Below are 72,089 nucleotides of genomic sequence, written 5' to 3'. Positions count from 1 at the left end.
CGAGTAAGTCCGGCGAAATCCTAGCGGCAACGCGTGACTGCTCCGAACAACATTGGTTCTCGCCAGATCCGGCTGTCTCGACGACAGTTTTCCCCTCGTCGTTGCGTTCTTCGGCGCCCTGTACCTGCAGCACCTCTCCTCGACTCGGACAGAAGCGACCAGCTCGTGTTTGGCCCAGATTTGCGGCGTTTTCTTCCTCCCGGTGACTTTCGGTGTTGACCCATGATTAGGCTTGTTTACATGCATAAAAAGAAGGTTTTAGATGCTGTTTTTACTATGTTTTAACTTTGTTTCGGACTTTTTCTCGGTCGTTTGAGTTCCAATTCATGCAAAATTCATCTATCATGGTTTGTGGTTGGCTTATATTATATTTATGACATTTTAAAACCATTTGGGAGTGGAAATTAATCAAAAGAAGCAAAAAGACGAAAAAACATCATGGGAGGCGCCAGGCGCCTGGGAAGGCTGCAGAAAACTGGTTTTCTTCCAACTTTGCCCTTAATGAAACGCGTCTTCCCCATGCGTTTTGGTGGTTCCAACCGATGCATACGTGTAGAAGAAGTGTTCCACTATCAGTTTGAGCACGATTTGGTCAGTCAAAAGAGTTGGAAATGGGTGATTCACCATCGTTTTAGGACCTACCTAACCAATTCTGCACAACTATAAATTCCAGCAGCTTCTCCACCAAATGCATCAAGCCTTGCTTCCTTCTCTTGATCATTTTTAGTGTTTCTTTATTGCTTTCTAAGTACTTTTGAGTTGCTTTCATTAGTTGCTTTTGGTTTTTAAATACCGAGCACTTTACATTCCTTTATTTCGCTTTGTTTTGTTTCCATTTGTACTTAGTTATTTTCTACTTATTCAAATTTATAAAAATCCAGCACTTTGCTTATCTTCCCTTTGCCTTTACTTTATTTTTAGTTAAGAGAGTTGTGTTTTTGGAGGAAAGAGCACGTGACACTCCCCCTTGCTTGAAAGAGAATGGCGAAGCTCTAAATCCCGAGCGAAACTCTCCGTTAGTTAACTTTTGTTTTTCACACATGCATTTCAATTTCAACCACTCTACTTGCTGTATTTTCTTCAATATGTCTTTCTAAATTCCCGCCTCTAGCCCGGTTATCAATAGTTAGCCTTTTATTTCTAAAAAGGGTTGCTAAGAAGTAGTGCTTTTGCTTTCCATTCATTGCTCAACATGTTTTCCCAAAAGTTAGGATTTAGAGAAGGCCACTGTAAGTCTTAACAAGTCAATACTGAAAAGGTTGCTTATTTGCATTGTTGAGTGGTTAAACCGAGGAGAGGAGCGCCTTAGACATAAGGGTTCCGCTTAAGTAGCCTAGACATAGGACCTCAACCCGAGGTTGCGACTATTTCCATCCTAAAACTAAGATATCTCTCATAATAGACATATTAGGGAATGTCTTAGGACTTTGAACTTGCTTAGACATAAGTCAAGTGAGAAGCGTAGTCGTTGGTTTCTAAAGTAAAATGCATATTGTCCTTAGCATGTCCTTGATTCTTTGTTGGCTAACTTGAAGTAATTCGGGCTAGGTTTTACCATTATAAGTCCAAATCCCAAATCCAAAACCATTATTTGTGACCACTTCCCATTTTATAAGAATCACTCATTTCAACATTCACTATTCTTTAAAACTTTAGAGTTTGGAAATTATTTAGAAGTCCTTGAGGATCGATACTTGGATACTCCATCCATTTTATATTACTCTGACAGGTGTGCGCTTGCATCTATATAATTGTTACCACGCTTAGTGCGTGCGTTCAGCATAAACCACGAGTCAAGTTTTTGGCGCCGTTGCCGGGGACTTTAGTTTTAAAATTATTTTAAAATTCTTTTAGTTTTTATTTTTGTGAATTGTTGTTGGGTGTAATTTCCATCCACCGTTTTTGTTCTATATTTTTGGTCGTTTATCTCACAAGGGTAAGTTAAAGTGCATGAGCACAAGATCTTTTCTTCTACCCCTTGACCCTGAGATTGAGCGGACCCTTCGAAAAACTCGAAAGGAGCAAAGACTTCGAAAACAACTAGAAAAGCAAAAAGAGAGAGAAGGTGAAATCAGTCCTGAAAGTGAGGTAGAGATTACGAGCACATCAATGGCAGATATTCCACCTCGTGATCCGGTTGATCCACCTGCTGTTAACGGTAATATGAGGGATCATGCAAGAAATGATGAATTCAACCATATCCAGATGGCAGACAACAGAGACGTGCCAATGCGAGAATATGCCGCCACGGCTTTTCAGAACTTTGATTCAGGGATAGTCAACCCTATTCCAGCCCACGCAAACTTTGAGCTTAAACCAATGATGTTCCAAATGTTGCAGACAATTGGACATTTTGGAGGGCAGGAACATGAGGATCCACATGATCATCTGAAATCATTCATTCAAATTGCAAATGCATTTCGATTACTTGGTATAACAGACGATGCTCTTAGACTAACACTTTTTCCATTTTCTTTGAAGGACCAAGCTAGAGCATGGGTCAATGCATTTCCACCGGGATCCATCACCACATGGAGGTCGTTAGTGGAGAAGTTCTTAACAAAATTCTTCCCACCTACTCGCCACGCTGATATTAGAGAGGAGATCATCTCTTTTAGACAGTATGATCGTGAACCTGTTCACGAGGCGTGGGAAAGATTTAAAGAACTAATCAGGAAATGTCCGAACCATGGCTTGCCGGCATGCATCCAGATAGAACATTTCTTTAGAGGTTTAGATCATCCTACTAAGATGATGCTAAACAATGCTGCCAACGGAGCCTTTACAAAGAAGACATTCAACGAGATAGTTGACATCCTAAATGACTTAGCTTCACACAACGAACTATGGTGTTCGCAAAGATCTAGGGCAACACCAAAGAAGCAAGATCCAGCTGGAGTTTTGGCTCTGAACATTGCGACCTCGATGCAAAAAGAGATGGTTACAATGAACCAGAGGCTGAAAGAGATGGCGTTGGGAATAAAAAATCCATTAGCCACACCGATACAACCTGTGCAGTCGGATTATTGCACTCCTGCCCCTGTTTGCCAAGTCAACGATCTCATTTCTTCATTTTGCAGTGAAAACCATATTTATGATAATTGTCCACATAACCCTGCTTCCGTTTTTTATGTAGGACATGGGAACAATAGGAACTTTAACCCATATTCGAACACCTACAACCCAGGTTGGAGGCACCACCCTAATTTCTCATGGGGAGGTCAAGGAAGTTCGAGCGGTTTTAATCAAGGGCAAAGCCAGCAGAACAAGCAGCCCTATGTTCCACCTACACAGCAATACATCCCGCCGCCGCAATAGCAGTACAATCAGAGAACACAGACTCCACCAGTTCAAAATAGCAACTCAAATCTTGAGAATATGATGAAGGAGTACATGGCCCGAACCGACGCAGTGATACAATCCCAAGCGGCTTAATGAGGAATTTCGAGACGCAATTGGGACAGCTCGCCAATGAATTGAAGAATAGACCACAAGGTTCTTTTCCAGGCCATACTGAATTACCAAAACGAGAAGGGAAAGAACAGTGCAAAGCTATCACCCTTAGGAGTGGACTGGCATATGATGGACCAACAATGCCAACAACAGATGTACAAATTCCGTCCACTGAACCAATTGTAAAGATACCAGAAAATCCAACAACACCAGAAAAAGAAAATACTAGAAAAGGTAATGAGGACACCCCGAGTGTTCCTCCACAGGTACAACTTTCTTTTACCCCTACTCCGACAGCAGCTGAGTAAGCCCAGTACAGTGTGTACCAAAGAAAGGGGGTATAACCGTGGTGGCCAACGAGGAGAATGAGCTCATCTCAACCCGAACTGTGAGTGGGTGGAGAGTTTGCATTGACTATCGCAAACTCAACAAGGTAACGAAGAAAGACCATTTTCCTCTACCGTTTATTGACCAGATGCTCGATCGTCTGGCAGGTAAGGATTTCTATTGTTTCTTAGATGGATATTCGGGTTATAATCAAATTACTATTGCTCCAGAAGACCAGGAGAAGAAAACATTTACGTGTCCGTATGGTACGTTCGCTTTCAAGCGAATGCCCTTTGGACTATGCAATGCACCCGCGACTTTTCAGAGGTGTATGATGGCCATCTTCTCTGACATGGTAAAAAATATCCTAGGAGTTTTTATGGATGACTTTTCTGTTTTTGGAAATTCTTTTGACGCATGTTTAGTTAATTTGGAGAGAGTCTTGGAAAGATGTGAACAAACAAACCTAGTCCTAAATTGGGAGAAGTGTCATTTCATTGTACAAGAGGGTATTGTTTTGGGTCACAAAATTTCCAAGCAAGGAATAGAGGTAGACCACGCTAAGATAGACATCATTTCAAAGCTACCTCCTCCTACAAATGTCAAAGGGATTAGAAGTTTTTTAGGGCATGGGGGATTTTACCGCCGCTTTATAAAAGACTTTGCTAAAATTTCTAAACCTTTGTGTCAAATGTTAGAACATGATAGACTATTTGTTTTTTATGATGACTGTTTAAAATCATTTGAAATGTTGAAAGTTGCTCTAAGTTCAGCCCCTATAATTATTGAACCTAATTGGGATTTACCTTTCGAGCTCATGTGTGATGCTAGTGATTATGCAATAGGAGCTATGTTAGGACAACGTAAAAACAAGATCTTGCATCCTGTGTATTATGCTAGTAAGACTCTGACCGGTGCACAACTCAATTACACTACTACTGAAAAGGAACTGTTAGCAGTTGTGTTCGCCTTTGATAAGTTTAGGTCTTACTTAATAGGCATAAAAGTCATTGTTTTTACTGACCATTCTGCTTTAAAATATTTATTTGCTAAAAAAGATGCGAAGCCACGTTTGATACGGTGGATTTTGTTACTTCAAGAGTTTGATATTGAAGTTAGGGACAGGAAGGGTACTGAAAACCAAGTTGCTGATCACCTGTCTAGATTGGAATCCCCGCTCTGTGATGATGGAACTGTTATACGTGAACAGTTTATTGACGAGCAACTCTTGCGAGTTGATTCAGTTCCGTGGTATGCCGATATAGCAAATTATTTGGTATGTCGAATAGTTCCTTATGAGTTCAACAAGCAACAGGTAAAGAAATTTCTAAATGAAATTCGATTTTATCATTGGGATGAGCCTTTTTTATATAAGCTAGGACCTGACAATATCTTACGCAGGTGTGTCGCAGAAGAAGAGCACGAGGCGATATTAGACGCTTGTCATATGTCTCCATATGGAGGACATTTTGCAGGACACAAAACCGCAGCCAAAGTTTTGCAAAGTGGGTTCTTTTGGCCCACTCTGTTCAAAGATGCACATAAGTTTGCCCAGGTTTGTGACAAATGCCAACGGACAGGTAGTATATCTAAACGCCACGAAATGCCTCAAACCCCGATCCTGGAGATTGAAATATTTGATGTGTGGGGTATAGATTTTATGGGTCCATTTCCATCTTCTAATGGTAAGCTTTATATATTGTTAGCAGTAGATTATGTTTCGAAATGGATAGAAGCCATTGCAACTGCTACCAATGATTCTAAAGTTGTCATTCGTTTTCTGCAAAAGCACATTTTTACGCGTTATGGAACCCCGCGTTGTCTGATAAGCGATGGGGGGGCTCATTTTGTGAATAGGTCTATGCAAAAGTTGCTGGCTAAATACAATGTGCGTCATAGGGTTGCAACAGCATATCATCCTCAGTCGAATGAGTTAGCCGAAATATCTAATAGGGAGATAAAAAACATTTTAGAAAAAACTGTAAATCTTAACCGTAGGGATTGGTCTTTGAAGCTTGATGATTCACTTTGGGCATATAGGACAGCATTTAAGACTCCCCTCGGCATGTCCCCCTATAGGCTAGTTTTTGGAAAAGCATGCATTTACCTCTTGAGCTAGAATATAAAGCATTTTGGGCTACTAAGAAATTAAATTTTGATTTGTCGGCTGCAGGTGAAGCGAGGAAGTTACAATTGTTGGAATTAGAAGAACACAGGCACTTTTCTTATGAGAATGCTAAGTTGTTTAAGGAAAAAACTAAACAGTGGCATGATAGGCGTCTTCGGCCGAACAATCTTCAAGAAGGTGATCTGGTTCTGTTATTCAATTCTAGGTTGAAACTTTTTCCTGGGAAACTTAAGTCTAGATGGTTTGGTCCCTTTAAAGTTTTTAAAGTCTACCCATATGGGGCAGTGGATCTAGTTGACTCTAAGGGAAGTATTTTTAAAGTAAATGGGCAGAGACTTAAGCCGTATTTTGGAGAACCAGTGGATAGAGGAAAAACCTCTATTCAACTTTCAGGTCAATAAATGTTTGCGAAAAATGTTTTTCCTTCTTATCCGTTTTTTAAAGAACAAAAGTAAAGGAAGGAAGTCTTTGTATCTTGTATATTATTTTTGTTTAATTATAAAAAGTTTTTCTTATTAAGAGAATGTTTTTGAAAACGTTAAAAAAAACAAAAAAAAAGAAAGAAAAAAAAACGTTGAGAAAAAAAAAAGAATTACGCAGGCGCTTGGCGCCTGCCCTTTGCGAAAAATAAAAATCACGCGGGCGCCTGGCGCCTGCCCTGTTTTTCCAGCATTTCGAAAACTCTCAGGTTCGAGAAGTCGTGCAACATATCTACAACATGAGGGCTTCATTGGATTTTGCGGTTTTACCTTCATGGCCTCCAGCGCTAGCTGCTATCCTTGGTCATCCATCTTCCAGTACCGACACTGATCCTAGTCCACAACCTCCGACTTCATGAAGGGGAGGTTCTTTCTTTGCTATTTTTTTTTGTATTACTCTTTTGGTTAATGACGTAGTTTGCCTATTCTTATTACTACGCATGTTTTTTTTTGTATTGATTATGTTTCGAGCTCAGCTGAAGCATGAATAAAATAGTATCGTTTATCTTCTTATCACTTAAAGTATGCCTTCACTTAGCCTTAGTTTAGCTTTTCACATGCCTACTTTGAAGCATCTGTGATGTGCATGTGATTTCATGTCGATGATGATTCTAAGAGATTGCTGAGTTTTCTGTTCTATGCCTGACTAAGCTTTGAGCTATTTCCTTTGTTTATGTGATAAACCCATTTTCTTTTATGTCTTTTTGATCTTTACAAACTTTAAACTTTTTCTTTACCCCTATATAGGAAGTCCTTGTCCTTTTTACTATTAAGCATTTTTCATCCGATGCAAAAGTCTTTTCCCAGTGAGGACACTGTCTCTCTTAAGTTTGGGGGGGACAGTCGTTGTGTCAGTCGTTGTTTCAAAAAGATAAAGTGTTATTTATATTTGAAAACTCATGCTATTTTCTTTTGAAAAAGAGTTAGTTGGAAAAACAAATGCTATTACAAAAAGAAAGTGTTGAAAAGAAAAAGAAAAAAAAAACACAAAACAAAACAAAACAAAAATTTGCAAAAGAGTAAAAAGAGTCTTGTTGAGAGAAAATAAGAGTGGGGAAAAGACTTGTGTTAGAAAGAAAAGAGTGGTAAAAACAATGAGAGTTAAAGAAAATGTATTTATGATTTCCGAGTCCTACTGTAGACACCCATTTAGTTTTAGGTTGGGTGTTGACTTTGAAAATAGCAGTAAGGATGGTGATAAGTGACTTCGTGTTTCTCATTGTCGTCGTCTTGTGACCTAGCTGTTAGTTTCAAAGTCTTTCTACGAGTAGCTGTGGTTGAAACCGATGTTTGTGTGTGGAAACCTCAGGGGCTAGTAGCCGGTCTTTCAGATGTAAAAGTCTTAATGTAAGAAGGGAGTGTGCAGATTCCTTAGGGGTATTTGAAAACGTTTTCTGTTTTTGAAAGGAAAAATGATTTTGAAAGAGAAAGTTTTTATCATTTCAAACTTGGTTTATAGTGACTAAGCTTACAAAGGCAATAGAATGGTAGGCTTTGACATCTTTTCCCTGAGACAATTTATGATTGAACATCTCGGTTGCTTTTACTCTACCTTGTCCATGTGTTAGAAAGCTGATTAAAGTTGCTAAGTTTTGCTTGAGGACAAGCAAAAAGTTAAGTTTGGGGGTGTGATTACGCTTGTTTACATGCGTAAAAAGAAGGTTTTAGATGCTGTTTTTACTATGTTTTAACTTTGTTTCGGACTTTTTCTCGGTCGTTTGAGTTCCAATTCATGCAAAATTCATATATGATGGTTTGTGGTTGGCTTATATTATATTTATGACATTTTAGGACCATTTGGGAGTGGAAATTAATCAAAAGAAGCAAAAAGACGAAAAAACATCATGGGAGGCGCCAGGCGCCTGGGAAGGCTGCAGAAAACTGGTTTTCTTCCAACTTTGCCCTTCATGAAACGCGTCTTCCCATGCGTTTTGGTGGTTCCAACCGATGCATACGTGTAGAAGAAGTGTTCCACTATCAGTTTGAGCACGATTTGGTCAGTCAAAAGAGTTGGAAATGGGTGATTCACCATCGTTTTAGGACCTACCTAACCAATTCTGCACAGCTATAAATTCCAGCAGCTTCTCCACCAAATTCATCAAGCCTTGCTTCCTTCTCTTGATCATTTTTAGTGTTTCTTTATTGCTTTCTAAGTACTTTTGAGTTGCTTTCATTAGTTGTTTTTGGTTTTTAAATCCCGAGCACTTTACATTCCTTTATTGAGCTTTGTTTTGTTTCCATTTGTACTTAGTTATTTTCTACTTATCCAAATTTATAAAAATCCAGCACTTTGCTTATCTTCCCTTTGCCTTTACTTTATTTTTAGTTAAGAGAGTTGTGTTTTTGGAGGAAAGAGCACGTGACACTCCCCCTTGCTTGAAAGAGAATGGCGAAGCTCTTAATCCCGAGCGAAACTCTCCGTTAGTTAACTTTTGTTTTTCACACATGCATTTCAATTTCAACCACTCTACTTGATGTATTTTCTTCAATATGTCTTTCTAAATTCCCGTCTCTAGCCCGGTTATCAATAGTTAGCCTTTTATTTCTAAAAAGAGTTGCTAAGAAGTAGTGTTTTTGCTTTCCATTCATTGCTCAACATGTTTTCCCAAAAGTTAGGATTTAGAGAAGGCCACTGTAAGTCTTAACAAGTCAATACTGAAAAGGTTGCTTATTTGCATTGTTGAGTGGTTAAACCGAGGAGAGGAGCGCCTTAGACATAAGGGTTCCGCTTAAGTAGCCTAGACATAAGACCTGAACCCGAGGTTGTGACTATTTCCATCCTAAAACTAAGATATCTCTCATAATAGACATATTAGGGAATGTCTTAGGACTTTGAACTTGCTTAGACATAAGTCAAGTGAGAAGCGTAGTCGTTGGTTTCTTAAGTAAAATGCATATTGTCCTAAGCATGTCCTTGATTCTTTGTTGGCTAACTTGAAGTAATTCGGGCTAGGTTTTACCATTATAAGTCCAAATCGCAAATCCAAAACCATTATTTGTGACCACTTCCCATTTTACAAGAATCACTCATTTCAACATTCACTATTCTTTAAAACTTTAGAGTTTGGAAATTATTTAGAAGTCCTTGAGGATCGATACTTGGATACTCCATCCATTTTATATTACTCTGACAGGTGTGCGCTTGCATCTATATAATTGTTACCACGCTTAGTGAGTGCGTTCAGCATAAACCACCAGTCAACCCACATCCGTTCGAAGCCCGATTTAGGCTACCCACACCTTGGCGATCTAGATCTAGGTTACCCACACCTATACGAAGTCGATTTTGTGGTAATGAGTCATTTGAACCCTCTTAGAATTGATTTCGAAGGCTGAATAGTATATGTAACTTGCTGTTTTTTTTCTGTTTTAGTGCCTAGGTGTGAGATCGACGCAAAATTTAGGGGCGCGGTTGTGTGTAAGTAGACAAGGGGCGTGTGCGTGCGTTAATGTGTGCTAGTTGGTCTCTAATGTGCTGTTTTGTGATGTTTAATATTGATTTTGATACGCTTGTGTTAATCTGTATACTTGGTGTAGTGTTGGATATTCGTCGGTGATAATGGTGGAATTTTGCCTTGCTAAACTGCTACGAATTGTTGTGAGATGATGTATATTTACAAAGGATGCACGTTAAAATAGAATTATTGTGATTATGCTTTCTTATGATGTGGGCGTGCTTGTGTGGTTTATATAAATGTTTCTTAATGTTGTGAGCGTGCTGGTCTGAGTCATACTATTTTCTTATGAGATGTGGGTGTAATAGAAGCATATTTTTGGACCCGGCCCGCAGGCTAGGGGTTGATGTGGAGTTGGTTATGATGAGGAACGTTGGATTCTTGGGGAAAATGAATGGGTGACTCTCAGGGCCTCGGGTATAAATGGTCGGGGGCTGATACGTCACTAATTGAGTGTCAAGGCCTCGGGTAAAAATGGTCGAGGGTCGATGCGAGGAGTCTTTTGGAAGGAGAACTATTGGGGCCTTGGGTAAAAATGGTCAAGGGTCGATAGATGGTGAAGTCATCGGGGCCTTGGGTAAAAATGGTCGAGGGCCGATGCAGTAGTGTCGGGGCTCTGGGTAAAAATGGTTAGGGGCCGACTCTACTCGAAAGAGTTAGCTGTGGAAGGCTAGGATGGCTGTGATAAGAGTAGAGGTGTTTGAGATGTTAGGGAGACTCGAGGTTGGTAATTAATTTGTTTATGGCCGTGGTTGTCGCTGAATCTTATAGAGTGTCTATGTTTGATTGCATAATGTGATGAAGAGCATGACTATGAATGTTTCATGATTGTTTGTTGAGCATGATGTTTGTATGTTGTTGGTGAGGGCTACTTACGGAGTATATTTTATATACTCACCCCCCTCTACAATTGTTGTTTCAGGCGGAGGATTCGTTGGCGACCATGGTGATGAAGTGGAGGAGACATAACGAGCAAGGACCATAGGCTGCGTAGTTACTTTTGCTTAGCTTAGGTTTAGATGGTTAAGACCTTATGGTTTGGTCATTAAACTATTTGTTCTTATTTGAATAATTGGGAGGTTCCCACTCGTTGTCTACTTTATTTCGGAACAAGTGTTTATTTTAGTTTTATACCATTCATTGAGTTTGCCTAGTTGGAATAATAAAGTTGCCTCATGAGGTTGTCCACGGATGATGTTTGATTGATATTCTATAGAGTTGATTCATTGGTAAATTGATGAGAGTTGAAGCTTTATGTTATATAATTATTTCACAGGGAGTTGCCATCTCGTGTTTGGTGTTAAGTTTAGACAGGTGGGTAGTTAACGTGACCTAGAAGTGTGTGGGAAGTTCTGGGGCGTTACAATTACATTTGCATGCATTTGGAATGTATTAATGATTGCATGAAGTATTTATCATATTCTTGGGGCACTTTGTAGCATATCTGGATAATTTTTTTTTCTCCTCCAAAGAAAATAAAATAAAAAAAAACTTATCCTGCTCATGCATCATTCTGCATCATTCTGCATGTCCATATCATAAATTAAAAAAAAAATATCTATCTTTTGTATGCATCATTTTACATGTCTATATCATAAATTAAAATTTATCGTTCTAATGCATAATTCATATGTCTAAATATATATATTAAAAAAAAAGGAAGCAGTATTTTCGCAGGCATTGTTTCGCATAATTCCCCTAATTGGTGATCCAACATTTGCATCTCATCGTCTCATGCATATCAATTTCTATCTTAAAAAATCAAAATCTGTGCATTCTCCATTACATCATAATTAACACGAACTCTTAGAAAAATAGCTCAAGAACCACATATTTACTATTCTTTATATACAAGGTACATAAAGCAACATAACATGGAAGAACTTAATGCTGAGCTAAAGAAAATTAGAGACGAAATCCACGACCGGGTCATGGAAGAATTGAATATTGAACTAAAGAAAATAAGAGACGAGATTCAAGAACAAGTCATGGAGGTGCAGAATGTAGAGCTAAAGAAGATGAGACAAGACATCGATAATATTCAAGAGCAAGTCATGGAAATTTTAAATGTCTTAAAGAATATTGTTACAGTTGGGGATACTTCTAACAATTTAGTCGAACCTCGTAATAATTCATCACCTAGGGTCGACCCACCTCTTTGTCAATCAACAGATGGATTCCCCCAAAACAGTTCGTCACATGACACTCAGCTTTCCAAGAAAGGCCAACAAGCTCCTACAATCTGTCAGGTTGAGTTTGCATTCCAAGATGGTCAAACATCAAAGGCTAATTTAAAAGGTAAAGAAAAAGAAAATGCTACCAATAGAAATGCTGAAGAAACTACAGGGAAAGAATATGTTCGATGGGGAAACACAACAGAACAACTGCCAGTACCTTTAATTAATAAAGAGCCGCACCTTGAAACGAATAGAAGCTCTTTTAAAAGGAAAAATAAAGTTCAGGCAGTAGTTTCGAAGCGCAAGGGGAAGTACCAACAAGGATTCGTGGCATACAGTCCTTCTACGGTACCCATAAACTCATTGACTCTGCAGGATGATCCACAAACATTACCTGACAATCATAGTAGTCGGAGACAACTAAAGCGAGAGAGCTTTCATTCGATCCCAATATCCTATACCGAGTTGTTATCCCAATTATTTCAAGGTAATCTATTAGCTCCCATACCCGTAGAGCCATTATAACCACCTTATCCAAAGTGGTACGACCCGCATGTTGGTTGTGATTATCATGCAGGAGCTGTAGGTCATTCAACTGAGAATTGTACCTCACTGAAGCATAAAGTGCAAGTGCTAATGAGGGCAGGATGGCTAAAGTTTTCAAAGGAAGATGGTCAATACATGAAGCACTAGAATCATGGGTGTACAAGATTATTAAAATTAATGTTGACCTATTGCTTTGCATTATTAATAAAGTTTATTTCTTCTTTGAAGTCATCTTTGAGATTGCTTGCTAGTGTTAAAACGGCAATGAAGCTTTAGTCACCCATGATTTAGCTAAGTACTTGTAAAAAAGAATGTGAGTATGTGGAAATTGAGCTATTTTTCTTAAAAAAAAAAAATCAAAGTCATACATTCACTCATGCATCACTCATATCATATCATTGGTGGAAAAAATAGTTTTTTTTTAAATGCTCTCAATAAAAAATTACATGATTTGAGATTTTCAATGATAATTTTTTATATGGTCTACTCTTATAATTCTTGTTAGTGGAGACCTTAGAAAGAATCATAAATCAATCATAGTAAGTCACTTGGAGGAAACAAAACAAAAAAAAAATGTGAAAAAAGGAAATAAAAAAATGAAAAATCAAAGTTTTCAACAAGATATAATTTTTTTTTCAAAACTCAACCATTTTACCAAGCTTTTTTCTCGGGCTAAATCTTAACCCAAAGTAGCTTTATGTTAGCCTCCGTATTTCTTCTCATGTGCAAACCAGTAAACCATCATACTGGGGCAATGATACCTTTTCCAGGTGAGAATCCAAAATTACTCACTCTCTATAAAACTTTGAGCCTAGTCTGCTTTAAGCCTAATCTACCTTGAGCCTAGCCTATTGATATATGGTAAATATGGTCAACATTAAGACTTGATCATTTACTTCAAAAATCCTTTGCTCAGCCCGTCACATACAATTTTTGTGATGAATATCCATATTTGCCTACTTACCATAAAGGCCTTTTACCAAGCCTGCCACATCTAATTGCGTGGCAAATGTCCAAAATTATCCACCTAGTGTTGCCCTAAGAACTTTGAAAGTAATAAAATAACATTGAGCTTTTATGATTGACTGCTTCATGAATTGGTACTTGTAGTTGCTCAAAAATTTCTCTACTAAGACTTCCTTCTTTCACTTTATATTTCATCGTGTCCTCCTATCTCAATTCTTGGTCTCTTATCTTCTTTTGAGTAAAAGCGATTCCAAGACTGAGGATAATAGTTTTGAGAATTGGGAAGTTAGCAACCTGACAAATAGTCTCAAGATCTCCGTTTGATAAGTTTTGTTTGAGAACAATTTTTACTGGAGCAGTAGCAAAGACATAATTTGGAACAGCAATTAAAGTTGCAAAAGGCGACTATGCATGATCAACTTTTTACATGTGATTGCACCATTTTTTTTATAAAAGGGTTGTGTCTGGCCAAAAAAAAAAAAAAAAAAAAAAAAAAAAAAAACTTCGTCTAAGGTCGTGACAGTGCTTTAGTTCAATGATTGGAGCAATCTTCTTTGCAAATCTTCAGACTGGGGCAAAGTCGAGCAATGCTATGTCGAGGCAAATTTGCAACTACATTATACAAAGCTTGAGGCAAAGGTCATCTTCAGACTGATATTGTTACATTTCTCCTCGCACAAAATCTTCTTCACTTTGAGAAAAAAAGAGATCATTTGCATTCAAAAGTGGACTACATCAACTGCACAACATAACCATAAAGTGAAGCTAAAGGCGAGAAAAAATATTTTTATCAAAGATCTTGAGCTAAACTCAAAGAGTGGCAAGATACACGAGATGAACTCTTGGGGAGTTACGCAACCCATTCTCAAGGTCACTTATCCAAAGAACTGGACTCTTCTATTCACTTGGTCATAATCTCTTATAAAAGCTTCAAAAAAAAAATTCAATCTTTTATTGTTCAAGAGATTTGACAAAATATCTTTGAACTCATTATTTCATTTTCTTTAAAAAGGAAGCTCGCTGACTTCTCTCATCGTTAAGCTTGATGGAAAATCATGGTTTCCATCCTCGTTTATTCATAAAGCCAAATCCATCCAACACTCTTGTCAGTTGCAAGGCCGAGGTTATGAAGCAGTTTAATCAAGCAAGATGTACAATGCTATGAATTACTCTAAACTGGCACATGAGTTACCTCTACAAAAGAAGCCCACCAAGCCTGATATAGTTTGAGAAATTACTTTGATCGAGTGAAGGCATTAAAAAAAAAAAAAAGAACAGTTGATGTGTTTCTTCCAATGTTGACATTACCTTTTCTCATTTGATTCTTTGCTAAATCATTGCTAATAAGAAGGATGAGAGTATACAAAAAAGTAATATATTTGCAAAATATGGAAAAACTTCTTGTTCTCTCAACCATATTTTCACAAATCATGCATTCACATCACTTGCATATATATTCTTCAAAAAAATAAACTGTTTTCACATCATGGTTAAATTGTGAAAATTTAAATATGATGCATTGTGCATTCATAGCCACATTCTATTATTTGAGAAAAAATAAAATGAGCATCATGCATACATGTTCCAACCATTTAGCTTTTAGAATGCATATACATTATTGCATCATGTATTGAGGCTCAAATTCATTGGTTAAACTGAATAAAAAACAGATCATATACTATCACACATTGTTAAGTGATAAAAATAAATGGAAGTAATAAATGGAGCATCATTTGTCATTCATGAAATTGGGGCAATACACATCTGTAGATGCACCAATCCATCATAAAATAGTTGCGTCAGAGGTTGCGCAGCGGCTTCCCGTAGAGCCTCCTACAAACCTCTTTAGCTTTTTCTCGGCCATTAGAGTTAGAGCTAGTTGATAGGCCACACTCAATTGTCAGCAACAAGGTACCCGATTTTCATTAACTATTTCTAACATGGAGCTCTTTCGTTTACAAGACGACGCAATTAAATGACCGATCGACGTCTCACCTGCACAGGTACCTACGCAGTGTAATGTCGGTTGCCAAGATAAATAGAATTGGTCTAACCTCTCGCTCGGATGTCAGACTCCCGCTACGATACCATTGGAAGTTCCCATTAGTATGAACACGTGGTTTTTTTTTTAGTCTTATTGTCATGTGTCAAAGTGCATATCTCATGCACTTAGCTTTTAGGAGGATATTCCAAGTCCTGCAATTAGATAATAAACCTCTAGTAAATCAAATAATTGCAGTTTTTTTTTAGAAATTTCATTTTAATCTGTTGGAGCTAGTTTTCTACCTCACACGTGTCATTAAATTTGTGAAGCCAAGTTTTATCACCTAGGTATTTCGACTATCTTTCGAGTCGGTGCCGTTATGACCGATCCGACCAAGATTTCCTTTGGTCTCGTTCCCATTCTTTGTTTGAACTGACCTAAATCTGTCTCGCTTAGCCTCATAATCCAACAAACTCCACGATAGCATGTCGTGATTCAAGCTTACCTTAAATGGCCGTTGAGGCCTTATCAGGAATCCTGTCAGAGACCCTGCCTATATATAGAATTCATTTGCCTCTATCAAAGGTACGCAAACACTGTATTTTCTCTCTAATACAACTTGGATTCTTCCTAACTTGGCATCGGAGTATTTTCTCTTACCAGTATCCTGCTCAGAAAAATTCAGCTTATCCTCAAGGTCATAATTTCGTCCAAGCGGAGCTTGTAAGCTTGGTAATTTTTGTGATCAAACATTTATCTTCGGTTAAATCGAACCCGATCCAAGTCGAGGTCGAAGCCTGTTGTTAAAGTCAGGTCCATTGCATTATCATTCGGTTAAATCGAACCCGATCCAAGTCGAGGTCGAAGCCTGTTGTTAAAGCCAGGTTCGTTGCATTTTATCATTCGGTTAAATCGAACCCAATCCAAGTTGAGGTCGAAGCCTGTCGTTAAAGTCAGGTCTGTCGCATTTTATCATTTGGTTAAATCAAACCCGATCCAAGTCGAGGTCGAAGCCTGTCGTTAAAGTCAGGTCCGTCGCATTTTATCATTCGGTTAAATCGAACCCGATCCAAGTCGAGGTCGAAGCCTGTTGTTAAAGCCAGGTCCGTTACATTATATCTTTCGGTTAAATCGAACCCGATCCAAGTCGAGGTCGAAGCCTGTGTTATAGCCAGGTCCATTGCATTATCATCCGGTTAAATCGAACCCGATCCAAGTCGAGGTCGAAGCCGGTTGTTAAAGCCAGGTCCGTTGCATTTTCTCATTCGGTTAAATCAAACCCGATCCAAGTCGAGGTCGAAGCCTGTTGTTAAAGCCAGATTCGTTGCGTTTTCTCATTCGGTTAAATCGAACCCGATCCAAGATTGAGGTCGAAGCCTGTGTCAAGCCAGGTCCATCGCACTTATCATTCTGTTAAATCGAACCCAATCCAAGATTGAGGTTGAAGCCTATGTCAAGCCAGGTCCATCGCACTTATCATTCTGTTAAATCGAACCCGATCCAAGATTGAGGTCGAAGCCTGTGTCAAGCCAGGTCCATCACACATATCATTTTGTTAAATCAAACCCGATCCAAGATTGAGTTCGAAGCCTGTGTCAAGCCAGGTCCATCGCACTTATCATTCTGTTAAATCGAACCCGATCCAAGATCGAGGTCGAAGCCTGTGTCAAGTACAGGTCCTTTGCATGTTGAGATCCCGCCTAGTGTCCAGTTGGGTCTATCTCTATCTTGTCTTGGCTGAATAAAATTTTCGCCTTCCCAAATGTTTTGTTTTTTGCCTTTGTCTACCCTTTTAGTTCTGCAAGGATACACAAAGGGGCGCAAGCTGTAGACAACGTATTTGGTCCGGCTTCATTTTAGTTTTATTTTTAATTATTTAATTTTTATTTTATTAAATACTATAGGTTAACTTTATTATTAATTTTAAGATAAAGTTTAAATTACCTTAAATTAAATTTGTTTAAAGATTTCGATTTTATAAATAAGAAATTAATAATTGATTTTGTTTAGATTTGTTTAAATAAAATTTGATTTTATTAAAAGATTTTATTTTTTTTAAATGAAAAAATCTTTTTTTTTCCTAGTCAAACCCAACCACCAACGTAGCTTCCTTTCCCTGATTTTCTCCTCATCTTGTTTAAATTTTCCATATTACCGTTAAATTTTGTGTATTTAACAGGAGCAGAGAGCATGCATGAGGGGGACCTGACACACAAAGAACACAACTTGAGAGTAGGGGCAGCACAAATCTCATAGAAATTCGCTTTGAAAATTCAAATTTCCTTGCGCATCACACAACTTCGAGAATTTGCCTAGGCGTCAAATCTAACTTTACTTCACTCTCATTGTGGAAATCTCCTCAAATTCCAATTCATACATGGTAAGTTCAATCATCCCACCCTACTTCGATTTCATCAGTCAACTATGAAAGTTTTTTTTTTTCCTTTCTTTTCTCTTGTCCCAAGTGGATGATAAAGGGGGATGGGGGAAGCATAAATCCCTGATTTTGCAATAGATTAGACAAGTTTTATAGTGGGACGAATTATTGAGTTTTCATCCCGTTTAACACAGAAATAGAGATTCTCCATGATGGTCTAATGGCAGTCTCAATTCACGTCCTCTCTGTCTCTTTCCATTTCGTCTTGCATTGCCTTTTTTTTTATTATTATTATTATTTTAAATCGGTTTCTCCCTCTATTTTTGAATAAAAGAAAATTGATTTTTTTTAAATAAGTTTTGTTTTAAAGTTAATAAATCTAAAATCATAGGTATGTAAAGTTTGTTTTTGGAAGATTTATTATTTAAGATTTGAAAATTTTGAATAATATATCTTAAATAAGTTTGTTTAAATAAGATTATTTATTTTTATTATTATTATTATTATTTTGTATAAAACGATTTTATACGAATTTTAAATCCAATACAAAATAAAGAGTTTTTTTTTATTTAAATTTTCGTTTATAGTTTTTTTTTCTTTTTTAAATAAAATTAAAAAATACAAAGGTTTGTATTGTAAAAAAGAGTATAACGTGTATCCTAAGGCAATGTCACATTGGCAATGCACTAGGGTATTGACATATATGACGCAAATTCGAGTCTTTGAATGCTTTATTTTATCGTTGTTTTTACTAAATAATTATTTTAAATAAAAGATTTCATTTAGAGTTTTTTTTTCTTTTTTTTTAAACAAAATTCAAAAATACAATATATGTATTTTAAAAAAGAGCATAGCTTATATCTTAGAGTGGTGGCACATTGGTGTGATATTTTTGTGTTAACACTCATGTCGCAAGTTCAAGTCTTAATGTTTCATAAGATTAAAATTATTTTATTTATTATTATTATTATTTTTTGCTCCGCGTCGCGATGACGTTGCGACACTAATATTTTGATTATGTAAAATATAAATATTTATTTTATTTAATATTTTAAAAATAAAATAATTAAATTATTTAGAGAGAGCGAGAAAATGTGGTACATTCTCTCCAGTCTGATTCCACTTTTATGGAGTAAATAAAATTAAATGAGATGTATCTCACCCCATTAAATAATTAGATGCGTTTGAATTTGTTTTCTCTCTCTCTTTTGAGTGTAATACGTTGGTGTGGGATTGTTTAAGTGAGTTTCTATTAATTGTTTTTAACTCATAAAATGATAGTTTACTCAAAGCATTCAAGACTTGGAACTTCTAGCTCGGATTCTATTTTCTAATCTTATTTAAGCTATTTAAGAGCTAACACCGACACAGTTTGACAATTCTTTGCATAAAAACACTCAAATAAACACTAGAATAACTCTCTTTTGGAGAGTTGTCATTGATCACCTTTTTTTTAAGGCAGTCGAAAACAAATCTTGACGGTTGATATTTCACCTTTGATGTTGACACACTTAGTCTTTGAAAAGCTGAAAGTCATGTAGGAGTTTGTCTTAGATGTTGGTTTTCCATTTTCGTTGATTTGTATTCAACCTTTGGTGCATTGAGGCATGGATAGCCAGAACTTCAATGCTATTAAAGACTAAAATTCTTTGACTATTGCGATATTTCTTTTCCGTTGAGTCAGAAATTTTGATGGTTTGTAACCAATTTTAGCCTTTTGATGTAGGTATATTATAACCTTCTTTCAAAATCTTTTTCAGTGTTGCAGAAAGTTTGCGTTTGTCATCGAAAATCCTCAAACTGTTGAATTCAGAGTGAGTTGTTAACTCATGGCCTACTTTTGCTAAGAGATTGTATGCTTTAGGATCGAAGTCATCCTTTATTCATTTTTCTGGTGAAATCTACTTCATGCGGAGATCTTCAGACATCTTAATTTCTTGTTTTGCTATCTTACAAAAAGGCAAAGTGAAGTTTCCTTTTAGCATTTCTACATCGCTAGACTTCAAATTCTTTGAGTATTTGATGAATGACGATTCCCAGTTTTTTCGATGAAACAAAGGGACATACTGCAAAATGGTAGAGCTCTGTGAAACTTCTTTAAAAGCTCTTGTTTATGAAGAACTAGTAGATTCTTCATTTACAAGAGCTTCGAAAGCATTTACTTCTTTGGCAAGTTCTTACATCGTATTTGTTTGTTGCGCCAAGCTAGAATTGTTTGTGCAATTCTCAATTAGAGAAATCTCTGTCAGCATAGTTTCTTCTATTTTGTCATTCTTTTAATAGAATTCAGCATCGGCGAAGTGAGGTTCTGCCTCCGAAAATGTGTATTAGCCTCAACTTTTCTAACTTCATCTTGATAGAACTTGAAGCATTAATGCAGCATTGAAGTTATCACCCCGTTCTCATGAATCTATGGACATCCAAGTAATAATTTGTAAGTAGTCTTGGAGTCTATTATATGGAAGATAGTAGTAGCTTTAAGATCTGTGATGATCAACTTCAGTCTAATCATGCATATCACTTGTTTTTTATCTTATTGTATAATACATTTGGATTTTTTACCCCTCTCTAAAGAAACCTTATTTCTGGTCGTTCTTACCCTTTTCCACTTTTTGTCTGCCTAAAATTACCAAAATATCCCTGTTTTTTTTAAGTGAAATTCTCCCCCATCTGGCTTCCCTCTACCAATCTCTCACCTTAAACCTCACATTTTTTAAATTTAAATCTAATATGGAAAAAATATCAACATTTTAATTTAAGAATCAATTATGTATCGAGAACCAACAACAAAATCCATCAAAAATCCTCTAAACATAATCCACAAAAATCCTCCAATTACTAAACCAAGTCAACAAAATCCACCAAACTCCTTAATAACTAAACCAAAATCACAACAGATTCCACCAAAAATCTCCAATAACTAAACCAAAAGCACAACGCAAGATTGATTAATGAATAAATCCAGGGGAAACTTAGAAACTACTGAGGGGCAACGATAATTTGAGAGGGAGATAAGTCTTAGTGCAAGTCTTTTGGGAGGTATGAGCAATTTTTTTATCTTAACAGATGAATTTAAGCTCTCACCCATGCAAGGACCAATGAGAGATACACTTCTAAAATCTTATTCCGACGAATTACAATCGAAAACTTGCAGCAGAAGTCAGCGGTCAAGTGAAGACGAAAAAAAAGATTTATCATTATCGTTCATAAAAAAAAAGGAATTGCATGAATCCCAAACAAGGATAGCGCACCCCGAACCAGGATAGCACAATCCCGGACCGAGATAATATAAAATTCTATCCCAATATGGAATTATGTAACCCAATTCGAGATGGTGCTATCCCGAGTAGGGATTCAAGCAATTTCAGTTCTTTTTAATATTGGACATTTATGCCATTTTGACATCTTTATAAATTAAATCCAGGGCAGTTATGTAATTTTGTACGATTTTCCAATCTTCAAATTAGAAAGGTGAGATTTTTACAATTCGTAATTTCAACAATCTTCAAATTAAATCCCAAGATTAATGTTATTTTAGTTTTTTAAATTTTAATATTTATAATTATGTTGAACTTCTTTGTTAATTAAATCTCAGATATTTATGCAATATTGGCCCAAAATTCATGGAATATTGACTTTTTTTAAAAATTAAATTCCAAGCATTTATATTATCTTGACCCGATTATGAAAGTTTAATTTTCCAATGTCTAAATTAAAAAGTTGGGATTTTTTTCCATTCAAATTAAAAAGTTATATTTTTTACATATTAAATTCACAATTGAAAACAAAAAAATCAAGAAGATGGACTATTAATTCTATTATAATTTCCTTTTATGCGTTTAAAAATTTTTGCCAGGTTTTGTTAAAATAGAAAAAGAAATTGAAAACAAAAAGAGAAATAAAGAAAAGAAAGGCTAGAGTACTAAGAAATTATAAGAAAAAAAAAAGTGGATGTGAGGGTATTTTAGTCCTTGCACAAATGCGAAAAGTAAAAAGATGTCACAAATAAGAGTTTTTAGGAAATGGGTCAAAAATCCAACTTAACTATTGAGTGGGGTCAAAAATCCCAATTACTGAGTTGTGAAGTCGTAGCCTGCTTTTGCTAAGAGCTTGTAATCTTTATGATCGAAGTCCTCCTTTGTTCGTTTCTCCAGTAAAATCTGCTTCACATGGAGATCTTCAGGCTTCTTAATTTCTTGCTTTGCTATCTTAGTAAAAGGCAAAGTGAATTTTCTTTTCAGTATTTTTACATCGCTGGACTTCAAATTCTTTGAGTATTCGATGAATGACGACTCCCATTTTTTTCGTCGAGATAAAGGAATATACTGCAAGATGGTAGAGCTCTGTGAGACATCTTCCTTAGAGCTCTTGTTTTTTAAGAACCAATAACTTCGAAAGTATTTACTTCTTTGACAAGTTCTTACATCTTGTTTGTTTGTTGCACCAAACTAGAATTGTTTGTGCAATTCTCGGTTAGAGAAATCTTTGTGAGCGTAGTTTCTTCTATTTCGTCATTCTTCGAATAGAATTTAGCATTTGTGAATTGAAATTCTACTTATGAAAATTAGTATCAACCACGGCTTTTCTAGATCCATCTTGATAGAACTTCAAGCATTAACCAAATGTGGAAGTTATCACCCCATTCTCATGAATCTAAGGATCTCCTAGTAACATTTTGTAAGTAGTCTTGGAATCTATGATATGGAAGATAGTAGTAGCTTTAAGATCTGTGATGATCAACTCTAGTCTAATCATACATATCGTATTTTTTACCTCGATTTATAATCCATTTGGATTTTCGACCCCTCTCTGAAAAAAAGAAAAAAAAAACCTTATTTGTGGCCTTTCCATTCTAATTTGTGACCCATTTCCACTTTTTGTCTTTGTAAAATTACTAAAATATCCTTGTTTTTAATGTAAAATTTTCTACTATCTTAGTTCCCTCCACCGATTTTTCACCTTAAACCTCACAAATTCTTTTCAATTTGAATCTAATGTGAAAAAATATCAAACATTGTAATTGAAGAATCAATTACAAATTGAAAACCAACTACAGAATCCACAAAAAATCCTCCAATAAGTAAACAAAATCCACAAAAATCCTCCAATAACTAAACTAAGCTCAACAGAATCCACAAAAAATTCCCAATAATAACTAATTGATTGATGAATTAATCCAGTGGAAACTCAGAAATGGCTGAGACGGAACGATAATTCGAGAGGGAGGTATGAACAATTTAAGTCTCAATGTAAGTCTCTTGGGAGGTATGAACAATTTTTTATCTTATCAGATGAATCTAAGCCTTACCCATGTAAGGGACGATCGTCGATGAGAATCTGGCTAACTCTCTATTCATGGATGTAGCTAGAGACGAATAAAGGTCTATACTTTGTTTTAATATACTAAGTATTGTGTACCACAGGAAAAAACATCAAGAAAACAAATGTTCCTTGTCACTGGTGAAAATGTTGAAATATTTTGTGACGCTGAAAATAAACATTGTTGCACTGTTGTGTTAGCTTTATGAGATTCAATCATAATAAATGTTTTGATGATAACAAACTATATTTACTTATGATTTTAGTGTTTCAAAGTGTCTATAGCATAGAGCTTGGAAAGACGAATCCAATGCCTTCCAAATCACTAAAATCGGAGTTGAAATGAATAATTTATGGCCAAAGTAAGTTTGGGAAGAAAAAACACATGTGGTAGGTGGCGTGGACAATACAACCAATTAGAAGCCGACACGTGGCAAATGACGTGATAATTTGCTAATGTGGCAAGATGACGTGGTAGATGATGTGGTAGGTGACGTGGAATCTAATAGTTAAATTATACCACTGTGGCAATGATGTTGTAGTAACGTGGCATCACCAATTTTGGGACGTGGTGGATGATGTGGACGGATCATACTACGACATGTGACACATTCAAATAAATCTTTAATCAATAATTTCCACAATTTTTCTTAATCTCCACAATTCTCTCAATTCCACAATCTTTTCTCAATTTCACATAATTTCTCAATCTCCACCGATTTCTCTAAATCTCCATAATTCTCTTTATTCTTTTCCTTATCTCAACTTTTAATTTTCATCATCAATTCTTTGTTGCCATAAATCCAATGGCCAAAATTCATCCTCAAAATTCTATTTAAAGCTACCGAATTTCATCATCCTATGCACCAATTATCAAAGCAAACATCTTTCTCCCTTCAAATTATTTTGCTCTCAAATTTTCATTCTCTCCATACAAAAAGTTGTCCATATTTTTTTTTGGTGAGAGATACATCAGAGTGTAGTTTTTTAGCTATTGTTTTAGTGCTAAATTTGAAAATCTACCTTAGCGAGGTATTTTATTCGTATTGCTCATTTCACATTTTGGATTTTGTATTAAGGTGCGGGTACACCTTGGGTTGTGAGAAAAGTAAATTGGTTGGATCATGAACCAGTAAAAAGGATCGAGAGTTTTTCTTTAGTCTAGGACATAAAGAGAGTCGATTGGTTTGGTTCTCACCTGCAAGAAAGTCGTTGCAGTAAAATACTCAAGAAGGAGTCTTGGGAAGTGGAGTAGGGATTTTCGAACCACTATCAAAATTCCTGGTGGCATTTCTTTCTCCTTACTCTTTTAATCTGTGCATGTAAATTTCATTTAGTTTTTGTCATTCTTAAATTTATTTTTAAAATAAAAAAGTTGGCATACAACCCTATTCACCCCGTCTAGTGTTGTCATACGATCCTACATGTTGTTTGAGAAAATTAATCAAATGCAAGAAAGCTGGGAGCAAAAACGGTGAACAATTAAAAAAAATAGTAAATGATAATGAACGAAAATTTGATTCATGGAATAAATGTAATTTTTCATTGATATTTGGGTTTATCTAATCACTTATATTTATACTTAGATTCTATATCTTGAATTCTTGAAGGATCGGCCTTTGGGCTTGTTGATCTTCTTTGGATGATCATTCTCTGGATTTGTTTATCTTCTTCTATAATCAGTGTCTGGGTTTGTTGATATCTTTTGGATGATTGACCTCTTGACTTGTTGATCTTCTTGGATGATTATCCTCCTAGCTTGTTGATCTTCTTTGGATTATTAGCCTCGTACTTTTTGCTTGTTTATCTTCTTAGATGATTGGCCTTCTGGCTTATTGATCTTCTTCAATGATCAGTCTCTTGGCTTGTTTATCTTCTTTAGATGTTATGCCTTTGGCTTGTTGACCTTCTCTTGATGATTAACACTTTGACTTGTTGATCTTTTTTGGATGATCGACCTTTAGACTTGTTGATCTTCATTGGATGATCAGTCTTTGGCTTGTTGATATTCTTGAATGATCAGTCTCTATCTTGTTTATCTTATTTGGAGAGAGAATCGACATCTGACTTTTTGTCTTTTCGGAGAGGATCAGCCTCTAGGCTTTGTTAATCTTCTTTGAAGATGATCAACCTTTAGCTTGTTTATCTTCCTAAATGATTGACCTCCTTCTCGTGGATCTTTAGAGGAATTTTGATCCTTCTTTTGAGATATTCAAAGAAATTTGTATCATCCTTATAAGATCTTCAAAGGAATTTTGATCTTCCTTCTAGGATCTTAATAGGATTTTGGTCCTCTTTTTGAGATCTTCAGGGGATTGTGATATTTCTTCTGGGATTTTTAAAGGGATTTTGATAATTCTCCTAAGATTTTGATCTCATCCGTAGATTTTGATCATTCTCTAGGATCTTATCTTCAAATTCTTCTAGTTTCAAATTGTTTAATCTTCAATCATCGACGTCTTCTGGTATTCGAAGTCTTTAATCTTTAGAGAGTTGTCAATTTGTTGGATGTCTTCTCTCTTACTTTTGGACAGTCTTCTGGAAATGTTCTCTTCCCTCTTCAAATGAGGGGCGACCATCTCTATTTATAGGGTTTTCCATAAGTTGAATGTAGATTTGAGTTTGGTTGACTTTCGTTCACTTGAGCCTTAGAATAACATGGACCTTGGGCTTGTAGGTCCATCTAGTTAATTATGTCCTGTTAGCTATTTGTAGTCTTTAATGGATTTTGGGCTTTACTTGAGTTTTAGTGGACTTCCGCTTATTTATCTTTCAGACTCAATCGCCATATGGTATACTCTGGTTAAATCAGTTTAAGGCCTTGTAAAAATACAAGTGACTTTATTTAATTTGCCAATTTTTTTGTCTTTAAATTTAATTTGGAGACACATGTAAATTTGTAATTGGTACCAAATGTAATTTCTTTATTAATTTAAAATAATGACTAACAGTTTGTGATTAGCATAAATTTATCACTCAACAGTCACAAAGGTATTGGCTAATAGACCTAAAATTCTATAATGATATTGTTGATGCTGATTTCTGGGCAAGTGTCACGTACATCTCTTAGCTCTAGGCTATTTGGACATAGAAATCTAGCACCGGTGTGGTACTGAATGCACTCTAATGCCTAAGTTAGAACTTAAGGTGGGAGCAAACGACTATGGAGCAAGTAAAGTAGAGGAGTAGTAATCTCGAAGAAAAGAGTCAGCGTGAAAGTGTGTGCCAAAATTCTCACAAGGAGTTGTGTAAGGAAAATCGGCTTACGTAGATTAAGATTTCTCTCCTCTTTATACAGAAGAGGATGAGATAGAGAGGGGAAAAATGCAACCAATCGAGAGTGTGGGGACCCTTTCTCGACATTATGCATTTTCCCCTACTATCTCGAATGGTGTGATAGCGTCTGGGGTACGCCCTAACACCGTGTCAGATGCTCCACTAGGTAAGTTTGTCGACACCTCTAACTACATTGGGAGTTTCCATATGATGCACTCGACATTGATCCATGCGCTAGCACTTTGCCTCACCTTCTTTGTAGGTCGGTGGATTTTGACATGTCCCTACAGTGGAGTTCCACGTGGCATTCTAAAACCTTACCTGAATGTATATTATCTTCGACACTCAAACTGCTTTTTGTTCCAGGGAGAGCTATCTTGTGTCTACATACTCTCAAGAACCGAAAAAAGAAAGTAAACAAGATCTTGTCACTTTGAAATTAAATATGAGCAAAGTGTATGATAGAAAAGATCACATTATGGACTTGGCAAAATCCAGTGTTCTCTATCATGCGCCAATATATATATTTTTCATTTTCCTTTATGTTTATGTTTTTTTCTATGCGCTCTTCAATATGGTATATCCAATTTTGCTAAATTTACAATGTTCATCTCTCCAAATTTCAACTCCGACGAGAGGTAATATATCTCAAATGTATATCAAGGGTACAAATTGTGAACAACCTAGCTTGGCTCTTATCTTAGCCTACCATCATCATTTTCTAGATCATGATAAGGAGAAGACTCGAGTTAGTTAAACAGGTCGTAGAAAGGAAGTACTAATTAAAAGTGTTGGCCAGACCATACCCACACATGCAAATGAGTTTTTTTTTTTTTTTTTTTTTGCTATGCATTGGAAACGGTTAAATGAAGTATTTTTCCATTAAAGACATTTAATTCTATAGGTTTTGTTATGTGAAATAATATTTGATATATTTATTATAAAATTTAAGACCACAAACATAGAGTCTTTCATTCCCACTCCATTTTCATTACATACCAAATTTTCAATAAATCTTCAATCGAGAATCACAAAAAAATCTCATTCTAACCCTTTCGTTTTTAAACAACTTTAGTACCCTAGTTTAAAATTTGTAATGATTTAGTCCAAAGTTTTTTTATAATATAGTCATTGTAGTTTAAAATATGTAACAACTTTATCCTTAAAAAAAAAGAAATTTTATTAAGTTATAAATTAGGAGGAAGATTTCTTGCATTGTATATATTAATAAATCATTGAAAACCAAATATATTTTTCAATTAAAGAAAACTATGCAATTGTTATAAACTAAACGTCGACTCTTCAACTTCACAAAAAGTTTCACATAGGAACTACATCGTTATTTCAATAAGAGTACGTATCCAAATAGGGAACACTTTACCAAAACTCAACCAAAATGTCGTAGGTTGGAATCTTCACCCATATACATGGTTAAAATTTTACTTTAAAATAATTTTAATTTTTATAAATATAAGGATAAAACTTGGCTCCTCACCAGAAACCTTGTCTTACCACCATTTGACAACTAAGATTCAATGTAAAAACAAAAATATATTTTTTAAAAATAATGAGTTGTCAAAAGGAGAAACATTGTCTTACCACCATTAAATATTTGACAATTAATGGAGAAAGATAAAAATAAAAATATCTTTTAAAAAATAATAAGTTGTGAAAGGTAATAAAGAGAAAGTTACTCCTAGTGAAGTTAAAGTTTTATCCTGAATACAATATAACAGTACATAATAATATAAATATAAATTTGATATTTTATAATATTATTATTATTTTTTTTGTGACAGAAGAAAAGCCCTAGAAAGTAGCAACTGCATTGCTACAACAAACAAAGCAACGTACGTAAAATTAAAAAATTTTCTCTCCCTCTCTCTCCTAAATCCCAAATAAGGCAATGCGAGAGAGAGAAAACAAAAGTACACAACGGAAAGGAGAGAGAAAATAGATAGATAGAGAGAGAGAGTCGCCATTACCAGATTTGCAGAAACGTGAAACAAACAGAGTTCAACTGAGGGAGAGAGAAGAAACGCGTCAATTTTCTTCAATCCGAGTTCTTCAATCCAATCCTAAACCAGTAGACCGAATTTCAGCTTTTAGCCATTTCTTTTTAATATAATCCGAATTTCAAATTTGAATCGCCGGATATCCCGAGAGAGCAAATTAAGCCGACTGATGAACAATTCGTAGATCCATTCATCCCTTCCCGCTCGCTTTCGTTTTTCCTCCAGATTCATCCATCAAGGTTCGTTCGTTCGTTCGCATTGCATTTCTTTCTTTTTGTTTCTTTTTCGATTCGATTATATTCGACTCCGATCATCGTCGTCGTCTGGTTCGAACTGCTCTGTTTTTCGATTTTGAGCGATTCCATTGGATCTAATTGCGGTTTTCGTCTCTCTGATTCTTCTTCATTCGAATGTATATATGGCATTGTTCATCACGAAATCATTCCGTAATCTGTTGTTATTCATTAATTAATTCTTATTCAACTGTTATTGCTTAGAGTGCTTTTTTGTTGCGTATCAGATTTGAGCGGAATGAATGTTTCGTTGCGTCAAGTTCGCTGGATTCACTCGCCTGGAAAAGGAGAGCGTCTCTGATTTGGTAATCTTAACAAACTTTTCAGATTTTTTTTTCTTTTATCATTTATTCTTTTTGAACTGCCACTTTAGCTTGGTTGATTGATTGAAAATCACTTGTCAAAAGTTTGTGGAGTGGAAGTGATTTTCTTTGTCTTTTTACAAACGTAGTAGAGGTGAGAGTTTTGTTATAATTCTATTAACTAGTTGTTGAACTGTGCTTTAAAGTCTCTGTGATTGTATATTGATGAATGAGAAAAAAGATGTATGTTAGAGAGAGAGAGATAAATTAGAGAAAAGAAAAGAGAGAAATTTTAGAGATTGAAAAGTTAGAGAGGAAAAATTATAAAGAGAAAAAATTTGAAAAATTCCTTTGTTTTACCAAGATATAATTTATAGTCCTGATTGTTCATGAAATTGTGAGAATTATGAATCCATATGTTCTGTTTATGTGATGTGCTCTATGTGTTTACTTAACATATTACTTGGATATTTTAATGCAAAAATTATGATTTTAATATTATTTATTTATTTTAGTTCAATAATCATTCGTATGAAACGATTGAGCTTATGGATAATAATAGATATCTTTATCCATTTGAACGTGTTAGAATTGATACTTGCTAAGGATTCAAACTTTGACATTTTTGGTAGAGGATATTCATTTGCCTCAAACTCAAACTTTGACTTTTTTGGTTGAGGATATTAATTTGTCTCAAACTCAGGATGAAATAATTAATTTGGGATACTTTCACTTTATGTTGGATCAATTTTTATGAGCATATATTAATGTTGGGAAATAATCCTCTTGAAAATAAAGAAATCCAGTAAGGACCTAACTAATTCCCCTTCCACAAGACAAAGCATATCATAGTTTAGTAATAACAAAAGAAAATACATGATAAGGATAGAAAAGTTTAACGGTTATATTGGTTTGCTTCAAACTCAGCATTATGTCTAATCTTCTGCATCTGTAGATTCTACTATGACATCAAGATTACAATGGACCTTTCTCTTGCTCAACAAAGCTTTCAAAGTACCATAAAAATTGCTATCTAGGTTTTTAAAGCACCAATAGAATGACTACTTAGACCTTTACAACGAATACCCTCACTAAACTCACATAGAAATGAGCCATCGTTAAAGCTCTAAGCCTTTTCGTTTCACCTATCGTCACCCAACATTTAAGGACTTGTTCTCAATAAAGAAAAAAACCTAATAGAAAACGATACTTTTATACGTAATGTTGCAACGTTGAGACACTACGAAGTGTAGCATCCGCCTCAAGTTTGTTTCATGCGCTTTCTCCTCCTTGGGTGTAGAGGTAGCATTTGTAGCATCTCTAGATTTTCACTCTTGCCAACGTCTTAATGTTGTCTTCTCGGGTCTGTTGACTTTAAAGTCTGGTTTTAGCTCCACAAATCCAACGATCTCTCACTTGGAGATAAAACACCTATTTTGCCTCTCATTGAGCAACAACAGTCTCTATTTTTCTTAGTAGCACCGAGTTTTCACTCTCACTATGACAACACAGCCTCTAATTTTCTTGGTAAGCTCCAAGGTTCTTGCCGCAACAATCTTTTTTCTTCTTGGAAACTCTCTAAGGTTCCTCCTGCAAATTTTTCCAACTTGTAAAAACAAAATATCATAAAACTAATTATTGCATCTTGAGGTTGGGCAACCTACGTAATCTTCTAGACACAATGGATAGTCACGTACTCCCACTCACATTGAGTGGCGACGTTCCACTCTTTTTTTATTGCAATCAACGATTCTGGAAAAATGAAGTTCCTTCCACTGGCTTGACTACTGCGCTCAAGCCGGTCGCCAAGATTGAGACTTCATTCTTTACCTCAATACCTATTTCGATTTTCTGTTTTGATACCTTTCGCTTAAGTGACTTCATTAATTCGCTTATCCATCTGATAACTGGGTCTATAAACTGATAACCTACTGAATGCTTCGTCTTTCTCTAACTTCCCTAGTACTTGAATTAATGCATGTGGATATACCTTATCTATCATGTTGTCAATTGCCTTGTAACCTCATTGGCTTGGATTCGTCTCCATCTCTACTCTCTTCCCTTTTTTAGGAAATGTTCTAATCAATGCGCCACCTCTCCAGATCAAGACTTTTGTTGTTGGTTCTATCCTACTTCCTTGTAAACTATCAACAACTTTGCATCTACTATCTCACTAATCCTTAAGCAACATTCAATCTCGATATATATAATGTAGATCTTTTGTAGCTATCTGCAACTAACTTGGATCTTTCTAGTGAGTTTTCACAAGTTACAACCAAACTCACTTCGATAACCATCATTATTTAACTTAGTTGTATAGGAAAGATTCATCTTAATACTAGGCACATACGTGACATTTGTAGGAATAACTCATTTCCACTATCCGTCTTCAAATGAATATTTCCAATGTCTTTCATCTTGGAAGGCAACGAAGGATGTGAACCACCTCTGTCTGAAGATACGTGCATGTAAGTTGCATTAGTTGTCAATCACCCATTATGATGAGTGGTCTTATGCTTTGCGTTATCTCCAGCATAAAACGGGCATTATAACTACATTTGCCTCAAGCTTTTTCAAATCCTCCTTCAACTTTCTACGTTGCATCTTCAAGCGATCATTATTACGGTAGTAATAATATTGGATCTCTCTATTCTTATTCCTTTCTGCTATTTCTTTATTGTTTATCATCAAATTCAACTTTTTCTTCGCCCTTTTGAACAACCAAAGGTGAGCAAGATGTGAATATTTTTCACTTTCCTTCTTACGAATTTTCTCAAGTGCCACATCACGTATTTATGAAAATTTTTGTCAACAATATTATAGCATTTATCTCGTCACTAGAAGTAATCTTAAGACAAGCTTAATTGAATGATTAAATTTGTCACCTCATTAACATGAGAACTCACATACGCATTTTCATCCATTTGAATGTTTAAAAATTTCCTTACAAGATATAACTTATTTTTAGCAAAGGGTTTTCCGTACCTACTCGTCCGCATTTTCATCAAATCTATTGCAGTTGTCTCATTTGCCACGAGACTAGTCATCATGTTTATTAATAGACACAGTTTGATGAGAACTACTGTATGTTCATACTTTGCTTCTCAGTCTTCATCTCTCATCCTTTTTGGTCATTCCTTCAAAGTTTTGGGCACCTTTTTGTAAGTCAAGTAACCCTTATTATGTATCTTCCAATATCCAAAGTTTGCCCCGCTGAATTTGGTAATTCCTTCAAAACTTAACTATTTTGCAAATCCCAGGATAGAAACCAAAAACTCTAATAGTAGTTGTTGGAAAATAATCCTCTTGAAAATAGAGCAATCCAATTAAGACTTAACTAATTCTTTTCCCGCATGATGAATCAGATCATAGCTTAGTAATAACAAAAGAAAATACTACATAGGAATATAAAAGCTCAACACTGGAGTTTACACTAGTTTGTTCCAAACTCGGGACTGCATCTAATTTTCTACAACTGCAAGTTCTATTATGATTTGAAGATTACAACATATTCCATTCTTACTCCACAAAGCTCACAAGGTACCACAACAATGGCTATGTAGGCTTTTACAACGAATACCCTCGCTAAACCCAGATAGAACGGGCTGTGTCCTCAGAGCTCTACAACCTTCTCCTCTCTTTTATGGACACTCAACATTTCAAGGATTTCTCAGTAAAAAAAAAAAAAACCAGCGTAAAACGATACTTTTATAAGAAAGTATTATAGCATCGTGACGCTATGAAGTGTAGCGTCTGCTTCAAGTTATTTCGTGCATGTTGGCCTTTTTGGATTGTTGCAGTAATGTTGTGATGATACAACCCGCGTCTCAATGCTACAAACATGTAGTGTCTCTTGATTTTGCCTCGCACTACTGTTTTGATGCTATCCTTTTTGAGTCCATTGCCTTAAGCCTTGAAGCCTTTTTGGCTCCACAAATTAACCCAACAAGTAATAGGATTGTTCATAATTTATGTTTGTCTAACAATATTTTGGAGATTAAAGTGGATGTGTAATACTTAATATATCAAAACGTGGGAATAAAAAATTTAATATTGCACTTTAAATGTAAAGAGTATTATTCGAATATGCATTTGAAATATAGACTTGACACATATTGTAGTGGTTCCGAATTCTTCAACATTTTTTTATCCTCTAACATATTAAAAAAATTGTATAAAACGCCACCAAACATAAAATTACTCAAGTCAAACACACTTAATTTTAAAAATCTTATGAATAAGAAGCTGAGAATAGAAAGTCCATATAGTAACTATTCTGGATCTCTCATTCTCTTTGGTAATTTCTACTGAGACATCACAATATTAGTCACAAGGTAGGTTTTTGTTTGTACAAATTGGAGGTTTTTTTGTTTTGTTTTTTTTACATTTCATAGCTTGCAACCGGGCCTACCACTATCCTTGCGGTTAAGAGTCATCTTGTTGTCGAAGTGAATTGAGAATTGCTTCAAATGTTGTCCAAAGATTCCCATGAAGCTTCAATTTTCAAGCGAGAATTAATATTCATTCAATTCATTAAAAACTAATGTGAAGCGTCAACTTGAGTATAAGAACGGGTCAAGACATAAAATAACCTTTTGTGAGGTAAGATATTGAAATCCCCACCTCATACACTGGGGTGATAAACTCAAATAATAATAATAATAGAAGGAACTCCCCTCCTAAAGATTCAGGAGGAACTTCCTCCTGAATCTTCAGGAGGGAAGTTTTATCCATAATATTAATATAAAGCTATGGGTAAAAATTTTTATTTTATTATTTTATATTTTTCTAGGTCAAAGTTCAACGGTAATTGACATATACCTCAAATTAAAGATTTTGAGTTCGATCTCTCACCTCAAATGTTGTATTAAGAAAAAAAATAATTAAGTCACGTGTGAGCCTCTTCTGACTTGAAAATTATTTTATATTTGTTTAGTACAATAGATAAATAAACGTGCATATAAGAATTTCAACCAAACGATTTAGGAGACCACTTTTTTGTTTCTTTTTCAAGGCTGAGAACTATTGCTTCTGGGCCTAATTAGAAATGGCAAAATTTGGTTCAAAAAATTTTGTCGAAAATGTATGTTTTATTTAGGGAAGAAAAAGGAAACTATTCTTATTTCCGTATCATGAAGAGTTTGTTTGATGTGCAGAATTTGGTAGGGCGTGATTTATTAATTTACGGAACAGTTAGCGAGGTGGTCGATGAGCAGTTTGGGATGATGTGCAGAATCCAGTTGCTGTTCATTAATGGGCCATCCTGAAAATAAACTCTCCGACCTGGTCGGCCTCGTGAAGTCATGGATGCCATGGCGGTCCGACCCGGCAAACGTCTCCAGGGACTTCTGGATGCCCGACAAGAGCTGCAGAGTTTGCTACGAATGCGACTCTCAGTTCACCTTTATCAACCGCCGCCACCATTGCCGTCGCTGTGGCCGAGTTTTCTGCTCCAAGTGCACTGCAAACTTCATTCCTGCTCCACCCATTGACACCGCCAATGCTCGGGACGATTCCGACAAGATCAGGGTCTGTAATTTCTGCTTCAAACAGTGGGGGAAGGAGCCATCCGCCGCCCAAGATGGGGACAATGCTACCAGCTCTGCTCTCAGTCTCTCCAGTTCCTCCTCCAGCATGAGTAGCACCAAGTCCGGCTACACCTGTCACAGTGCAATCAGCAACATCGCTTCCACTCCTTGCTCCACTGATCGTCGGTACTATGACCCATTTTGTTCTGGTGGCATCTCGGACGAGCAAGACAGTTCAATCAATGGGAAGAGCATAAATCGTGCTTCGTCTATGATGACTACGTCATCTAGTTTTTATGGCTATTACAGGTATTCCTCTTTAATTGTGCATACAGACCATGATACATATTTCTCTATTGATACATATTTCTCTATCATTTTATTGGAACTGATGTTTCTATTCGGATCATGGTTAATTGTTAATGCTTCCATACTTTAGTTATTTATTTGATGTTGTATTTTGTCTTTTAGGAGTGATGATGAGGATGATGATTATTATTATGGAATGTATCGCTCAGATTCAGAATCGAGGCACATTTCCCAGTCTGATGATTATTATTGTGCTGTAAACCCTGATGAGATGGACCGCATTGCAGCACAGAGTTTAAATCTTGATAGAGAAAACACCAGCACAAAGGGTTCACCAGAGATTTTTGAAACTCAGCGTCCTGGGATTAATGAGAAATCTAGTGAAGACTCTGATGAAAATGATAAAGGGTCAGAGTGTGACTTTCCTACTTATGCCATGCAGAATAAGGATAATGAACCTGTGGATTTCCAGAACAATGGGATTCTCTGGCTTCCTCCAGAACCAGAAGATGAAGAGGATGAGAAAGCCCTTTTATTTGATGATGATGACGATTCATGTGCTCCAGGTGAATGGGGATACCTACCTTCTTCCTTAGCCGGTGGGGAATGCCCCATGAAAGGAAGGTCAAGCGAGGAGTACAGGAAAACTGCGAAAAACGTAGTAGAAGGGCATTTTAGAGCTCTGGTTGGTCAACTTTTGGAGGCTGAAAATCTTCCGTTAGGTGACGAACCCGACAAAGATGGTTGGCTAGATATAATAACATATCTGTCCTGGGAAGCAGCCACAGTTCTGAAGCCAGATACAAGCAAGAGTGGGGGTATGGATCCTGGTGGATATGTTAAGGTTAAATGCGTTGCTGGTGGGAAATGTAGTGAGAGGTAAGGTAACTCCAGGCTACTAAGGTCCATGTAAGTTATATTGTATTGATATAGGAATGTCAATTAATTTGTAGAAGATTGACTCAATATTTGACTGAAGGATCAGGTCAGGTTTATATTCTAGCAAGTCGGTGCTCATTTTATGCAGTCGTAGAATTCTTTTTCTTGTGGAGCTATATTTCTCCCTAGGTTGTGATCGTGGTTGAATATCACACTGCTTTAAGCATGTGATGACTGTATGTTAGAGATGGCAAATTAGCATGCTGTTGTGGTGTTATTGTAATTTTTTTCTGATCGTGCTAAAATAATTCTTCACATGCTTTCTTAATTTCCATGTACATTTTCTAACTATTGGTAAAGAAAAAGGCTCTTTTCGGGTTTCAAGAGGAAAAAGTAAAAGAACATACATTTTCTGATTTATTATGTTTTGCAAATTCTCGCATGTTATCTTTGCACTTGGGGCATGACGTAGCCATTGAGATTCTAACCGAGGTGCTGTCTATTGCTGGTTAAGTTTTCTCATGGTTTTTAGAGAGAATGTACTATGAAATTTTAGAGAATCAATTGGTATCATATTGTCCTTTATTTTGAAATGTTAACAAGATTCAACCTAATTAGTGCAGAATTGCTAATACATTTTGTTTTACCACGTTGTATGACTACATATTGCATGTTCTTTTCTCTTTGGAGTTAGGTTATTGTGTTATTGTAAGGGTTTGTGGTGTGATACGACTTTAATTATTTTGCAGTATTGTTGTTAAAGGAGTCATTTGTAAGAAAAATGTAGCACACAGGCGGATGACAAGAACAATATCTAAACCACGCTTTTTTGTTCTTGGGGGAGCTTTGGAGTATCAACGTGTTACCAATCACTTGTCAAGTTTTGATACGTTGTTGCAGCAGGTTTCAAACTGTTTACCCTTTATCCTTTTCATTAGGTTTGTATGTTGAAGTTTTATTCTGTAGATTTCTTGTACTTCAACCCCTATGTCCTGTAGATGTACTTGCGGTCACTAATAATGAAGTTATGACATTTGTTATGCTCCTATTCTTCATGGGTTCCTTGTATGTATCTCCAGGAACTTGACCATTTGAAGATGGCTGTTGCTAAGATTGACGCTCATCATCCAAATGTTCTTTTGGTAGAGAAATCAGTGTCTCGCCATGCTCAGGAGTACCTTCTCTCAAAAAATATCACTCTAGTTCTAAATATTAAAAGATCACTTTTAGAACGTATTGCTTGCTGCACTGGGGCAAATATAGTTCCTTCTGTCGATCATGTTGCATCTCTGAAACTTGGTTATTGCGATGCATTTCGTGTGGAGACATTTGTTGAAGAGCATGATGGTGTTGATGGTCAAGCTGGCAAGAAGTTCGCAAAGACTCTGATGTTCTTTGAGGGATGTCCAAAGCCTCTGTGTTGTACTGTAAGTCTATGTTACCAACAACGAGAAATGGCATTTATAATGATAGACAACATATCAATCATGCTCATAATATTTTATTTTATTTTTTTATGAGAAAAAAATATCAGTCCAGATAGGACATATTTTTCCATTTTGCTCAGCAATGTACCCAAGTCAGATCAAGAAAAATGGGATTTAAATTCTTTCTGAAATTTCTCTAAAACTATATTGTTGTAATTTCAAATCCTGCATTATACAAATCCTTTAGAATAGATACACTGTCTTAAATATCTTGTTTGGAAAGACTAGTACGTTGGTATTGCTTGCATTTCACTTGGGACATATTTGAAGTAATTTTTGTTTGGATTCACAGATTCAGTGTATGGGATACGGTGATATCGATTCTAAATTTTTTAGTGTAGTCATCAATTAGTTGAGAGTCATCATAGGATGTGGCAAATTGGCATGGTACTACGAATCTACAGTAGACTTTTTCTATGGAACTAGCCAATGCTTTCCTGTCATGTTTCCTGAAAAAACTTATTAGATATAACCATCATAAATTGTTTCTTATCCAAGTAAAAAAAGATATAACCATCGGAATTAATGGGTTCATATTATTTTTCTTTCAGATTTTGCTCAGGGGTGCCAGTGGGGATGAGCTTAAAAAAGTTAAACATGTTGTTCAATATGCAACTTTTGCTGCCTATCACCTGGCTCTAGAAACATGCTTTCTGGCTGATGAAGGTGCTTCAGTTCCAGAGCTCCCATTGAAGTCCCCAATAACAGTCGCTCTTCCTCATAATCCATCAAGTATAGACAGGTCCATCTCCGCTATACCTGGCTTTACTGGCCCATCTCCAGCTAAGTCTCCCGAGCCTGAACCCAGCATGGAAATTTGGCAATGTGGAAAAGATGCTGTTCTGACTAGACAATCATCTATAGGTTGTCCCAATGTCATCAAATCCAACAGTTTAGAGCCGACCTTAAGGCCATTAAAGTCCAACGCTACCTCCACTTCCTTGTCTTCTTTCGATCAGGATGTTTCTATTGCCTACAATTATATGCTTTCCTCTAAATTCGCCTCTGAGGCAAGTAGAAGTCTGGACATCAAAGAATGTTCTATGGGCATGATGGCAATCAAGGAAGAAGCAGGGGCAGATGATGATACAAGTTCTGGAATTGGTGAGACTTTGAGTCAAGGTGGTAACTCTAGTTATATAAGCAGCAATTCATTGGATGGAACTATCCAAAGTTATATTGATTTAGCATGTCTAAAACCTGAAAGCACTAGTTCTAATCTAGTGACTAAATCTTCGAGGGAAGACTTCCCCTTATCACCTTCTGACCAACAAAACATTTTGGTGTCTTTGTCCACACGTTGTGTGTGGAAGGGAACTATTTGCGATCGTGCTCATCTCTTACGAATTAAATACTATGGAAGCTTTGACAAGCCTCTGGGTCGGTTTTTACGAGATCATTTGTTTGATCAGGTAATGGAAGAATTTGTTTTCTTATCCGAAAGCATTATCGTAATTAACTTTCCTCTTCTTGCAGAATTATCGATGTCATTCATGTGGTATGCCCTCCGAGGCACATGTTCATTGTTATACGCATCCGCAAGGCAGCCTTACAATATCTGCCAAGAAGCTACCTGATTTTTTCTTACCGGGGGAACCTGAAGGTAAAATTTGGATGTGGCATCGGTGTCTGAAGTGCCCTCGGACCAATGGCTTCCCACCAGCCACTAGGAGAGTTATTATGTCTGATGCTGCCTGGGGTTTATCTTTTGGTAAATTTTTGGAGTTAAGCTTTTCAAATAATGCAGCTGCCAGCCGTGTTGCAGGTTGTGGCCATTTCCTTCATAGAGACTGTCTCCGGTTCTATGGGTACGAATTTCTTCATAATTTTACTTCTCCAGCAATGAAGTTTGATTGTCATTGGTCTGTTCTGAGCATGACAGGAATGTCCAATTACTTTTTTCACCTATTAACTAGTTTACTTTATATCTGATTTTAAATTTCCTAAACGTTGCCTACATTTATGTATATTTACAATTCAGTATCGAGATGGAAATGACAGAAGGCCCACAACTTTAAAAGGTGGAGAGAGAGATGCTTTGGATGGTTGGATTAAACTTGTTACTGCATTACCATCAATGTGGTGATGGGGCTGCTAGAACTGACGAGTTTTTATGATTTTTTAATTTTATTTGAGACAAGAAATTTCTATTTTTGAAATTGCAAACGTTACACATAAAATAGTTGAGGGATTTTTGTGAATAATAATAATCAAGAAAATCTTCACTAAAGAATCAGTTTTGTCATAATAATTAACAAAAGAGATTATATTATTGCCTTTCAAATAATGCATTACTCACTACGAACATAAAAATTCTCAATTTTCTTAGAACTGTAACCACAAGTGCTTAGATATGGCCAACATAAGTTCTGGGTTTAAAAGCTCAAGACTTGCATTTCTTGATATATAATCTCAAAATTTTGTTGTCATCAATTTCAATTCTTTGGATGCTATAATTTGGATACATACAACCCCCCTTCATTTATTTTTTCTTTTTCTTTTTAATATTATTGTGGCAGCTGGGGGGTTATTCCTTGTATGTTTCTCAAATTGTTTTTGCACAGGAGTAAGGTAATGTAGACTTCCATTGTCAATCTATTTTAGAAAGCACAAGTGCCAAAAATCTCTTGTTAGTCTGTTGAAATGTCAACATAGAAATCCTTAAAAAGATATTGCAATCTAAAAGATGCATATTTCTGAAGATTTAGCAGAATATATTGACCACCTGTCGGACTGTTCCTTTGGTACAAAACTTGAAAGTTTGGTAGACTTCTTAATATTCTTCTATGTGGTTTAGGATCCTCATGTGTCACATTCTGCGACCTGATCCTCAGTTACAGGGGAGTTTTACCATTTACTTTTGTGTTTAATTCTGACAAATTGCAACCTCACATATGTAATTTATTTTGCCTTTGGATTAGACACTTGACACTTGTTTGATTCTTCCATTGATTGGAATGGAAGTTTTTATTTATTTATATTTCCTACTAAAAAAAGGGCAAAAAAGACCATCCTTATGTTTCTATCTTTTACATGTGCAGGTTTGGAAGAACGGTTGCTTGTTTCCACTATGCAGCAATTAATGTTCAGTCTGTTCATCTCCCCCCATCCATACTTGAATTTTACCATAATAATCTGGACTGGATAAATAAGGAAGCAACTGAGGTGCAACAACCTTGAATTCAACTTAAAGTGAATTCTTAAAGCCACTGATCCTAAATTTTGTAAGACTAATGAGTTCTCGTCTCTTCTACTAGGTACATAACAGGGCTGAAATTATATTTGCTGGAGTATGTAAAGCTCTTCCTCAGATTTCAAAGAATGAATCTGGCATAGAGCAAGAAGATTTGGGGGTAAATGAATTGAACCAATATATTCAAGAACTAGAACAGATCATTAGTATGGAGAAAGAAGATTTTGAGGTAGGTTTTTGGATTGAGATTTTATCTATAATTATATCTTAATTTTGAAATTGATGATGAAAACATTGTGCTGGTTTTGTGAAGGCATATTATTCAGTGATATCTGCTGAAACTTCATATGCATTTACACGCATTTAATGGTTTGATGCACTTGGGGAAGAAAAACATGTATGAATATGGTTCACTAATTATATCTGCTGTATTAAACACCTTATGTGCCCATATGTGACAAAAGATGGTTACTGTCCCAATTTTTTAGATAAACAAACAATTTTCCTACCATGTAATATGGATTATTATAGGCTGATTATGTTTCTAGGTTGTAATTTTTCCGCATTGTTTAGATGTGGGGAAGGAAGCTTTAAGCCTTGGTTCGTATTATTTATATTATCAAATTGTTTTAGGTGCATCTTAAGGAAGTACTGTCTGGAGAGACAAGAGTTTACCAACCCGCAGTTGATATTCTTGAGATCAATAAACTACATATGCATGTTCTTTATCTTTCATACATTTGGGTTCAGCGCCTAAGTTTCGCGGCCACCTTGAGAAACAAAAATTCCCAAGATAGTTTGAGCAATGACATCCCGAGACTTGATTCAGTGGAAGAGTTGGTGGCAGCATTGAATCTGGCATCCGGACAAGATGAATTCTTTGTTGGTTGTGATAATGATTCTTTACCTTCAGATTCAAAGCATGAGATTGATCTTGGCAAAGGAGGAAATTCAGTCCAAATTAACCAGTCGAATGAAATGGAGAGTGAAAAACATATGGACCTTGGTGGCCAGGAGGATGAGTTTTGTCTTTCTCGAGTTGATTCTGAGCCTCTAGGTGTTGGAATTACCATAGAAAGGGCAATTTCAGTGGGAGAATATCCAATTATGTCCGATCTATCCGACACCCTTGATGCAGTTTGGAAAGGTGCAGTTCACCCAAATAGCGGAACATCTGAGGAGAGTAATGATTCTCGAACTAATTCAGGCATTCTGGAGCCATTGGCAGGACAATCTGATATGGAGAAGTGTACTGCGAACTTAGTTGGAGTAGAGGCAGCTCAACTTCTTCATTCTGCCTTGGTTTTAAGAAGTGTTGATTCCATTGAGACATCAATGTCGATGCCTTCTTCAGCATATAATACAAAGATTTCGTTGTTGAATGTCCCAAAGCCTGAATTTTCTGATTATGATCCTGCCTTCATTTCATCGTTTAGGGAGTTAGAAAAGCAAGGGCATCTTCGGTTTCTTATGCATGTTGGTGTGAATGATACCATTATTCCTGTCTATGATGACGAGCCCACTAGTATTGTTGCGTATTCATTGGTTATTCCAGAGTATCATGCTCAGATGTCTGAGCCAGAGAGAGTAATGGAAGCTGGGGATACTGCACGCTCTTTGCCTCTTCTTGATTCTGCTACTACAGAATCGCTCAGATCTTTTGATCAAACAGTTTCAGATACCTACAAAAGTCTTAGTTCTAATGAAGAGACCATGTTAGAACGAACACAAAGTATTCAGTTCGAGGATCTACTATTGTACACAAAGGATTTGCATACAAGAGTTTCTTTTGTAAAGGAGAGTCCTTTGGGGCAGGTGAAATACACCATAACTTGCTATTTTGCAAAGCGGTTTGAGGCGTTAAGAAAAAAGTGTTGCCCTTCAGAGTTAGATTATGTAAGGTCTCTTAGCCGTTGCAAGAGATGGGGAGCCCAAGGTGGCAAAAGCAACGTTTTCTTTGCAAAAACTTTAGATGAGCGATTTATTATCAAACAAGTGACAAAAATAGAGTTGGAATCATTCATTCAGTTCGGACCCTCTTATTTTAAATATTTGTCTGAAGCAATCCGTACAGGTTGCCCAACATGCTTGGCAAAGGTCGTGGGGATGTATCAGGTACGATATTTGAAATTTTTATTATTATTTTTTTTTTGGAGTTGGTGGTGAACCCCCTCTGGAATGAAGAAAGTTTTAAGTTTATGAAAGGATTTTAAATTACTTGATCTTGAAAAGTACAAATGATATAATATAGCCTTTCTTGATATATCCTAATTTGTTTGATGAGGATAGATTTATAATTACTATTGTAATCCTACAAAACTGACCATTTCAATCCTGAAAATTTTTCTAGTAAATATAGGTTTGAAATCACATTTGATTTCATTTATTTTTTATTTTAAAAGATACCAAATAAAAGAATTCATTTCAAATCTATTATGATTTAAAATTTATTTAAATCATATGGAAACAAACATCTTGAACTTTGTGAGTAATTATTTTCTTGGGTTTGTTTTCATTGTCTCGAAGGTGTCCTCAAAACATCTAAAGGGAGGAAAAGAATCCAAGACTGACGTTTTAGTCATGGAGAATCTTCTTTTTAGGCATAATGTGACACGACTTTATGATCTAAAAGGATCTTCTCGATCACGCTATAATTCAGACACAAGCGGAAAAAATAAAGTTCTTCTGGATCAGAATCTGATTGAATCTATGCCAACCTGTCCAATATTTTTAGGCAGCAAGGCAAAGCGGTTGCTAGAAAGAGCTGTTTGGAATGATACGTCATTCTTAGCTGTAAGTTTAATTTATCTTCTTTGTGTCATCACACTTCAGTTTTCAAGTCTTGATGTTCTCAACTGCGTTTTTTTATTCAATTTAAGTCTTGGGTATAAATCTGTTTGACATGTCAAACGTCTTTAGAGTTTCTTACTACTAAATATTGTATATGAATTAGAATCTCTATTCTAGTATGATATCTAGTTGAAAGATGGTTATTTGCTATACATACACACAATGCCAGTACTATAGTAGACTTGTAAAATTCAACTTTAATAAATACTAGTTACAGGTAGAGATTATCCATATTAAGGATGAGCATTTTAATTCCAAGATTAAATTACAGAACACTCAACGTCATGGACAGAATTTAACAGTTCCTGTTCTTTGTAATTTATTTTATTCCTTATTATAATTGGATACCCTGTAGAGATCTTGTTTCAGATTATGACAGCTCCAGCATTTCTAAAACCTGGAACCTTTTAAACATGGTTCTAAAAATACTTTTAGGTGTTTCACTCACAGATTAATTCAGTATTGTTCCGGACTGAAAAACTATGTCTATGTTTGGTAGGTGCATTTACTATTTTGGGTATGAAATTCATATCATTCAAACACATATTTTCACAAGTTAAAGGTTTCAAAGACTTCATAAACTTAGACTTATTAAATCACAAGCCAAACATCGTCTCAGCTATTATCCATTTTGCTTATGGATATGTTCTTATGTGTTTATATGCCTGACAATATTATCTCAAATTGCTGCTACAGTCAATTGACGTCATGGACTACTCACTATTGGTTGGATTGGATGAGGAAAAGCAAGAGCTGGTTGTGGGGATTATTGATTTTATGAGGCAATATACTTGGGATAAGCATCTTGAAACTTGGGTGAAGAACTCAGGCATTCTTGGCGGGCCCAAGAATGCTTCTCCTACTGTGATCTCACCTCATCAATACAAGAAACGTTTCAGGAAAGCTATGACTACATATTTTCTTATGGTTCCAGATCAGTGGCCCTCCTCAACAGTCAGCCCTAGCGAGTCCCACCCCGATCTCTGCGACGAGAATTCGGAACATGATAGTTCGTGGGATTGGTAAGTTTGCAAATCTTTTGAAGATAGGTGAAAACGATTGGGGTACAAATTTTCTGCATTTTTGAGTTATTTTCCAGTCTTTGGACAACATTTGATTAATGGTTTGAACTACTACTAAACTAATTTTTTTAAAAAGGCAAAGTCAAGGATGTTATTTTCTGATAGGGTAGACAGTACTAACTTCTAGGCTATATGTTGGGGTGCTTTTAGCCCTTTTAGTCCTTTTAGTAGGGTTAAAAGCATTTTTGGTACGGTCAAAATTACTTCTCATTTGGAATGGTGGTTTATTATTGCATAGGTTTTATTTATGTGCATATATAGTATTTTTTTTTTTGTTATTTATGTGCATATATAGTACTTTTTTTTGTGTAAAAGCACTCTCAAACATACCTTAGGTTTATCAAATGATTTTTTTTGTGATTACTAAGTTGGTTATAATGCATTTCCACATAAATATTATATGTGCATTTGCCACGTAAGCTTTGTATTTACACATAAATATTATATGTGCATTTTGCCATTTCTTTTACCATGTAATTTAGATGAATGATCTGATTATTGTTATAAAAATGCTTGTATTTGAGCGTCAGTCTTTAAGGATTTTTGTATTTACCATCTAAGTTTTATTATTTTGAACGGGAGCCCTTTTTTGTATAGTTAGCTCCGCACTTTTTTTCTGGACGGTCTTTTTGTATGCCATCAAGCTTTTTTATTTTTTATTTTTATTCTTTCATTTTTTTTTTGATGAATGCTCGGTTTCTCAAACAAAAAAAAAAAGACTAATAACGATACGGGAGTATAATTTTCGAGTAGACTTTTTCTAACAAAATGTTTGTTTGTCTTCAGCAAACATTTTTGTGAACACAGTGATGGATGAGAAGGGAAAACAGACTGTCATTTTGTGTAGTATTACTTGCTTGGGGAAAAGTAAACATGTCGCAACGAATGGAGCCCCAATAAGCCTCTACATGGAAGCCATGTCGAAAAAGACGACATCAATAGTCCCACTTGAGATGAAATTTGAACCCATGCTTCGACCTCGACTAAACAATGGGGAACTTATCACTTTAGTGATGCGCTTCTCTCCTCCCCTCTTTCTTTCCGTAAAGCCGAGCCTGCAGTAGCAGGAAAAATGGCTTTACTTGGGGAGGAAGGATAGCTCTTACAATAACATGACAGACTTTGTTGTAGAAGCATGAACCATGGCTTAACTTGAGGTTCTACAAAGATTGCCGAACCATCTACCTGTGAAACGACTTGATTTGTGATTGACCATGGCCATGCTAAACTACGATCATGACATATGATCCGAAGGCGTTGCTCTTGTGAATAGTAGTAAGAAATAGTAAGTTATTCTTGTAACTCTTTTTTCTTGTTTGGGTATGCCCTTTAGATGATGAGTGTCTTTACCTTACCTCATCTGCCAAACTTTTGGAGACTCATGGAGAACTTTGCTGGATACATTTGTCGAGCAGAAAGCTCTCCCTCCTGAGAAATACGACGTTTTGTAGAGGGCAGTAGCGTTGTCGATTATCAGGAGAGCAGACCTATATATAATGTAAATGACTCCCAATGATTCATTTCAACCAAGATGATCAAATAAGCTAGTAAGATTGTTTTTGAGACTTCTATCATATTATTGGTGTTCAGGGATACAATATATCATAGACAGATGAAATCTGAAATGTTTACAAATGGTATTCTTTTAGGTGATTGTGTGCTAAATTCTTGTAATTTTCTCGAAGAATATTTTCTTATGTGGGGGTGAGAGATTGAACCTTTAATATCAAAGAAGGTATAGGTGTCTTGACCATCGAGTTAGTAATAGGTTGGCAATATGAATAACCTTCTAATTCAGACTTAAGTACGGATTTGTTCAAAATGCTATATTTTTAATTTCTTGGTTTAAATCTTATTTTATTTTTGAACTTGAGAATATTTCATTTTTTTAAACTTAACTTTTTTAAATTGTCTGTTTAGATAAACTTTTTAAGTTTAATTTTTATTTTTATTCTTAAACTTTTAAAATATCTATTTTAATTCTTAAAATTTTAAAATCAATATTTTCACGTTAGCTAATAAAAGCATTGGGTGGATATATTTGGTAGTAGAATAATCTACCTAGGGATCAAAATAATTATTTTTCTTGAAAAAAAATATTAAAATATTATTTTGATTCTTGTACTTTCAAAATATTCATTTTGGTACTTGCACTTTAACTTTTGTTAATTTTAGACCTTAAATGTCTATATATATTCTAGTATAACATGTTAGACTCAAGCGATTGTACCTACCAGGAAGGTAGGATGCTATCCTGCTTGGGGTGGGGGATCGAACGGACAACCCTCTTGGTATGTCAATTATTGTTGAGCTATACTTGCTTTGACGGTTAACCTTGTATATTTATCTATATGTATTATTGAGTGAATGATAATAGAATTATATGATTAACCTTAGTTTTTATATGGTAAACGAGAAAAACACCTTTTTATTGAATGTGATCCAATAGCTTCCTAATACAAAAGGAGCTATTTAATTATCTAATATCAATTAACAATTTAATAAAACTAATTAACCCATCAACTTAACTAAATGTTAACTAAACTAGATTAGTTATCTAATATATAATCCTACATCAGCTACCATTTTATATTTTATATTAGAAAAGAAGAAAAATACGGTCAAATGTATGTTGCTTTTGCTTTAATTATCTTTGTAGAGTTGTCAAAGGAAGACTCCAAGAAGTGTTAAAATAATTTTAGAAACTGGATCTTATAAGTGAAAAGAATAATGTCAAGTGCAACTATTTTGTGGTATGGCTCCATATGAACAAGGCTACACAATGTAGTAGCTGTTGTAAAATTGAAGAGAGAAACAAAGTACCACGAGTATACGAACAACATGACCAAAACGGAAAAAATGACAAATTGTAAAATTGAAATCACAAATAAAATGTAAATTTAGAAATAACAAGGAAATTCCTTCAAATTTTCTATATATTTGAAAACCATGAATTGACTATATTTATAGGCAATGTAAATAACCATGATGTGTACTATTTGGACACCAAGCATGGATGTGATGGTGACACATGGAGAACATGATCAACAAACAGGTGGTCTTTGAATCGGCATCTACGATATTAGTTTTATAATGCTCCCCTTAGATGCCCATTATATATATGATATATGCCTCATTAAAACCTTGCTAGAAAAAAACCCAATAAGAAAAAAAAACCTAGCAAAGGAAAAAGAGTACATATTTCATATACTTTAATAAACCCAAAAGAATAATATATTTTGCTCCCCTTATGGAAACATCATTTAAGATCTCTAAGTCATCGCGTTCCAATGTTGTGCATCAATATTTCAAATGTTGTAGTCGGCAAAGCTTTGTAAATAAATCTGTCAGATTATCTCTTGAGCAAAATTTGTTGTGTGGTGATGTCGCCATTTTCTTCCAGATCATGAGTGTAGAAAAGCTTTGGTGAAAGATGCTTTGTTCTATCCCCTTTAATATATCCTCATTTGATTTGAGCTATACATGCTGTGTTGTATTCATATAATATTGTTGGAAGACTTTTACTAGAAGACAAGCCACATGTTCCACGAATGTGTAGAGTCATTGATGTTAGCCATACACATTCTCGACTAGCCTCATGAATTGCAAGAATTTCAACATGATTTGAAGAGGTGGTTGTTATGGTCTGTTTCACTAATCACCATGATGTAGCAGTTTCTCCACATGTGAATAAATAACCTGTTTGAGATCTAGCTTTGTGTAAGATCAAAATTTGTTTTGTTTGAATAAAATAAACCCATATCAATTGTTCCTCGAAGATAACGGAGTATATGTTTAACTCCATTCCAATGTCTTTTTGTTGGAGAAGAACTATATCTAGCTAATAAATTTATTGAAAATGCTATATCTGGACTTTTATTATTAGTAAGATATAGAAGTGTACCAATTGCACTAAGATATGGTACTTCAGAACCAAGAAGCTCTTCATTATCTTCTCGAGTTCGAAATATATCTTTCTTCACTAAGAAATGTTCAATGGATGTGCTTTGTCCATATAAAATATTTTTAAAATTTTTTCTGTATAAGTTGACCGATGAACAAATATCTCATCTGCTAAATGCTCAATTTGCAAGCCAAGTCAAAATTTTGTTTTTATGAGATATTTCATTCAATTCTTTCTTAAGATACTATTGCCTTTGAAAGCTCTTTAGGAGTTCCAATTATATCAAAGTCATCAACATTTACAGTTATAATAGCAAATCCCGACAGTGATTTCTTTATAAAAACACAAGGACAAATTAGATTATTTTGATATCCTTCTTTCAATAAATATCTACTCAAATAATTATACCTTATTCGTCCTGATTGTTTTAATCCATACAATGATCTCTGTAACTTTATTGAATATAGTTCTCGAGAACTTAGATTATATGTTTCAGGTAGCTTAAATCCTTCATGGATTTTTATATAAATATGATTATCAAGAGATTCATATAAATATACTGTGACTACATCCATAAGATGCATGTCAAGACTTGCAAACACAATCAGACCAATTAAATATCTCAGTGTAATTACATCCACTACCGTAGACTATGTCTCATCATAATCAATAGCGGACCTGTGTGAAAAACCTTGTGCAACCAGTCTTGCCTTATATCTTGTGACCTCATTGTTTTCATTTTTTTTTCTTACAAATACCCATTTGTATCTCACAGGTTTAACGTCTTCTGGTGTTCGGACTACTGGTCCAAGGACTTAACGTTTTGAAAGTGAGTTTAATTATGCTTGGATTGCTTTTTTCCACTCAAGCCAATCCTTTCTTTGTCGACATTCTTCCACAGATTTTGGTTCTAAATCCTCACTTTCAAGTATAATGTAAAGAACAACATTATAAGCAAAAATGTTGTCAATAACTACATTAGCTCGGTTCCATATTTTTCCTGTCATGACATAGTTTATTGAGATCTCATTATTATCCTCAGATACTTGATCTTTCTCAGTATCTCTATGTGTAGTCGTGTTTAGGATTCCTTTTGGAATATCCACATTTTCAATTGAGTCATTTCGATTATTGACTACTTTTCTCTTTCGACGATTTTTATCTTTGGAACCCATTGGTCCACCATGCACCCATTGGTCTACTATTCGAGATTTTTATTTTTCAAGGATTACTTATGACAATTTGCTGCATTGGGATATCGATTTTCGATGGAGCATTTGCAGTTGGTATATATGACTTGGTCTCTTTCTTAGCATCTATAAATGCATCTGGTAATTGATTTGTTATATTTTGCAAATGAATTATCTTCTGAACTTCAAGTTCACATTGATTTGTATGGGGATCTAAATAAGGCAATAATGATGAATTCCATGTAATTTCTTTTTCCAAGTTCTTAATTCCTCCCTGTAACTTTGAAAAATTTGTCTCATTAAAATGACAATCAGCAAATCGTGTAGTAAATGCATCACCCGTCAGTGGCTCAAGATATTTAAAAATTGATGGGGAATCAAATCCGACATATATTCCTAGCCTCCTTTGAGGACCCATCTTAGTACGTTTGGTGGAGCAATTGAAACATATACTGCACATCCAAAAACTCTTAGATGAGAAATATTTGGCTCCTGGCCATAAGCTAATTGTAATGGGGAATATTTATGATAGGCTGTTGGCCTAATGTGTGCAAGTGACGCCGCATGCAAAATAGCATGACCCCATATAGATGTAGGAAGCTTAGCTCTCATAAGTAACGGTTTAGCAATTAATTACAAACATTTTATAAATGATTATGCTAAACCATTTTGTGTATGAACATGAGCTACAGGATGTTCAACACTTCGCCATATAGTAATTATTAAATGATTGGGATGTAAATTCACCAGCATTATCAAGACGAATGCTTTTTATTGTATAATCGGGAAATTGTGCTCGTAGCTTTATTATTTGAGCAAGTAAGCTTGCAAATGCAAAGTTTCGACTTGATAATAAGTACACATGTGACCATCTACTCGATGCGTCTATTAACACCAATACATAAAAGGTCCACTTGGTGGATTTATGGGCGCTATATATATCACCATAAATTGGTTCTAAAAATGCAGGTGATTCAGTCACCACTTTAGCTGGTGATGGTCTAATAATTAATTTTCCTTGAGAGCAAGCATCACATGACAATTCATTAGCAGACTGAAGAATCTTCTGGTTCTTTAATGGATGTCCATGTGAATTTTCAATAATTCTTCTCATTAATATAGACCCAAGATGACCCAACTGGTCATGCCAAATAGTAAATATATATGGATTCATGAACTTCAGGTTCATTGTTGCATATATTTCAATTACTCATATATGAGTATAATATAATCCAGAAGTTACAACAGGCAGCTTTTCTAGTATACGTATTCCATGTGAGAGAGTAGATATAATATAAAGATACTTTATATTATTCTTATTATCAGTCTCAATATGATAACCATTGCAACGTATATCTTTAAAACTCAGTATATTTTTATTTGATTGACTAGAGAACAATGTGTCAATTGTAAATTTTGTTCCTCTAGGCAAAATAACATTTGTTTTTCCAAAATCTTCAATCAAGTTTGTAGAACCTGATATTATATTGACTTTTGCTTTTAGCATTGTCAATTTGGAAAAATATTTTCTACTTTCCAGACATAGATCTTTATGAGTCATCCAATATATGAGATTTGTCCATGCTCTTTATTAAACAAGATAATTACAATAAGAAGAAGGGGGAGAAAAAGAAAGAAAAAAACTTGAAATACAAAATATAAATCTAAGATAAAAAGAAACATGAAAGATAGATATTAAAAGCATTAATTTTGAATATTCTCAAAGTCGAAAGAAGCACTAGCTGTGCCGATTTGTTCTCCATGAGATTCAAGAAAATCTATCACATCCAAACTTATTATGTTGGTAGAATCAAATATATATTACCATTCTAGTATACAAGATTTGCCTCCACCTTTTTTCCCTTTTCTTTTAGAAAAGTTTGATAGAGATTCACTAAGTGTTTTGATGTACGACAGGTATGTGCCCAATGCCCAATCATACCGCATAGGAAGCATTTATTTTCAACACTTTTTTAACTCTGATATTTTGGAGCTTCTCCTTTATGATCAACATTTCGTGTGGTTCTTTTGAAATGTGAATGATTAAAACGACCACCACAAGAATAATAATTATTTCTTCCTCTATCGTGGTCATGCCCTCGACCATGGCCTCGACCTCGACCACGATTAATTAATAGGTTTTAATTTAATTAATTATTTAATTTATTTATTAAATTAAATATAATTAAATATATATTTACGTATATGTTAATTATGGTATTTACCATGATTAAAAACCACCACTTCCCAGCAAAATTGCTGGGAAATGGTGAGGTGGAGCTCCCACTCTCTCTCTTCCCTCATGCTTTCAAAACATAGAGATATTCTCTGTGTTTTCCCGTGGATGTTGGTTGATTTCTCCCAAGAAAGTGATATCTCTCTCTCACAATCTAAAATTAAATTATCTTTAGTTTTTCTCTCCAAGAAAAGGAGCACACAATCATGTTCTTGATCCTAAAGAGAATAGCAAGGTAACGTGGTGGTAGAGTCCAACCTTTGGGTTCGTGCATTCGTGTTCGCTAGTTCGTGCTGTCACAATATCCTTGCTCGGGGAAGAACTTTTGCCTACGGTCATCAAATGTAAGTCATTTTCTTCCCCAAGAGGCTTAACCTCTACGTTTAAATAGAACGGTTCTATTTTTTTGAAAACCGGTATCGTTTCATTCCTAATTGAATCACAAGTGATCAGGAGCTTCCACTCGGGATTCGATCCCTTCACAACGTAAGTACATTTCACAAATTAATAAAATGAAAGCATGGAGAGCAAAGAAATTAACTTTAGATATAGTGCATGGATCACACAAAGAGCAGTATAGTCGATTGTGGGAGTATTGTGAAGAGATACGTAGATCCAATCCTGGTAGCAGTACTCTATTGAACTTTGATGTGCGACATGAACAGGAAGAGGTTGACGGTCAACCAATTGGTAGAATTAGACAGATCAATGTTTTTCAACGATTTTATATTTATCTGGATGGATGTCGACAAGGTTTCATTGCTGGTTGCAGACCATTTATTGGTTTAGATGCTTGCCATCTGAAAGGCCCTTATGGAGGACAACTAATTGCAACAGTTGGAAGAGATCCTAATGACCAATACTTTCCCTTAGCCATTGCAATTGTTAAGGCAGACTCTAAGGACTCATGAACTTTGTTTTTTATTAAATTACTTGTGGACATTGAGGATAAAAAAGTTACATTTATATCTGATCAGCAAAAGGTAATTTATTACTTGTTAGAGTTGAATTTTTTAGTTTCTTTACATATTTGTGACATGTTTATTTTACTTATAATTTCAGGGTTTAGTACCAACCTTCAGTGAATTAATCCCAAACTCAGAACATTACTTTTGTGTGAGACATATCTATAGCAACATGTGAAAGAGGTTTCCTGGACAACAGTTGAAAGAGTTTTTTAGGGGAGCAGCCAATGCAACGTATTACAATCAATGGGAGAGGGAGATGCAAAAAATTAAGAAAGTAGATGAAGGTGCATACAAGTGGGTGTTGGCATTTCCTCATGAGAAATGGAGTAAGCATGCATTTAGCTGCGAGTATAAATGTGATTCTCTAGTTAATAATCTATGTGAGGTATTTAATGCTACCATCCTTAAAGCTAGAGACCAACCAATTAATTCTCTATGGGGAATGGATTGGAACTTATCGAATGAGAAGATTTCAAAATAATAGAGAGAAAGTTGACAAGTTTGAATGCAATGTGTGTCCCAAAATAAAAAGAGAAAATTGAGGAAGAGAAATTGCATAGTAGGAATTGGTTACCTGTGTGGGCTGGTGATTTAAAATTTGAGTCTAGGAATGGTTGAGGCGACAAGTTTGTTGTAGACCTTAATACAAGAACTTGTAGTTGTAGAAAATGGGATCTCACTGGCTTACCATGTCATAATGCCATTAGTTGTATTTTCTATAAAGGGTATAAAGTTGAGGCATAGGTCGAAGATTGTTATAAAAAGAAGGCCTACATTGCATGCTATGAGTCTCTTATTTACCCAACCAATGGTACAAACTTGTGGCCAAGTACAAATTTTAGTATTATTAATCCACCTCATCTTAGAAGAGCTCCTGGTAGGACAAAGAAATTAAGAAGGAGAGAGTCTGGTGAACCTAAAAAAGGTAGCACAATTGGTAGAAGAAAATTATCTATGAAATGCAGTAAATGTAACCAATGTGGCCACAACAAAAGGAGTTATAAAGGGCCAAATAATAAAGAAAAACTTCTACATGTTAGTAATTCAAATAACACTTGACTTAAATTTTGTTTCTATAATATCATGGTTGTAAATCTAATTTTTTTTCTTACTTCTTAAAGACTTTGCAGGGAAGTTCATCATCTCAAACAATTCAAGTGAATAAGCGGTTAAAGTTGCCTATAAAAGTTCGAAGAGAGTAGAACTTTTAACTGAGATTACTAAGATTAAGCTATTTATAGATTTTTACAATGATAGATGTGAAAGTGTGGGAACTAGTTAGTTTTGTTATGACACTAGGATTTTGGAAAGGAGTATTTTTTGTAATGTCAGTTGTGAATATTTTTTGTGATGACAGTTGTAAAAGTTATTAAATTTTAAAGTGACTTAGGAGATTTATGTTTAGTAAATCATTTATTCTGGTCAGAAAAGGCAACATTGTCAGAAAAGACATCCACCAACTTTACTCGAATTGTGTAGGAAGCTCATGTGGGAGAGATGCCCATCATCTTCATGGTGGGCTTCTTTAGCCCCTAAATCACTTGGATTTACTTTTTAATACAGAAAATCAAATAGTGACAATATGACAATGTAGATAGTGATGAAAAATGTGAGGCTGTTATTTTTTTCTTTTGAATTTGCTTTATATCAACAAAAATATTATAAACCATGTACGGCTTTTGAATGTATGAATTTCAGTAGTTTTCAAGACAAGTATATGGTTCAAAGAGGAGAGGCTATTTGTTGTACTAAGTGACAAGCATTGATCAACTGAGAATTATTGCAACAGTTAGTTTAGTTGACAAGCCACCAAAATACTAAAACTTCGAACTAGATGTAACGTCATAGAATGTTCTCAAACAGTTTCAACTCACTTATCTTAAAAGAATTTGAGATGAAAAAACTGAACTTAGAAACGGTTTGATATCAATACTCAGCGAGAATTGGTTCTTTAGGTATTTTCAAAGTGAAAAGCTGAGATTCGCTTCTACTAGCCAACAAGGACAAGAAAACTTCGAACTATAAAGTATGGAGTCATTCTATATTATCTTTATTCATGCCTCCCATTAAGACGATCTATTTTATTTTGCAGGTTCCACATAAAGTATTGGAATTAGTGACGGTAATATGAAAGAACTTCTTTCTACCGTAAATAATTATTGAAATATATTAATCTTTCTAAAGAGTTTAAGAAATGTGAAAGTGGGAGATTGAAATCTTTAATCTTAAAGAAGATAATAACTAATAAGTCCACCGAGCTATACGTATATTGACTTGTTGAAATATATTAGTGATCAAGAATGTTGCGTATAACATAAAGAACGAAGTCGTGGAGGTAAGAATACTTCTTCTCAACCATCACAGATAAAAGCATCATCAAAGCTAGATTGATTATGATATAACAGAGAATCAGTATTATTCCATCTTGTTTCTACAATAAATTACTTTGTAAGACAAAGACACACACACGATAAGCGTCCTTTCATTATCTCCGCCTCCAACGATGCCACGTGTTCAAAACTAATGATAAACTCTCTTTATTTTCTCAAATCTAGTTCTTGACTGTTACAAAGATATCTAAAAAATCTTCTTGAAAATGCACAGAATTGGAGGAGAACTGCCAATAGGGAACAATTAGGACAAGCCACCACAAAGGAATCACAAACCACTTCACTAATTATCTGCCAAAATTTTTCCTAAAAAGTTGCTTAGGTGCTACAATTCACCAAAGAACAAGTTCAGAAGAAGTAAGATGTTAACTTGGTTAAGACATATTCAAAATAACAGGTTATTTGTTAGACTTCCTTACTAGGCAGTCTAGTGAACCTTTCAGAGCATGCTGCAAAACACAGAAAGTGACTTCGTTTAATTTCTCTTTTGGTATTTAGGACAACTATTTCTAATGGTTATTATCGCATTTCTTTGAACTTATCTCAACTATCCATATCTAAACAGATTGCTTAGTTGTCTATAATTGTTTTCAATTAAATCTCCTTGTTCAAGTTTATGATTTGTTCACATTACTTAAGTACTCTTTCACATACACCACCAAATTCTTGGCAGTTTCATGGGTAACATGTGGATGTCCTCCAGATAAAATAATGATATAGCAGTTTCATTGAATACAAAAATAGCTAAAATAGAGGTAAACCTTTGGAATGGGAGTTTTATCAACTTTCGGCTGCATTCCGATTGATGTTGAGTTGGTAAGAATCATACCATCTTCTGGGTGAAAATTTTCTAAGTCGGCAAGAGACACGGCCTGTCCCCCAACAAAGTTTGCAAGTTCTCTAGCTCGATCTTCATGAAAATTATAGAAAAGATTAGCCTAAGAAATTAGGAAATCAGATTTGTACAAAAATAACACAATTTGTTCATTAGTTTAGTACCAATTTTCTATCCATAGTCGTATAAAAAATTGCACCAATCATTTTCATTCTCAATTAAGAAGAAGCAATAAAGCGACTATGGATAGAAAAGAGTTGGTAAGAACAGACTGACTAGCCATTAAGAACAGCAGATGACGACTGAGTAATGCCCTTCAAGAGAACATGAACGACATCATCTGCTAAGAGGCTTCCATAGACGAAAACATTGTGAAGGTTGTGCAATTTATCGGAGGAGAAGTAGCAACCACGACCGCCGACGGCGCCATCGAACTCATCCTTCGCCGGAAGCGCAATTGAGAGAAAAGCAATGAGATTCCACGGTGTCGGTGGATCTTGAGCTTTTTCTTTTTTCGTCTATCCCACAAATTTTATTTCTTTCTACTTTTTCTTTAAGCTTTTGTTGGGAAAATTTACTCACCAATAATATTTTCCCCTTCCACAGTTCGTCAATGAAAACTAAGTCACACACAATACTAAGAAAAATAGGGAAAACACAGAAAACGACACAAGCAATTTATACTGGTTCACCCCAACTATGAGGTACGTCTAGTCTTCTGCAACAACGGGTTCTACTATGATTTTGGGATAAATACAATGGACCTCACAAACGCTCTACAAAGCCCTCTCTAGATGCCACAACAATGGCCAACTAGCTTCTAAGCACTACCCCAATAGATACTTAAGAATACATAACGAAAAACCTTACTAACCTTAAGAGAACGGGTTGCCGACAAAGCACTACAAACCCTTGTTCTCCTTTTGTTCTCTGCCAATTTGCCGCCACTGCCCCAATTGTGCACCAACACAAATCTGCTCCTCAAAAATCAAGTTTTACGGCTAATGCAACCTGTTGTTATAAAACAAAAACCCTAAACATAAATGAGGTATTTTGGACTTGGGATGTAGGCCCAATTACAACAACGTTTTTTTTTTCTTTAGGAGTTTTGGCTCCACATATTATTTTTTATCCCAACAATCTCCCACTTGGAGACAAAACGACAATCTCGCCTCCCACTACAACAACAATATCCTTCATGTCTCAGTTCTAACTGCACCAACAGCTTTCAACTGAACGACGTCTTCTTGGCATCAACCAAGGCTCAACTCCCACTGCACCGACAGTTTCTAACTTCTTCTTGGCACCAACCAAGGCTCCATCTGTGATTGCCCTGAGACTGGGCAATCATACGTGTTCTTGTCTCCCAGACGTTAGAGACACAGCCACGTGCTCCCACTCGAACTAAGTGGTCTCCGACGCTTCCTTCTTCACTCGCACCCAACGACTCTTGAAGGAAAGCTTTTTCACTGATGACTTGGCACTTCCACCCAAGTCCGTTGCCACCCTAGAGACTTCACCCTCGACCTCAACACCAATTGTAGTCTTTTTCAATGCATCCTTTCGCCAATGCGACTTCATCAGCTCGCTAATCCGTCTGACAACTAGGGCTCGAAACTGACAGTCTGTTGAACACCTCACTGAGTTTTTCTTCTTTCACTTTCCTCTACTTCCCAGTTGTTGTACTTGAACTGATGGCAGATTCTCCTGATCTGTCCTGATTGTCAATGCTGCTAGTTCTTTCAAGTCTCCCCCTGAACTATCTGCAGCCCTATGCATAACCTGTCTCTCTAATCCTCTGGCAACATTAAACCTCAACACATACACTGAAGCTTTTCTGTGACCAACAACCACTATCTCGGATCCCCTCATGAGTTTCCATCTATTCTCTGGAAACTCACTTCTGTAGCCTTCATCATCCAGCTTCCCCGCTGATATTAAATTCATCCTGAAACTGGGTACATACCTGACACCATGCAAAACTAACTCGGTCCCATTGTCAGTTCTCAAACGAACATCCTCAATTCCTCTGATCTTGGAGAGCCTCTCATTTCTCATCCTCACCACACCATGATTTCTTGCAGTAAAGAACGTGAACCAACTCCTGTCTGAAGCTACATGCACCGAAGCTGCACTGTTCACTACCCACTCTGATGACCGGTCTACAAGGGTTGTGTTACCCTCAATACAAGCTAACACCTTTGCTGACACATAATTTAGAGCGTCCTCATTTTCCTGATCCTCTTTAAGCTTCCTGCAATGTTTCTTGAAGTGGCCCTTCTTATTGCAGTAAAAACATTCAACTTCTCCACTGGAATTCCCACTACCCCTATTATTCCTATGTTGTTGCTTCTCGTTGTACTTCATCTTGCCCTTCCCCTTAAACTGAGCTACCAAAGCTGATTCAACCCCATTTTCTGCCCCTGAAGTAGTTACAAACATTTTTCCTAATTCTCTCCGGCCTTCCTCAGATAAGGCGACATCACAAATAGCTGAAAATTTCAAGCTATTTTGTCCTAGCGAATTCGACACCGCGGTCTTCATCGTCTCCCAACTATCAGGCAAAGACGTCAACAGCCTCATAGCTTTCACCTCCTCTTCAATCTTGACACCCATCCCCTCTAACTTGTTCAAGATATCGGTGAGCTCATTAATGTGGGAATTCACCGAGGTTCCCTCCTCCATGTGGATATTAAAATACTTCATCCATAGAAATATTTTTGTATTGGCAGAAGGTTTTCCATACCTGTCTTGCAAGACCTTCAACAACTCTTTTGCAGTCGTTTCTTTTGCCACGAGACTACATACCCCATTGATAGTACCATTCTGATATTTGCAACGGCCTACTCATCCATCTCATTCCAAGCTTTGTCTGTCATATTCGCTGGTCTCTCTCCCAAAGTCTTGTGTATCTTCTTGCACGTCAGAAGATCTTTTACTTGCATCTTCCAAAAACTGAAGTTCTCTCCACTGAACTTCAAAATCCCTTCATAGTAATGGTGTGCTTGATATTTATCTCTCATGACTCTGCAACCTACGCTCTGATACCACTTGTTGGGAAAATTTACTCACCAATAATATTTTCCCCTTCCACAGTTCGTCAATGAAAACTAAGTCACACACAATACTAAGAAAAATAGAGAAAACACTGAAAACGACACAAGCAATTTATACTGGTTCACCCCAACTATGGGCTATGTCCAGTCTTCCCCAATAACGGGTTGTACTATGATTTTGGGATAAATACAATGAACCTCACAAACGCTCTATAAAGCCCTCTCTAGATGCCACAACAATGGACAACTAGCTTCTAAGCACTATGCCAATAGATACTTAAGAATACATAACGAAAAACCTTACTAACCGTAAGAGAACGGGTTGCTGACAAAGCACTACAAACCCTTGTTCTCCTTTTGTTGTCTGCCAATTTGCCGCCACTACCCCAATTGTGCACCAACACAAATCTGCTCCTCAAAAATCAAGTTTTACGGCTAATGCAACCAGTTGTTATAAAACAAAAAACCTAAACATAAATGAGGTATTTTGGGCTTGGGATTTAGGCCCAATTACAACAACGTTTTTTTTTTCTTTAGGAGTTTTGGCTCCACAGATTATTTTTTATCCCAACAGCCCTAAACCAAACCAAATTTGAACAAGCCCTAACTTGAACAGACCCATAAATCTGTACACATGGCTTTTTAATATGTATACATGTATCATAGTTGGCGGCCACGTCAAATATCTGTTAAATCTAACTTTAACATTTAACGGTAGGGACTAAATTGTTATCAATTTAAAAGTACAGGGACTAAATCGTTACTTTTGAAAGTTCAGGGACTAGATTGTTATTTTAACGAAAGTTCGGGGACTAAATGTGTTTTTTAACTCGTGTTTAAACAAAGTAGACTCTTTTATGTAAAAAATAATAATAATGAAAAGAAAAGGAAGAAAAAGTAAAGAAAGAAAGAAAAACAGGTCGAAAGGAACAAAAAAATGTAGAAAATGTTAATGTTCTCATGGTATCTCAACGAATTACAGGAGTTTCTTATTGAGCTTTGTTCTAATTTCAAAATCTCCACCTTAATGATTTTTCGTCCAAAACTTCATTGTCCTTAGAATGCCTATCTTACAGGATAAACCCTCATCCAATATCTTTGACTCAACTATCCTTCCAAAGCCTACTAAACCATTTTTCTTATCATTCAAACTTGACCTATAAGTTGAAAAGTGTCCTTCTTAACCTTAACCATACCACTATATGGGACAAATGAACATTCATTTTTCTATTAACCTTCATCATACCACTATATGGGGCAAATGGTCATTCATATTTTTCTATTAACCTTCACCATATATCATTATATGGGGGCAATTGGCCTTTCTTTTCCTTTTCTATGACCTACACCATAATACTATAGTGGGGCAAATTGGCTATCTTTCTTCCCCAACATTATAACTGTACTATAGTGGGGCAATTAGCTTTTTTTCTTATTCTCACCAATATATTTGTCATCTTCACATACTTTTAACACCTTTAAGAAACCTCGACTCATATGCTATAAGGTGACTTTAAAAGTACTAAATAGTATTTGTCTCTTAATGACTCCCTTTATGATGAGAATTGCAATTTGATTGGCTACTTTTTATATATCTCAAGTTCCCTAGTGACAAGCATAGTTCGTTGTGCCTTCAAATTCTTTGATTTTATTTAAAAATTATTGATGAAAATCAAATATTTCTCTCTTTCATTCATTTTGTATCTCCCCTTAAATGAATTGAGTCATTTTTCAGGGACAATTAGTCTACAATTAGATGTATGAGCAATCTAGAGCTAATCTCATTGGAGAGATAAGTTCAAGATCAAAATGTAGGTAGATAATGAGATACAAACCAGTTTTATCAGAACTACTTATGAAATAGATAAATTTTATAGCCTAGAGCACAATTTGATCAAGTGAAAATGTTGGGGAGTGAAGCACATGAAAAGACACACGAGGTGATCGAATCCTTCGAACTTGCTTAAATTAGCCCTTCATATCATGTGTAAAATATACAACTGCTTAAACTTCATGGATTTTGAATATTCTCCTAATATCAATGTCCTACCATGAGATTCTATCTCTTCAACTTGTATAGGAATGAACAAAGATGTCGTTAAGGACAGGAAAAGAAAAAGTTTCATGTGCTTTAGTGAGTCATATCAAGACATCATCATTTTGTAGCTTTGGTGTAATAGCTCTAACATCCACATTTAGTGATGCTCTCTCATGAAGTTTATGCAGCCAAGTGAAGTAGGAAATATGTTGGGAACGAGATCTCTAAAAAAAACGACCTATTGAAGCAGTTTTTTTTTACTTATTACAACGGGTTTTAACCGCTGCAAACGCTATAGCAGCGGTCTTTCAAGTGTTGGAAAAGGCGGTGTTGGGAGGTCAATAGTAGCAGTTTATAAAAACGCTAGAACCAAAAATAAAAAACCACTGCAATTTATGAGAGCTACTGCAGCAATTTTGTTCGATCTACTCCAACGCTTTCAAACTATTGCAAGACTAATGGCAACATATCATGTTATGTAGAAATAGAAATGAAAACTGTTTCAATATCTCCTTGTCTAGCGGCACTAATAGGCTTCCTATTGCAACAATTTTCAAAATGTCGCTAGTTATTGTAGCATATTTTCTATACTTATAACAACATTTTTAAACTTCACAATACTGATAACAGCATATCTTGAATTACAGGAATAGAAATGAAAACCGCTTCAATAGCTCATTTAATAACAGCAATATGGAGCTCTTTATTGTAACATTTTTCAAATTTTAGCAAGTTATTGAAGCATATTTTTATAAACTTGTAACAACGATTTCATAATGTTGCAAGACTAATGGCCAGTAGTCTCGTTATTTGTAGCAATTGGCATGATATCTGCTTCAATTCTTTTAATTATCGTAATGTATTGGATATACACATAATATATATACTTGTAAGAAACCATCATATCTGAAATAAAATTGTCTTTAAAGTTTAAAATCTCATGAACTATAGTTCACAAGATTTAAATAAACAAGGTTAAAAGTGTTGGGATTATGGAGCCAAAACAGGAAACACATGTCCTATGAAAAAAATGATTTTTCAACACTATTACCAATTCCTACCGGGAGTAGAATATTGTTATCTTATAAGGATTACAATATTGTTTTCGTATAAGAATTAGGATATTTGGCCTGTTATAAATAGAACCATTATGTTAAGGTTTCATTTGTACAGAATCCAAATAAAAGAAACTTGAGTGGTTGTGGGCAGTGTTGAAAAAGATTCTGTATCCAGTGGGTTTAGTGAGTGTTTTTCATTCTTGTACCTAAGTATAGTGTGTTATAATACTTAGAAGCTAGAGGGCTTTTGTTAGGACCTCTAGGGGATATTTTTGGGGAGAGTTTTGTATTCTAATCCTTAAACAATTATTAGTGAATTACCAACATCTGAGTGGAAGACTGGACGTAGCCCTTAGTGGTGAACCAGTATAATTTGTTGTGTCGTTATTCTTGTGCTTTTACAGTTTTCTTCCTATTTTCATATATTTTGGTTGTGTTTGGATATTTCTGTGGAAGAGGAAATTATTCAGGGTCTTTAATTTCCCAACAAGTGGTATGAGAGCTGTAAGGTTGCAGCATCATGGGTGACAGATATCAAGCACACTATTATTATGATGGGGTCCTGAAGTTCAATGGGGATAATTTCAGTTTTTGGAAGATGCAAGTAAAGGATCTTCTTACATGCAAAAAGATACACAAGACTTTAGGGGAGAGACCAGTAGGGATGCCAGACAAGGATTGGAATGAGATGGATGAGCAAGCCGTTGCCAACATTAGAATGGCGTTATCAATGAATGTTTGTAGTCTGGTGGCGAAAGAGACTACAACGAAGGATTTGTTGAAGGCCTTGCAAGACAGGTATGAAAAACCTTCTGCCAATACAAAGATACTTCTATGGACGAAGTATTTTAATATCCACATGGATGAGGGAACCTCGGTGAATTCCCACATTAATGAACTCACCGATATCTTGAACAAGTTAGAAGGGATGGTGTAAAGATTGATGAGGAGGTGAAAGTTATGAGGCTGTTGACGTCTTTGCCTGATAGTTGGGAGACGATGAAGACCGCGGTGTCGAATTCGCTAGGGGAAAATAGCTTGAAATTTACAGTTATTTGTGATGTCGCCATATCTGAGGAAGCCCAGAGAAAATTAGGGAAAATATCTGCATCTACTTCAGAAGCAGAAAACGGGGTTGAATCAGCTTTGGTAGCTCAGAACAAAGGGAAGGCAAAGATGAGTTACAAGAAGTTTAAAGAAGATCTGGAGAAGGGGAACACTACTGCAAATGTTGTAACAGAAGAAGAACGGATTGAAGAGTTTCTGGCTTGTGTTCAGAGGAACATATCTATAGACCAGTGGATGGTTGACACTGCAGCATCAACGTACGTTGTTTTAGACAGACGTTGGTTCTCGTATCTTACTGTGGGTGATTATGGCATAGTGAAGATGGGGAATGGAAGTATCTCCAAGGTGAGAGGAATTGGAGATGTTTGTTTGAAGACAGGCGAATGGGCCGAGTTGGTGCTACGAGGTGTCAGGTATATTCCTATCTTCAGATTTAATTTGTTATCCAAAGGGAAGCTAGATGACGATGGCTACAGCAGTGAATTTAATGGGGGTTGCTGGAAGCTCAAGAGGGAATCTAAGGTGGTGGCAATAAGCCACAAGAGATCTTCTGTTTATGTGTCAGAATTTGGGGTTGCCAAGGATTCAATGAGACAGACTATGCACAGAGTAGCTGCAGATGGTTCAGGGCGAAACCTTAGAGAAGCAACAGCAATGATGGCTAGAACAGATCAGAAGAATCTACCATCAGCTCAAGTTAAACAGTTGAGAAGTACAGAAAAGGGAAACGGGAATTTGATAGGCCATCGAGTTCATTCCTCAACTGTTAGACGTTCAGGTGAGCTGATGAAGTCGCATAGGCGAATTAGTGCATTGAAGGGTACGAGTTCTGTTTCTAGTGTGGCGACAGACTTAGGTGGGAACGCCAAGTCATTAGGGGAATCTTCCTTCAGAGGTCGTTGGGTTCGATCGAGAAAGCAAGCGAAGGGGACCACTTAGATCAAGTGGGAGCACGTGGCTATGTCTCTAAGTCTGGGGGACAAGACCACGTAGAGCTGCCCAGTCTCGGGGCAGAGTCAGACGATGCTTGGGTAGGGCCAAGCAGTATTGATCAGTTCGTTGATGGAGGAGTCAGAACTGTGCCTTGACAGAGGGTGTCAAGAAGTTGATGGGACACTGTTGATGCAGTGGGAGGCAGAGAATTGTCGCTTTATCTCCAAGTGGGAGATTGTTGGGATTATGGAGCCAAAACAGGAAACACATTGATGTGAATCAAGAAAACACCATTGTCATGTCTCAAGGACCCATAACGAAATCAAGAGCCAAGAAGCTACAATAAACTTTACTTTCTCATGTTCAATACTTAGTGAGCTCGGCTAGGGATGATCAAGAGAGAGATGGAACTTTTCAAGTGAATATCTTCCAAGTAGAGCTTAAGGTAGGCGTTGCATTAAATGAACTCTAAGTTCATTTAAAGGAGCTAAAGTTGAAGTGGAGTTTAACTCAAGTTGCATTCAATAAAACCAAGTTCAATTCAAGGAACTCAAGTGACATTAAATGAACTTAAGTTGCATTAAATGAACTTAAGTGCATCTCAAGCTTCATTTATTGCAAGTCGTCCATCAATTAATGGAACTACACTTCAAACTACTTCAAGTGAAGCTTCATTTATAATTGGGAGGTTACAAAGACTTTGAAAGATGACCAAGACTTCAATTCTCGGATTTAAACCTCTTTTTATTATATTTTCAGTTTCAAACATTTCATTTATGTGTTTTAAGTTACATTTTAGCTAGTGGATGTTATGGTCATCATGTAATTGGGAGTTACAACCTTTCAAATGTCTTTAGGTTACTTTTAGGGTTGTTTTGAAGGCTATAAATAGCCTAGTTTGTTTCCTTTGAAAGACAGATTTTGATGATTGAATGAAAGTTGATATTTTGCTTCAAAAAAAGCCTAGAGCTTGTTTTTCTTTGTAATTCTTGAGTGTTAGATTTGCATGCTAGAATCATTCAAGTAGCCTTGATCAAGCTATCTTGTGGAGTGGTTCGAATCTTGAGTTTAGAAACAAGTTTTCTCTACTCTTGATATTGATCATCAAGGTAAATCCGTTCTAACTTCTTCCTTGGGTTGACATCATCTCGATTTGAGGGTTTTAGCATTTGTGATCTAGGGGTTTGCATAACCATAAGGGTTCTTAGATCCAATTGGCTATTGTTTTCTTATCACATATGTCCTATGAAGAAAATGATTTTTCAACACTATTACCAATTTCTACCGGGAGTAGGATATTGTTGTCTTATAAGGATTACAATATTGTTTTCCTATAAGAATTAGGATATTTGGCCTCTTATAAATAGAACCATTATGTTAAAGTTTCATTTGTACAAAATCCAAATAAAAGAGACTTGAGTGGTTGTGGATTGTGTTGAAAAGAATTCTGTATCCAGTGGGTTTAGTGAGTGTTTTTCATTCTTGTACCTAAGTATAGTATGTTATAATACTTAGAAGCTAGAGGGCTTTTGTTGAGATCTCTAGAGGATATTTTTGGAGAGAGTTTTGTATTCTAATCCTTCAACAATTATTAGTGAATTACCCACATCTGAGTGGAAGATTGGACGTAGCCCTTAGTGGTGAATCAGTATAATTTGTTGTGTCGTTATTCTTGTGCTTTTACAGTTTTCTTCCTATTTTCATATATTTTGGTTGTGTTTGGATATTTCTGTGGAAGGAGTAATTATTCAGGGTCTTCAATTTCCCAACAAAAAGTAGGAGAATATTCCAATAAGATGTACCTACATCATCCAAAACAAAAAGAAAAACCACAAACCGAAGTAAAATTGTTCTACCACAATAAAGTGAGATGCTAAAGCATAACAAAAGCTACTAAGTGGACTTCACGATGTTGACGCATCATTTCGAGGTGTATTGTCTTCATGATCTTAAATAATAAATAACAATAATTATTATTAATACTTTTAGAAATGACGACATTTTAGTGCATAAAAAAAATATTTCTGCACTGAAATTTCATTTGTTTGTATTGTGCTCATACCATTGGCCTGTGTAGAACCATTTCGTCCCAACATTGAAAATATATCGACTATGTACGACTCAACAATTGAAAGTCTAGAGCTTTCATCCATATTTTCCATATAAGATTCATTACGTATCACAATCCCATGAAATTGACGTGATTTGGATTTGAACACTTGAGTGGGAGTAGGTCCCAATCCCATGCATCCAACATGTCCTGAATGCTCTTGACCCATAACTTGTCCAAAAATATCACCATTTTTGAAAGAACCAAGTCCAGAGCTCTCTTGATTTTGTAAGTTCTCCTAGAGAATTTTAAAAAAGTAACATTAAATATATAACAAACTAGAAAAAATCTAAATTTAGTTAATAACTTACCGCTACAGCCGCAACATCTTTATGTATGAAGTTTCCATTTTTTTGCTTATGAGACTCAATACATAGCTAGTCTTGTAGGATCCCATCCAAGTGTTTCTTTCTGCCATTACATAAAGATTATTAATATATATTATTGAACATAAATAAGTATCGTAAAAAAACATATAATTACCATTTCATCTGCTTCGCGAGCTAAACTTTTTCGACCACAAGAATGAGTATACTTTTGTTTTTTTCGTATCCCTATATTTCTAGTACTTCGTTTGAGTAATATTGATGAATATCTAAAAAGTTAGTTTAATAACAAGAAAAAAAAACTATTAAATGCTAATTTATTATCAAGTAAAATTTTTTATCATTCCTTCAATTAAGTACCAAAAAGATACTAAATCAGCCCACTGATCTTTTGGTATATTATCTTGTTTGTGTCGTAGACATTGATCTTCCATATCATACTTTGTCACATATTGTCCTCTTAAATTGCATTTCTAGCCGTCCCATTTTCTTGACAATGAGGATAGACACCATTTGTTATCTTTCTCACCAAGTGAGAACTTTGATCAATAGAAGAAAATTCAATAAGAAATAATAATATATAAACATGCAACATCAAATCAAAATAATATTTGATGCATATCTTTAACACACCCCAAATTTCATCTTTGTACATTTTCAGTACCCTTCTCGAGTCATCATAATTCATAGGGTAAAGTTGACAATTTCTTGCAATTGTTCCTAAAAGTTTCCGAGTGTCAACTTCTTGCAATTGTTCCTAAAAGTTTCCGAATATACTTGAACCACTCTTTATAGGTTGGTTCGAGATATGAAATTCAACAACTGCCTTCTGTCCTTTAGGTAAGTTCCACACATCAGACATACGTGTCTTACCACGTTTCTTACGCACCCCAAATGGATCTATTTTTAAAGAAAATATAAAGTATATCAAGTAAAGTATATAAATTGCATTTAGTTTTGTAATACACATTTGTATGTACCTTCCACATCAACTTCTTCATTAACAGTTAAGTTAACTTCTATATCATTATTGATCTCTTCTTGATGACCAGATTCCAAAGAGGGTTGACTCTCTATACCTTCTACAGGGCAAGATTCTACAACCATAGCAGGACGAAGATGTTTGGAAAACGAATTTTAATCCTGAATACAATCATAACACAACATAAGTATTTATTTAGTAAAAAACTTGTATATTATATAAAAAAATATACAGATATAGAAGTAAACTATAACTTACATTATGTCCGATGACTAACATAATTTAAGAATTTCAATCATTGTTACCAACGTTAATATTATTTTCCTCTGCTTCAATAATAGGTGAATGATCAATGATAACTCCTTCAACATCATCTCTGGCTCAATTTAAATTTGTATACGCATCATCAAACAAATCATCCAGTGGAGGATCACTGGATTCATTATTGTAATTGGTCTCAGTTTCATTTGGCACATTGTCTCCCATATCAAACACATCACGAGGCCTAGTGCTAACCACTATTTTCCATTCAGATTCAACTGGGTCTTCGATGTAGTAAACTAATTTTGCTTGAGATTCAAAGATAAATGGCCCATGCCCCAATTGTTAACCTGTCTGAACTAAACGATTAAAATTAGCTAGAGTAAAGTTAAACTTATCAGTCTTCCTTCCAATACCTTCAGTTGGATTTGCTGAATCACATTGAAATAAGACAATTTTGAAATGATCATAATAATTTAACTCGATAATGTGTTTCAGAAGTCCATAGTACGTAACCTCTCCTACTACTGGATTCCCTATCGCGAAAACTTACATAACTTGTGGTTTGTGCGGTTACTGAAACTCCATTATTTTGAGTCTTCTTCAGTGCATCTCTATCTTTTGTATGAAAAACAACCTCATTTATATTATAGACACCATATTTTTGTACCACTTTGCTTAGACCTCGTGTAAGCCATCTAATTTCTTCCGTAACATTATCTCCTAATTTCATGACCTGACATGAAAATTTATGATTAAAGAAGCACAAGACTACATATAAGTAAAGTTAACATCTAATCTTTGAAACTCACATGAGAGTGAAACCATTCATAAAATGTTTCATTGATAATTTTATCAATTTCATTTTGAGATGGTCAACGATTGCGATGTTGTCTCCTCACTACCGACTCGTATTCTCTACATGGATGTTTTTATCAAAATTAGTATTCGATAATAATTGCATAAATGAAAATTTAAAGACTTTAAAATCTTACCCACGAAATTTGTCTACTAGTTCAATGTTGAATAGGACATATGTATGAGCTTGGATCCAAGAAATATCATCCAAAGTAAAATCTCTTGCATTCTTGATAGGTCTTTCTAACTTTTGGAATAATGATGAATCTTGTGTCCCAGCTTCTAAAACAAAATCATCATTCCTTTTCTAGCGATTAAATTTTGCTTCAATACCATCCAAATAATTTGAACAAAATGTTGCACATTCATCCATCACATAACTCTAAGCTATTAAACCTTCTGGATTTGATCTACTCCATACATATGACTTCAATTTTCCTAAAATATCTATGTAACACAGATGATTTAACTAAAAATATATCAAAATAATAAATAAAATTTAGAAGTATAAACTTTGTAAATATCTTTCAATAGGATACATCCATCTATATTGAACTGGACCACCAAACATAGCTTCTTGAGGTAAATGGATGACCAAATGAACCATTATGGTATAAAATGACGGAGGAAATATGCTTTCCAATTGACAAAGTGTAATAATGATACGAGATTGAAGTTTTATAAGATTTTCCATTCGGAGTACTGGATAACATAACTCTTTAAAAATAGAGCATAACTCAATGACCATAGAGTTCACATTCTTTGACAATACGATTCGTAATGCTATAGGTTGAAGTTGTTCCATAATGATATGACAATCATGACTTTTAAGGCTGTTTATTTTCTTCTGCCTTATATCAACACATCTAGAAATGTTTAAAGCATATCCATCTGGAACTTTAACACTTTTAAGCATAGAGCAAAAGATATTTTTCTCTTCAGAGTTCATGGACATGCAAGCTGGTGATAGATACGTCTTATTTGACCCACGAGATTGAGGGTGAAGTTCACGTTGTATACCCATTTCTTGAAGGTCTAAACGTGCATTTAAATTATTTTTGGTCCTACTTGGATCATTTAAAAGCGTTCCAAGTATGTTATCACAAACATTTTTTTCAATTCAATGTGCATAATTTCTAAATTATGACGAACAAGATTATACTCCCGATAAGGAAGTGAGAAAAAAATGTTTTTTTCCTCCAAAATTGAACATTATCGACTCCACGTTTCTGTTTCATTTCCCTTGGTGTAGCTCTCCCAAAAACTACGGGGAAATTGCCAAAACTAGGACAAAGAAACCCTTATTATAATTTTTTTCCTTTTTAAGTGTATAAATCCTCCCTCTCTCACGTGAAATTATACACGAAAAAGAAACCCTCCAACGCACGAAATCCTTCTTCTTCCTCCAACGACTATTCAGCTTCTCCCCTTCCGGCGACTAACCTCCTATTGATTTCGGTGACGACGACGAGCGAACTTTTCGACGATTGAGGCAGTGACAGTAGGAAACACCCAACTGAACGAAATCCTTTAACGAAATCTCTTCCTTGCAGCACACGCAAACGATAAACGACGAACTCAGGTAAGATTTCAACACCCAACGTTCATATACTATTTTAGTTCTTCAGATCTTCTTTCTTGAGTTTACTGATTAACTTGTGATTACTTCTTCGTCGCTTGAGTTTTTTGGCATTGCAAAATATTGCAATATATTGTAGGAAAAAAAATATAATGAAAAATGGTGATTTGCCTTGCATATTTCTGGTTTATTTGGAACATATTGAGATTAAAATTTTTATTTTCATTGTTTGTTGCAGAATGTTAAAATCATTGGCCTTGCATTTTATTTGTATTGCTTAGATAAAAAAAGAAGAATTTAAATAGTCATTTATGTGTTCCTCTATCATTTTTTTTAATCTATTTTGACTCTATTGCAAGGTGTTTTAAAAATGACACATGTTCGAGTTTTCATTCGTTATGACAGAGTATGGGATGACAAACAAAGAGGGTATGAAGGAGGCCTTTTGAAAAGAATCATTGTACATAAAAAAAATAACATGCAAAGATCTATTAGATAAATTATACCTCCTGACCGCAGCTAATCCCGCAAAGTTCGTTATGAGAATCAAGTGCCTATATGAGATTAAAGCTCAGACTCAAACTCCTCCATTTGAAATCAACAATGATAGTGATCTGAGGTTTTATCTAATGGGCGAAGATGTGGCTGAAGTACCTCTGTACATCTCATTTGAACCTAAATGTAGAGGTTTGACGGAAGGCATCAATGAGAATAATAAAGGTGAAAAACCTTGTTACAAATCTATTTCTGAGAGCAATCAAGTTGAAGATTTAAATCCAAATGTATCGATACCAATGGATGCATTTGATGATATTACAGTTTCAGTTGGCTGGGTTGATGAGAGAAATGAGACCAGTAGATGGGATTCTTATGATTCAAGTGACGATAACCTTCCATTGAATTCTTTTGATGATCGAGATGGTAAGAACTTCAATTGGGAATCATACAATACCTCACAAGAAAGAGATGAAAATGTAGGTTGAGAAGCTCTTATGGAGACCAAATGTGATTATGTTCTTAAAGTAGATCGTAAAGTCAACTATGAATCTAAATCAACAAGACAGAAGACATACGTGGAAAAAACTGTTTCGTTGGAAGGAAGATCTACAAATGATGAATTTGAGGTTGGAAATTTATTTTTTAACAAGAGGGAGTTGTTTATGAAATTGAGTATTATGACAATGAAAAGAAATTTCGAATTCAGAGTAAAGAAGTCTATGAAACAGATATTTTATGTTACATGTACTGATAATAATTGTAAGTGGAGAATGCGAGCAGTTAGATTGGATGGTTCAGAAATATTCAAGATATCAAAGTATGTGAACTTTCATTTCTGTTCAGTTGATATTTTGAATATGATCATAGACAAACTCAAGCTTGGATAGTTGGAGAATTAATAAAATCTCAATATAGTGGAATTGGTCGCCAATACAAGCCAAAAGAGATCATAGAAGACATGAGACAAGACTACGGGATCAATATGAGTTATGAAAAAGCATGGCGTGCGAGAGAATTTGCATATATGCGAGTAAGGTATCACCTGTAGAGTCATATAATCTATTGCGTCGATATGGTGAAGCACTGAAGTTGGCCAATCCAGGTACATTTTATGAGGTTGAACTTGAAGATGGAAAAAACTTCAAATATCATTTTATAGCACTAGGTTCATGTATTCGAGGATTTTTGAATTGCAAACGACCTGTTATTGTTATCGATGGAACATATTTGACGTGCAAATATTGAGGTATTTTGATAATTGCCACCAGCTTAGAAGACAACAATCAAATTAATCCCATTGCTTTTGGAATTGTTGATAGAAAGACTGATAATTCCATAAAATGGTGTTTGGAAAAGCTAAAAGGAGCAATAGGT

General features: G+C 35.5%; 2 protein-coding genes and 1 non-coding gene across 4 annotated transcripts; 2 read left to right on the top strand and 1 right to left on the bottom strand.

Moving 5' to 3' along the window:
- Nucleotides 1-2,589: 2,589 nt before the first annotated feature.
- LOC148210751 (small nucleolar RNA R71) lies at nucleotides 2,590-2,696 on the bottom strand. The gene has a single exon (XR_015792049.1). It is a non-coding gene; the product is annotated as a small nucleolar RNA R71 (small nucleolar RNA).
- Nucleotides 2,697-28,420: 25,724 nt separating this feature from the next.
- Nucleotides 28,421-45,999, top strand: LOC111024654 (1-phosphatidylinositol-3-phosphate 5-kinase FAB1B). 2 transcript variants are annotated; one of them, XM_022302393.2, is made up of 14 exons: nucleotides 28,421-28,741; nucleotides 29,023-29,100; nucleotides 34,254-34,934; nucleotides 35,097-35,813; nucleotides 36,563-36,716; nucleotides 36,893-37,240; nucleotides 37,852-38,712; nucleotides 38,777-39,108; nucleotides 40,342-40,465; nucleotides 40,558-40,722; nucleotides 41,127-42,608; nucleotides 43,020-43,286; nucleotides 44,040-44,365; nucleotides 45,212-45,999. In XM_022302393.2, exons 3-14 carry the CDS (start codon nucleotides 34,351-34,353, stop codon nucleotides 45,240-45,242), a joined length of 5,391 nt encoding a protein of 1,796 aa, XP_022158085.1. In that variant the 5' UTR covers nucleotides 28,421-28,741; nucleotides 29,023-29,100; nucleotides 34,254-34,350; the 3' UTR covers nucleotides 45,243-45,999. The 2 variants fall into 2 exon arrangements, with proteins under 2 accessions (XP_022158085.1, XP_087981627.1); XM_088125501.1 differs by lacking the exons at nucleotides 28,421-28,741; nucleotides 29,023-29,100 and having other exon boundaries at nucleotides 34,191-34,934.
- Nucleotides 46,000-52,979: 6,980 nt separating this feature from the next.
- LOC148210750 (uncharacterized) lies at nucleotides 52,980-53,467 on the top strand. Its single transcript, XM_088125172.1, has 2 exons — nucleotides 52,980-53,202; nucleotides 53,361-53,467. Exons 1-2 carry the CDS (start codon nucleotides 52,980-52,982, stop codon nucleotides 53,465-53,467), a joined length of 330 nt encoding a protein of 109 aa, XP_087981298.1.
- Nucleotides 53,468-72,089: the final 18,622 nt, after the last annotated feature.

The sequence above is a fragment of the Momordica charantia genome (genome assembly GCF_013281855.1).
Source record: "Momordica charantia cultivar OHB3-1 chromosome 6 unlocalized genomic scaffold, Mcharantia_2.0 BLBB01000006.1, whole genome shotgun sequence".
Classification (NCBI taxonomy): domain Eukaryota; kingdom Viridiplantae; phylum Streptophyta; class Magnoliopsida; order Cucurbitales; family Cucurbitaceae; genus Momordica; species Momordica charantia.
This window is presented reverse-complemented; position numbering and strand designations above follow the sequence as displayed.

Excerpts from the sequence above, each read along its gene's own strand:
- LOC111024654 (XM_022302393.2), top strand. The coding sequence starts at position 34,351 with ATGGGCCATCCTGAAAATAAACTCTCCGACCTGGTCGGCCTCGTGAAG. Across the intron at positions 42,609-43,019 it reads AGGTCGTGGGGATGTATCAG|GTGTCCTCAAAACATCTAAA; the intron begins GTACGATATTTG and ends ATTGTCTCGAAG. Across the intron at positions 44,366-45,211 it reads CATGATAGTTCGTGGGATTG|CAAACATTTTTGTGAACACA; the intron begins GTAAGTTTGCAA and ends GTTTGTCTTCAG.
- LOC148210750 (XM_088125172.1), top strand. The coding sequence starts at position 52,980 with ATGCAAAAAATTAAGAAAGTAGATGAAGGTGCATACAAGTGGGTGTTG. Across the intron at positions 53,203-53,360 it reads GAATGAGAAGATTTCAAAAT|ACCTTAATACAAGAACTTGT; the intron begins AATAGAGAGAAA and ends AGTTTGTTGTAG.